The sequence below is a fragment of the Peromyscus leucopus genome, chromosome 12 (assembly GCF_004664715.2).
Source record: "Peromyscus leucopus breed LL Stock chromosome 12, UCI_PerLeu_2.1, whole genome shotgun sequence".
Taxonomy (NCBI): Eukaryota; Metazoa; Chordata; class Mammalia; order Rodentia; family Cricetidae; genus Peromyscus; species Peromyscus leucopus.
The window spans coordinates 65,215,420-65,266,152 of record NC_051073.1 but is presented as its reverse complement, the minus strand read 5'-3'; the positions used below and the strand labels follow the sequence as shown (position 1 = coordinate 65,266,152).

At 48.1% G+C, this 50,733-nt stretch overlaps 1 protein-coding gene across 1 annotated transcript; it reads left to right on the top strand.

The window, feature by feature from the left end:
- The first annotated feature begins 13,663 nt into the window (after positions 1–13,663).
- Positions 13,664–16,804, top strand: Fam43a (family with sequence similarity 43 member A). Its single transcript, XM_028861217.2, has one exon. The coding sequence runs from the start codon at positions 14,615–14,617 to the stop codon at positions 15,905–15,907; it is 1,293 nt and encodes a 430-aa protein (XP_028717050.1). The 5' UTR covers positions 13,664–14,614; the 3' UTR covers positions 15,908–16,804.
- Positions 16,805–50,733: the final 33,929 nt, after the last annotated feature.

Sequence of the window (50,733 nt, the reverse complement as noted above, 5' to 3'; positions counted from 1 at the left end):
TGTTTTCCTAGTATTCTATAGCTGTGAGGCGGGGACAAAAGTTCCCACCTGGGTGAGATTTTGGAAATGAGCAGTTGAAAAAGCTCATTTCCAGAACTTGAAAGATGAAAACGAAAGCCGACCGCATTGCTCTTCTGCTTTATGAAGAGGAAAAATGTTTACCCATTCCAGTAAACATTGTCTCAATATTTTCCTGTAATTAAAATTAAAGCGAAAATAGTGAGCTGGATCCACTAATAGATATTTAGTGGCCTCTACCAATCGTCAGCTTTCCTTACAATGTGAATATAGCAGGGCGGTGGTGGCAAATGCCTTTAATCCCAGCACTGCGGAGGCAGAGGCAGGCGGATCTCTGTGAGTTCGAGACCAGCCTGGGCTACAGAGCAAGATCCAGGAAAGGCGCAAAGCTACACAGAGAAACCCTGTCTCGAAAAACCAAACCAAAACAAAAAAATATTGTGAATATAAAAAGTCAGTTTAAGCCAGGCATGGTGACGCACACCTTTAATCCCAGCACGTGGGAGGCTGAGGCTGGCAAATCTCTATATACACACAGCGAGCTCCAGGACGGTTGGGGCCACACAGTGAGACCCTGTCTAAAAAAAAGAAAAACAGCCGGTGGCTGTGTTGGCTCACAAATTTACTCAAGAAGTAGAGGCAGACAGATCTCTGTGAGTTCAAGGGCAGCCTGGTGTACAGAGCAAGTTCTCCGACAGCCAAAGCTATGCAGAGAAACCCTGTCTCGAACTACCCCACCCCCACCCCCAATCAGCTTGTAACCATGTGGGTGCTGAACAACATTCTCATTACTAGGGAGGCCACTACAATGTGCTGCTCAGACAAGAAAACAGTTAGCACTGGCTATTTAGTGGCCTCTACTAAATCAAAGACATGCAGTGTCAGGGGTCAAACTCAAGTCTTGTTACTTTTCCATACATTATTGAGAGGACTGAAGGTTAACATGTATTGTAGAAGTCATAGGAACAAGATAACTCATTGAGTTAACTTGCTTGACTAAGATATGTGTAACATTAAAATATGACTACATTTGTCAGTTAAATAATTAAGAGAAATCATAAAAGTCAAGAGGCCACCTGCTCTAGTACTTTTCCAACTTTGATGTACACAGAAATCTCCTTAACAGGTTGACTGATTCATAAGATCTGGTCAGGAGAAATTTCCTTAACAGGTTGACTGACTCGTAAGATCTGGGTCAGGGTCTCTGTTTCCAACAAGTTTCCAGGTAACAAGGATGGGGAAGGCCTACAGACTATTCTTTAAGTAGCAAGAGTAGTCCATTCTTTTCGGGTGCAAGTGAAGACATTGTAGTGAACTAACCAGAGGTCATTCATCGCAAGTTAGCAGCAGGTGGAATTGGGACCACACCACTCACCCACTTCTGACTCTTCGTCACGTCCTTTTTGTGTGCTGCACCTCCAGTAGACTCTTGCTTGATTGGAGTGAACTTTGGGGAGTTGACAAACCCAGTAGTAGTTCGAAACACTTTGGGAAAGGCAGTGCTAACAGACCAGAGAAGGAATGCTTTCTCTGAGAAGAACATGATTTCTCCATTTCCCAACTTAGAAGCATGACTGTAAAATCTCTGAACACAATCTCCATGAAAAAGATAGGGAGAAGACACTCGGCTAGAATTAGAGAGAGCTTCTTGTTAAAGAGAACCATAACTCAGGGCTGGAGAGATGGCTCAGAGGTTAAGAGCACTGACTGCTCTTCCAGAGGTCCTGAGTTCAATTCCCAGCACCCACATGGTGGCTCACAACCATCTTTAATGAGATCTGGTGCCCTCTTCTGTGTACGTAATAAGAGAACCATAACTCAAGACAATGAAAAGGATTATGCATTTTAATAATGCATAGTGTAGAGAAAATGGTCATCTCATTCCTAGAGTTCAGCCAATAACTCAAGGCTTCACCATAGTTTCCTTTTCCAGGGCTTTCGAAAAAACGAACACTTTTGTTTTTGTTTGTTTGTTTATTTTAAGACAGATTCATACTTCATAATCCAGGTTAGTCTCAAACTCAAGATCTTCTTCTGGTTCCTGCTTCCCAAGTGATCGGAATTGTTAGCACTTACCGTTAGGTCCAGCCACTTTGGGTTTTTAACGTCACTTATAATTTCGGTTGTAAGCCTAGCCTTTTAACAGCTGAATACTCTCTCCAGCCCTAAATATTTCAAGGACCCTGAAATATCTAAATAAATCAATGTGAAAATTTAATCAAGATTGGTTGGGGAATGTCAAAAGAGCATCAACATTCTAAGATTAGTTAGCAGCAACTATTTGTTGCTGGAGAGCTTCTCTCCAGGTTCCACCAATCCCCGCAGTCCCACAATCCACATATAAAATAATCACTCAGACAGTTATATTACTTATAAACTGTATGGCCATGGCAGGCTTCTTGCTAACTGTTCTTATATCTTAAATTAACCCATTTCTATAAATCTATACCTTGCCACATGGCTGGTGGCTTACTGGCGTCTTTACATGCTGCTTGTCCTGGCGGTGGCTGCAGTGTCTCTCTCTCCTTCTTCCTGTTTCCCCAATTCTCCTCTCTCTTTGTCCCACCTATACTTCCTGCCTGGTCACTGGCCATCAGTGTTTTATTTATATAGAGTGATATTCACAGCAACTATTCCAAGCCAATAGGAAAGAAAGCACAACCCATTCTAAGATGTTCCCCCAACACAGTACTCAGAAAAATCAGTCTCAATTTTCTTATCTGATAAACAGGAATAAAAATGGTCGTCATGTCTTTAATGTGGTGCGTGCCTTTAATCCCAGCATTCAGGAGGGAGGGAGGGAGGGAAGGAGAGAGAGAGGGAGGGAGGGAGAGAGAGAGAGGACTACTACATTGTAAGACCCTGTCTCAAAACAAAACGAACAGAGTGGTGGTCATAATTTTTGTCCTTCAAATATAGCAAATAAAATAAGTTTGCAAGATCATTGTCCAGTAGTTTGTGGAGATACCAGTTTGGCACAGCTGAATTAACAGCCTTCCCCACCTTCCCCTGCCACACACACACACAGCCCAGCTGAGCAATATATGTGAGAACCCAGCTAGATAATTGTTCTAAGGACAAGGGCAAAGAGGTAAGTCATTGAGGGTGCTGATGAGGCAAGGGCATAGGACCCAGATTCAAGAGAACAAAGCGTGAGTGTGAGAGGAGAGACGATCATCGTGGTGATGAAGGATTGAACAAGGTGCTGGCTGCCGCCACAAGGAGGGGCTTGCACTGATGAGTCAGCCCAGGTCCCTGCCCTCTGACCGCAGGAGCTATTCCACCCACACACCACTGGGAACAGCCCAGCCCAGCCAAATTCCCCCCCATCGCTTTGTCATGCCACTGGAAATGCTCATCTACCAGACGTCCATCTGAAGACTTGTTAGAGCCTCCCAATTCCCAGAGCTTAGGCCCTTCCATGGAAACCAGGATTTTCTGAGAGGCTGATTCCTGGAGAAGGCTGCATCGATTTGGGGTTGGAAGCTTGTATCCACCTCCCAAATAGCAGCCCAGGGAGGGAGTGCCCCTCATTCACAGTGTTGCATAATAGATGATTTACCTCGCCTGAACAAATGCAGTTACGAGCCCCGATACTCACACCCAGGAACAAATCTTGGAATAGCTTTCAGCAATCCAGCTCCACACTGCTGAGCTCCTGGGTTTCACATCTGTCGGGGGAGGGAGAAGGGAAGCAGATTGGCTTCTATTTTAGTCTTATCACTCTTTTGCCCCAAAAATGTGTCAGTGGCTGACATTTTCCCAAGGTAAGCATAGAGCCCCATCCTTCCACCCCTCACTTTCTACACGTCTTATTCAGGAAGAGCAGAGCAGTTTGCGTAAGCCTGAGAGTTGTGAAAATTATAAAGTCTGGCCATCTTTTCGGAGTATCAGTGAATCAATAGGGGAACTCCCTCCTATTATCTGTCATTCCCAGTTCATCTTTGTTGGAAATGGGTGGGTTCTCGCACGCCAGGAGTTTAAATAATTTCGCAGACATTTATTGGTGGTTATTATTAATGATTGAGCCATTGCAATTAAACATTGATTACCTGCTTGTGTAAGTTGTACAAGCAAGGAAAAGTACCAAGAGGCTCTTTTTTTAATTATATCTGCTATATTCTACTATGTGTGTGTGTGTGTGTATGTATGTATATAGCATATATAGCATGTAGCAGCTATAGGATCCTATGTGAATTGTATATGCCTATGGATCTAAAAAATAACTTAAAACACTTATTGTTAGTGTGTGTGGGTGGTGCGCACATGCATGTGTGTGCTGTGGCACTCCTGCAGTGGGTAGAGGACAACTTCGTGGAGTAACTTTTTTCCTTTCCCCTTACAAAACTCCCGAGGATTGAACTCAGGCCACCAAATGTGCAGCAAATGCCTTTACCTCCTGAACCACTTTGCCAGCCCTTACAACGATGAGTTTTTAAAAATCAACTCTTACATGCTAAGTATCTATGATCTTACTCACAAATGACTTTAAAATCAACTTTTCCCTTCACAACAGTCAAGTAAGAAAGGACATCACTATTGTTCTGCACCTAAAAGCTGCAGAAATTGTAGAAAAGTTTAATCAAAGTCAAGTGATCTAGATACAGATTTAGTAATCACCAAATCAACAATTTACAGCTAGAAAGTGCTAGGTTGTTTCCACTCAGCCACTGATTTCCTCTGTCAGTTCATTGATCACTGGCCTCTGGAGAGTCAGCATTGGGCAAGCTCCTGACTGAATGAGTGTACATTTTAATGGCAGTCATCCAGCTTTAAATAGCTCAAATCAGCAATGGAGCCACGAACTGAACCATCAGGTAGATCCTATTCCACCAAGAGGGCCCCCTACAGACCAGCACTTTCTTTTTGTCTCTATGACGTCCCCTCTTAAATCCCCTAAATATCCTATCATGGATGACGATACAGATCTATGCTGTAGGTCAGCACATTGAGGGCACGCATGGGCCATTTCTATTTATGGCCATTTCTCTTCATAAAGAAAGGAAAGAAGATGTTTCTAAGTGGACGCAAGACCAACAGCACTAGCATACATGGTAGGAACCAGAGTCACAGTCTGAGATTTAAATGGGTCTGAACTTTCTTTCCATCAGTGACTCAAAGATGGCAAGTGCAGATTTGGAAGGTAGCGTGCTCCCTGCCACAGGGAGTATTTGAGCAAAGGCTAGCCAAGTATCAGGCTAGATAACCAAGTATCAGGGTGTTTTTGCTCAAGTCTGTGCACCAGAGTGGGTGATGTTAGTGGTCCCCGAGGTGCTCAGCAGCCTCCTAACCCTGGTAGGTACTCTTCTTCTTCATTCTACCTCGTGATTTACCCCAGTATCTAAAACAGCAAGTGCATATAGACAGTCTCAGAAAGAGTCCCTTGGCTGGCAACAGTAGAGCTGTGCTTTTACCATGGAAACTGAAAAGACCATATCTTGTCCTCATTATCACAAGAGGGTTGACATGAACCACCGTACTAGCAAATCCGGCCATCATTGGCTATGATTATTACAAGTAGAAGATACCTAAAATATGTGGGTTTTTTTTGTTTGTTTTTAAGATCCAAGGATTACGTTTCTGTTTGAAAGCTAAGGTAGTCTTTTATTGTCCCTGTCTCTAGCTTTCTCCTTACTGTGCCTGTCTCTAGCTTTCTCCTGGCTTCCTTCTGGTATCTCTGGTTTCTGCCTGGCCTTTACCATTCCAAGCAAACAGCCCCAGGGAAGAAGAGGCTCCCTGGAAAGGGATATGGAGAGAACATCCCTGGGGGTGGGAATCAAGAGGATCACCTCTGGAGTTTATAGACAGCTGCTTTTAGTCCTCTGTTATTCTGCCCTTACTTCTCACATTTCCAGCCATGGCCTCTTGTGCTGGGTGATTTGTTGTTGTTGTTGTTGTTGTTACCTTGACCCATGCTAGAATTATCTGAGAAGGAGGGCATTTCAGTTGAGAAAATGCCTCCAGGAGATCAGGCTGTAGGCAAGCCTGTAGGACATTTTCTTAAATAGTGATTGATATGGCCCAGGCCATTGTGGGTGGTGCATCCCTGAGCTGGTGGTCCTGGGTTCCATATGAATGAAAAACAAGCCAACAGACAGCACTCCTCCATGGCCTCTGCATAATCCTGTCCCCAGGTTCCTTCTCTGTTTGAGTTCCTGCCCTGGCTTCTTTCAATAGTGACCTGCAGGACAGAAGTGTAAACCAAATAAACCCTTTCCTCCCCATTTGCTTTTAGTCATGGTGTTTCATAACAACAACAGAAACTCTAAGATCCTCTGTTTTGAGTTCAGTGGTACTCCTCAAACAGAGATGCTAAGGATCACATCCACAGGCAGCGGGCTTAGGACTTCAGGCATTGCTGTGGGGCCCCTCTAATCATTGTAATTTCACTTTCCCGTGATTACATCTGCAAAGACACTTTTTTTAGATGAGATCACAAGCACAGATACTGGGGATTAGGACTTGTCCAAGATGGCCAAAGTCAATGTTTTTTTTTTTTTTTTTTTTTTGTGTGTGTGTGTGTGTGTTTAAGTTGAGCCAGAGTTTATCTCCTGAGATGGGTGTTGTGGGATATTTGTACACTGTGTGAAGATGTATTGCTGTGATTGGCTTAATAAAGAACTGGATGTCCAGTAGCTTGGCAGGAGGTACAGGCAGGACTTCTGGACAGAGAGGGAGGAAGTAGGAGATGAATCTAGGCATGAGAGAGACAACAGGAGACACGGAATAAGCAGGATGGGCGGTACATACCAATGTAGATTAATAGAAATGGGTTCATTTAAGTTATAAGAGCCAGTTAAAAAGAAGCCTAAGCTAAGACCAGGCTTTCAGAATTAATAAGTCTCTGTGTTGTTATTTGGGAGCTGGCTGGCGGGACAGAGAAAGACATTACAGATGGAGGCCTCTGCCACCAGGGAATCAACAGAGACACTGAGTCAACAGGGAAATGCTATGACCACAGCCATAGCCCAGGTGCCCAGAGAGCATTCCTGACATAACACAGAGCCCAGGGTAAGCTGTTCTCCACTTCTTCCAATCCAGTCCTTCCCCTGTATGAAGTCAAGGGACTGGGGCAGACCTCACAGCACTCACTCTGGTTTGGAGGGGTCTAAAGACGAGTCTGTGTCAGACACAGACAGGTGCTCAGGACACTCAGGGTCTCCGCTTTCCTGACTGTCCTTTAGTGCTCCGCACAAAACACACGACATGAGTCATTTTCCCCTTTGGACTTCTCTCTCCTGTCTCTGTAGCAACCTGCCCTTCCTCCGATGCTTTACATGAAGTGCCCTGCCCCTAATAAGATAAGGCTACAATGAAGGAGATCCTGATCTCCTCCATGCTCGCTAGAAGTTCTCCACGGAGTTCCCAGAATACGTAGTGTAATCACCTCAGATCAAACATCTCCTAGGCATACTAAAAGCCACCTCTTCAAGCTTTCTCCATATCAGGGAATATAGAACTATAAACTCCCAAGGGATATGATCATGTACCTCTCCCAGTATTAAGTGTATAGAAGCCCAGCTGAATTAATCTTTATATTGAAAAGCCATTATATTGTTAGTTCTTGGCACAGCCTAACTAGAGGTGTGCCAAGCCCTCATGTAAGAGAGAAGTTATAAAACAAAAGACAAGTGCTGGGCGGTGGTGGCGCACGCCCTTAATCCCAGCACTCGGGAGGCAGAGGCAGGCGGATCTCTGTGAGTTCGAGGCCAGCCTGGTCTCCAAAGCGAGTTCCAGGAAAGGCGCAAAGCTACACAGAGAAACCCTGTCTCGAAAAACCAAAAAAAAAAAAAAACCCAAAAAAAAACAAAAACAAAAGACAAGTAAAACACAGGCTTGCTTAGTAGCCTTTTCCATTCTCAGTTTGAAAATCTATATGTTTAGCCTCATTTTTACTTTATACTATTTCCTGAGACATGGAACTGTGCAGGTATTGTTTTTGAAGTTAAAAATACTGAAGCGGTCAAAGTTAGTAACTAGAACAAAGGGATTCCATGGCTACCATACTTTCATGTACCTAAGAATAATCTTTTCTTCCTTTGTTTTGTTTTTTGAGACAGGGTCTCACTATGTACCTCTGGCTGTCCTAAAAGGAACTCTGTATTTAGATCAGGCTGGCCTTGAACTCACAGAGATCCTGCAACCTCTGCCTCCTGTGAGCTAGGATTAGGTATGTGCCAACCCACTAGGCCTAAGTGTAATCTCTCTCTCTCTCTCTCTCTCTCTCTCTCTCTCTCTCTCTCTCTCTCTCTCTCTCCCTCCCTCCCTTCTTTCTTTCTTTCTTTCTTTCTTTTTGAGGCAAGGTTTCTCTGTGTAGCTCTGACTGTCTTGGAACTTGATTTGTAGACCAAGTTGGCCTCGAACTCACAGAGATCCACCTGCCTCAGCTTCCGGAGTGCTAGGATTAAAGGTGTGCGCCACGGGGCCAGTGAATGAAGAGACCTGTATTTGGCTCGTGCAGGCTGCCTGAGCCTAGCTGATAAAATGTACCAGAGAACCCCAAAACATAGACTTTCACAGAATGTAGTGCATGGATTCTATATACACATTTGTCTAAAAGCCTTGACTTTATAGGTAGCAGAAGGAAGGGGCCTGAAATTGAGATTCTAGTCATACAGGAACCTCCTGGCATGGCCACTAAACTGCTCTCTGGCCATGTGCACGCACTCTCTGGGCCTCAGTTACTTTGTAAAACCAGAAGGACTTGACTAGACTATGGCAAAGGGCTCCCTAGTTCTGGCAGTGTGTGCTTAAGGCACAACTGTTACTGGGAATATAGCCACGTGGTTAGTGTCCATTTCGCACCCCGCACATTGAGCGTGCAATCGTGGTGGGCCTGAGCTAGGAGCCAAAGAGATCGCAGTGGATAAAATACAGCGACCCACTAAAGGAGCTCACAGCCGAGTGGGAAAAGTGGAGAGTCAACACGACAATGTTGCTCTCCAGACAAAGCTATCACAAAGGGCACAAGTGAGGCAGAGGAGGTTGGTAGACACAGAATGCTTCCTGGAAAAGATACCATCTGAGCTGGCTCTTGAAAATGAGTACCAGGGCTGGAGCTGAAACACAGTGCTAGGGCTTCTGGCCAGCATGGCCCTTGGGTTAGCTCCCAACACAGAAGAGGAGGAGGAGGGAGAATGGGAGAGGAGGAAGGGGAGGAGGAGGGTGCTGGTGGAGGAGGACAGACAACCAGGGACCAGCCAGGGGAAGTGACAGAAGCCCTTTCAATTAGATGGCACCATCCAAGCAATGGAAGGAACAGAAGAAGCAGTCTTAGGAGCCCAGGGGGAAGGCCAGGCCATCCATCATTGCTCAGCATAGAGTATGATGCCAGGAAAGGTCGGGGAGGCTTGGCAGCTAGGTAGGGGCCTGCCGTCAGAGTGCTTGTTGAGTCGTAGTGTGGGGCTGTGCCTGGAGTTGGTGGGAAACCACTTCAGGGTTAAATCTAGGAAGGGGTGCAAGGCCAGAGCTGTGGTAACTATAGAGAGCGGCTCCGAGGGAGACAGGCTCCAGAGAGGAGAGACTGCTGAGCCGTGGGAAAGAGGTGGGCAAGTGCATGGATGTGCTGTTTGTAGTTAGTTGGGTTGGGACAGGAGTCAAGGTCTCCCTAACGGCCTCACTTCTCTTGGGGGAAATGTCGTATCACTCTGGTCAGCTACTCTAGATAGACAGCTGGATGTGGAGGACCTCTCCCAAGAAGACTGGCTGTACGAATCCGTTTCCCACTGCTAAAACCAAGAACAAAGCTAGCTACTTGTAAAGAAAAGGATTTCTGGAGCCCACAGTTTAGGAGGCCTAAAATCTAAACAACATGGCACCCGCTCTGCCGAGAAGTCCCTTGGCTGCATCACATCATGGCAGATGGCGAATGTGAGAGCCTACACATGACAGAAATCGTGTGGAGAGACACGAAGCTGGAAAAAGATCTGAGGGCCGGCCTTTCTCTTTCCCGTTCACTCTCAGGTGGAAACTAACTGGGGTCCCACACAAACTGCTGTAACCTCTTCTAAAGGCAGCGTCTCCGATGACTCAGTGGCCCCTCATTAACATTACTGTAGGTGGCGGCTGACCCTGAGAGGGCTGAAAACCGACTGATAGGAGTCAAGGACAAAGGGCTGGAGGAAGAGGTTAGGGTCACAGAGTGGGATGAAGGAGTTTGAACGTCCTTGAGCCAGTCTATGACAAAACCTACAGGCCTCCATGTTAGCTGGCTTTTTGCTCAGGACAACACTACCTGTGTGTGTAATCCTACAGCCACACTACGGAAGGCAGGGGAACAGGCAGAACTAATTTCAATGCAACGTAGTCGATCTAACTCACTGTAGCCTAAATAGTGTTATTCAGCATAAAATTACTACAACTTTTTGTCTTACTAAAGTCATCAAAAGCACACTCGTGGCTTACTTCAACTTGAGCCAACTACCTCTGGGTGCTCGAAGGCCACACACGCCAGCTTTACCTTCTGGTGCAGGCCAGGGTTCATCTTATCTCTTTTGAGCGCCCGGCTCCCTCAGGTTTTTTCAGTGTTCCTGCTTTGAAAGCAGCCACGCTCACCTCTAATCCTGCCACCTCTTCACCAGCGACGGATCGCTAGCTGGCATTTTATTCCTGGATGTTGATTCTCTGCCTCTCCACGGGGTGTCACTCCCAGGAGAACAAACACCCCCAGACATCTCTACTGCTTTATCCCCAGCAACGCCATCGCCACAGCAGACTCCCAACAGATACTTTTCAAAGGACTTGAAGATTCCAGATTCACCATTGTCTCCCTTGAAGTCAATGTCCATTTAGTGAGACATCCATCAGGGGAGGAGGGTAGAGATGGAGGAGAGTTACGCAAAGCTACAAGGTGACAGCCAGTCCAAAAGCTCTCCAGGCGATAAAAGGCTGGTTCTCGGATGCCAAGCGAGAGCCTGGCACTCCTGCGGGCCGCGCTTCCTTTCAGCTGTGCCTTGGCTCTATTGAGTCTATCACCGGCTTGTCCAGTTTTATGTGCAACAACCTTACCAAGGAGGCACTTCCATCTTCCCCCAGTAGGTGGAGTAGTGTCATTAAAAGTGCAGCCGTAGTGTCTAAGCAGCGTCTCAATGGTCTCTGTGAGAGGTTCTATCCTAGAGAAGCTCCCTGAATCTCAGATGTTACAATGTTATCTTACAGCTTGCCAGGCTTCTATTCCTCCTCGCCCACCTCCCACCGAGGAGGTGTAGCCCGGGTGCGATGGGTGCTGGTAGCAAGGGTGACCAGGGTCTCCAGAAGGCAAGGTAGGCAGACCCCCAGAGGCTGGCCCAGGTCCAGACCTGGAGGAGATAGCCAGGTTTCCCTCCTGGGTCTTAGAGCACAAGCCCGGGACATGACTCACCCATAGGGTGTTCTCATTCACCTACAACCTTTCTGTTCTTCCGAGATGAAAGAAGCTTATTAAATAGGTAGTTAGGCATGACGCAGCCTGTACATCTGACACTGGCACCCTGGCTGCCACCGAGAGCTGTGGCAGCCTGTGGATGTCTCCTTATTACTGTCTCTCTCTGGTTCCTCCATCAGTCCACCATGTGTAGCTCACGGCTGTGCCTCCAGGACTGAGACCAGTCTTGGTCCCCTTCCTCCTCCCCCGAGCCCTTCTGGCCCTTAGGTGTCCCAGTCACATGGACATGTTAACTGCTTGAATATGGGGTCGACTTTAGAATTCAGACTTGGGGATTACAGATCAGTGAAAGGCCACTCAGCCGAGGCTAAGTTGGTATGCTTCCTCTAGAATTTGTTTGTCCTTTGGACTTTTAAGTTATCATGATTGGCACTGCACAATATTCCAGCCATTTCAGCAGGAAAGAAAAATCAGTGATGGCTTGATGGTTTATTATAATTGTAGTTCATTCCATAGAGGTGTCCGGAATCCCCCCAATAACCCATCCACACAGCCAGCACGTAAGGCATTAGGACCTTAGTTAAGAGGCTTCACAGGCCCAGCCAGCCATAAAATAAGGCCATGCCTTTTCTCCAGAGCAACAGTTCTCAACCTGTGGGTCACGACCCCTTGGGGTTGTTGAAGCGACCTTTTCACGGGGTTACCATCCTGCATACCAGATATTTACATTACAATATGATTAATAACAGAATCATAATTACAGCTATGAAAGTAGCAACAAAAATAATTTTATGGCTGGGGGTTACCACAACATGAGGAACTGTATTAACGGGTCGCAGTGTTAGAAAGGTTGAGAACCACTGTCTCAGAGAGTAGAAGGGTTTTTAATCCATCATCAGGAAAATTCTTTGATAGGGAAACATTCATTGACTCTGTCATATGTCATACAAGTGCCTGCATTTTTATTCTGTAATTTTGTCGTCCTCTTTTCTCAGAAAGCCCTCCAATTCTCCTCCTGTTTGGTGAAATCATCTTTCAAACATCACCTCCTCCATGAATCTTTCTGGCTTTCTTAGTCACAGTGAATTCTTTTTTTTTTCTCCCAGATTCTCAGGGGACTTTGGGTTTTTCTGGCTGAATTTAGCTCAGCAAAAATTATTTCTGTTTACTCGAATGTCTCATTCATCAAACAGAAGTCATTTTGCTTGGGCTGAATGGCCCCTAGTGCCAAGTAGGTTGTTTCAAGGGCCCAGAAATAACTTACTAGGAGAGGAGCAAGCTGGTGAGTGACTAAAAGTATCTTGTCCAGAGCCAGGCATGATGATGCATGCTTGTGATTCTGGAGTTGGAGGCAAGAGGATCTGAGTTGGAGGCAAACCTGATCTAGATAACAAGATCCTGTCTCAAAGGACCAAAAAAAAAAAAAAAAGAAGGGAAAACAAAACCCACATTGTTCAGTTAGCATGTGAAAAAAAAAAGCATGAAAAATGTCATTTGAATTTTTACTAAGAAGTCTCATCCAAAGTGCATCAGTGATTTAATGAAACTGATAGGTTTACAAACAGCAACACAGCCTTACCTAGAAATTTCATATATTTCAAAAGAGTGCCTCATCTGAGGGTGTGGCAAAGAGGGTATTATTGGGTCAGGGTGGGAACTGGGAGCCCGTATCTTATTGACCATTCACTATTGTGTTCAATATTGTTCACTCGTCATCTTCCCACTCCCTCTTCCCTACCTGCAGTTCACCTGTGGACAAATGTCACCAAGACAATAACAACTGAAGGCTTTGACTCTCTTGTGTTTTCTCTGATAGATGATTGTTAAAGAATAATAGTGAACAGAGCTTGCAAATCCTCTTGAAGTTGTCACACAAGAAAAATAAAATTCCCCAACCTCTTTTTTGGTACAGGAAATTAGAGTCTACAATCTCATCTTCCACCACCTCCTCCAGAAGTTTCGATCTAGACATACATTTATTCAGTGAGTTGCAATTTAGCCGAGGGTGGAGTGTCAAAGTTGAAGTTCCTTTTGCTACCGGGTAACTCCAGGTCTTTGTGGTTTCTACAGATAAAGGAGATGCTGGTAAAATTGGGACGAGATTGCCTAATGGGACCAGTCGTCCCTTTCCGTCGACCAGTGCTTGCAACCGGGTCCCTTTAAGAGGCCAGAAATGCGCAGCCCTATGGATCCTCGTCTGTGCTCCTCCCCTGTCCGCGCAGCGAATGGTTCGTGCCGGCCTATATTAACCCGAGATCTGCCTCTCGGACGGCAATGATGTGAGGCGGGCGAGCCGGCCACCGCGCCTACGACCACAGAGGGCGCGCTTGCAGACCGCCGAGAACCCCGAAGCGGAGTCGGACACCCCCGGAGGGAAGCGATGAGGTAGCGGCAGTCCCCGGAGCTGACGATGCGCGCGTCCTGCCCTCGGAGCCCCGCGCTACCCTGGCCAAGCCGGCCGAGCGCGAGTCCCCGGCGTCCCCTCGGAGCGAGGATGCAGTGAGCCGCGGGACTGCTGTGCCTGGCCCGCCGCGGCCAGCCGGACCACTCGGACCGCACTTGGGGCAAGCTGCTCATTCCGGGACCAGCCCAGCCGAGGGGTCGCCCTCTCCGGCACCCACTTGAGGGTGGGGAGCCCCGGCTCCTGGGCGCACTGCTGTAGTTTCCGCGGCTCCTGGCCCTGGCCCAAGACTTGTGTGTGTCACGTTCGCTGAAGAAGAGTTCCTGCTTATTTTCTCACTACCCCGGGTGCTTTGGCCGACCCCCCCTCCCCGCTTCTATTTATTTGCACGCACTCATATGGCTTTTTTTTTTTTCTAAAATAATTTCCGCTCCGCTCTCTCTCATTTTGTTGCTTGTCTGAGACTTTTGTCCTGGTCCTTCTCATCTAGGCTTCTGTAATATATATTCTCTCTCTCTCTCTCTCTCTCTCTCTCTCTCTCTTCTCTCTCTCTCTCTCTCTCTCTCTCTCTCTCTCTCTCCTGTATGCCTCTCTTGCACACTCGAAGCTGAATATTTTTTTCTTTCTAAGATTCTACCCCACCCGCTGCGGGGTTCTCAAGCACTATCTGGCCTCTCCTCCTTCCTCCATCTCCCTGTTCCGGCTGTGCTCCCAGCTGGAGTTTTATTTTCCGGGCTTGCCCGGGCCAAGCGCAACCAGGGCTGGTGGCCCTGCGGGACTCGCAGCCCGCGCTCGGCCGCCGCCGCCCAGCCGCTCCCGGGCGTCCTCCGGAGATGCTGCCGTGGAAGAAGCACAAGTTCGAGCTGCTGGCCGAGGCGCCGCCGCGGCAGGCGTCCAAGCCTAAGGGCTACGCTGTGAGCCTGCACTACTCCGCGCTCAGCTCCTTGGCGAGGGCCTGCCCGGAAGGGGCGCTCAGCCGGGTGGGCAGCATGTTCCGCTCCAAGCGCAAGAAGCTGCACATTACTAGCGAGGACCCCACTTACACCGTGCTCTACCTGGGTAATGCTACCACCATCCAGGCGCGCGGCGACGGTTGCACGGACCTAGCGGTGGGCAAGATCTGGAGCAAGAGTGAGGCAGGCCGTCAAGGCACGAAGATGAAGCTGACGGTGAGCGCGCAAGGCATCCGCATGGTGCACGCGGAGGAGCGAGCGCTGCGGAGACCTGGCCACCTCTACCTGCTGCACCGCGTCACCTACTGTGTGGCAGACGCTCGGCTGCCCAAAGTCTTCGCCTGGGTGTACCGGCATGAGCTGAAGCACAAGGCGGTAATGCTACGTTGCCACGCGGTGCTGGTGTCCAAGCCGGAGAAGGCTCAGGCTATGGCCCTGCTGCTCTACCAGACGTCAGCCAACGCTCTGGCCGAGTTTAAACGTCTCAAGCGGCGGGACGATGCGCGTCACCAGCAGCAGGAGCTGGTGGGCGCACACACCATCCCGCTAGTGCCGCTGCGCAAGCTGCTCTTGCACGGACCTTGCTGTTACAAGCCGCCGGTGGAGCGCAGCCGCAGCGCTCCCAAGCTAGGCTCTATCACCGAGGACCTGCTTGGGGAACAGCAGGAGGAGGAGCTGCAGGAGGAAGAAGAAGAAGAAGAGGAGCACCTCGAGGGCTGCCTGGAGGAGGACGAGGAAGAAGAGGACCGTGTGGGGGATGGGGATCCAGCAGAGGAAGAGGCTGAGGCGCAGAGGGCGCTGGTGGTGGCTATGCACTTGGAATGTGGGGACTTGCTGGACCCGCTGGAGAATGGCCACGAGGAGGCGTTGGGGGACAGCGGGGTCTCGCTGGGCCCCAGCTCTGGGACCTCACCTCCTCTGCCAGGCTGTGACTCCGACATGAAGGCCCAGCTGTCGCAGCTTATTAGTGACCTGGGCGACCTTAGCTTTGGCAATGATGTGCGCACCCTGGAGTCCGATTTAAGGGTGACACGGCTGCTGTCGGGCGAGAGCACGGGCAGCGAGAGCTCCATCGAGGGCGGAGGCCTGGATGCCACCCCTGCCACCTACGGCAACCCCAACCCGTCGGGCCCTGCTGACAGCACCAGCCTAGACGACTCCTACTCCGGCTAAGCTCCCAGAAAAACTTCTCCGTGCACCTAGCACGCCACAGTGACTCCCCAGCCGTAGTTCTGTTTCCCCTAACCTCCAGGAAAGCGGGACAGGGAAAATGATGCACCTGAGGTCCAGACCTGAGTTTGGAGTTCCCAGGGGCTGCTTCTCTCCCGTTGTGTGCTCCCCCCAGCACTTTTGACTCGGAGGTGGTTCAGGTTGTGAGTAGGGAGATGTGGAAGGAGAGAGAGAAGCACTAAGAATGTAAGAGAGACGGGCCCTCTGGGGTGGGTGAGGGTGCGGAAGAGGGAAAGCTGGCGGAGAGGTTGGAAAAGGCCAAGGGCGGGCTAGAGGTGCCCAGCAGCCAGTTTCCTGTTTGTGAGGCAACTGGGGCTTGGGAAGGAGGGGTAACTTCCTCTCCAGACCCCCTGACTGGGAGGCCTCTCTCTGTCATCAATATCTCATTAACAAAGTCACTCTCATAATAACGGAGGCTTAGATGGCACTAGCCGACCTGCCCCTAGTTCTTTGGATTTGAGAGCGCGGGCTGTTTACCTCAGACTCAGAAACTCTTGAAAGTATGCCAAATTTCTCAAATAACTGTACTCGGGGTAGGGGTGGGGGCAGGGTATGAAAGTTGTGTTTTGTTTACAGTTAAAGACATCTAATATAAATATAAAAAAAAGGCATTTTCCTTTAGAAATACACACCTTCCTCCTGTCCCAAAGAGCGTACTCCATGATGCTGTGTAAAATATTTTTGCACCTTTGTGAAGTATTTTTGACTTTTTTTTTGTACATAACTGTGTTCTCAGAGCCGAATGTTTATATATCTTTTGCTGTGCAAAAGACAGCTGTAAAATGTTGTCCAGTTGTATATACGGAAATGTGTATAAAACATTTTGTTATTTTTTGAGCAGCATTGTTTTGGTTCCGTTTGCATGTCCGTGGGGTGAGAATAAGGAGGAAAAGTTGTCGGAACAGCCCCCCCCCCCCCGGAAATGCTGCCGAAGATGATTGGCGGTGAGGTGGTAGGGGGGTGCCTCCACCCTTAGTGGTTCTGATGGGACTTGGAGAGGGAGAAGGTGAAAACCATTTTTGGATCAGACAGTCGGGGTGTTATGTCTGGGGCCAGCCTTCTGCGTCTTTCATATTCTCATTGTTTGTGTGGGGTTTTGTTTGTTTGTTGTTTTAGAGACAGGGACTCACCCTGCAACCCTAACTGGCCCAGAACTCCATAACACAGACCAAGCTGACTTTGAACTCAGAGATCTACTTGCCTCTGCTTCCCAAGTGTTGGGATCAAAGATGTGAGCCACTATGCTGGCGTATGGATTTTTTTTTTTTCTTCAAGTTAAATTTTAGAGAGATCAGAGTAAACTCAATTGCCTACGCTCTTTAGATGGGTATGGTTGTTTTCTGAGTGACTCGCCATGTGCTTTTTTTTTTTTTTAAACCGCCTCCTGTGGGTCGGCCTAATGATGAAGTACAAGCATAATATATAATCTTTTTCCTCTGCAGATTGCCACGGTGCTTTGGAGACCGACTAGCACCCTAAAGGGGATTCTGTGGAGTGGGGCTTGCTTTGTTTTTATCGGGGGGGGGGGGCGCGGAGGGGGGCAGGGAAGCAAATAGAAAAGTTGTAGGTTCCAGATGCCCAGGAGTGAGTCACGGTGCAGGTGGAGTTGGAGGAGATAGCTCCAACAGCCTGGTTCCTTCCCTGACAGCCCAGCGTGGCCCAGTGGGAACCCGGCAGGGAACAGGGCAGAGAGAGGAGCGGTTGCCTTGGTGTGGGTGTGTGTACGGCAGGATGCTCAGGCTTGCTGTATTTGTTTCTGTTGTGAACTCCAACCACATGTCTCTAGCCGGGCTCCACCCCATCAGCTGGAAGTGGTAATACGATGCTGTCCAAGCTCCCTTCTGCCGATCCTTCTTCCCTTTGCCCTTGTGGGCCTCTTTTCCTGTGTTGCCGAAATGGATCTCACTCTGGCCTTTCCCGGTGTCCTGAGGCCACTTTGCTTTGTTTTTTTCATAAATATGCTCGGAACAGCTCGGCCCAAGGAGCCCAAGGAGACTGGAATGCCCTGGAATCAGAGAGGAAGGGAGGGGGAAATTTCTTTCTAATTAATGGGAGTGGTTCAGCAACAAGGCTAGCTTTGGAAAAGCAGAGCAGAGAGGTGGGGGTGGGGAATATTTCTTCAAATACTCAGTGTTTCTTAAGGCCACAGGCTACACCTTTTAGTCTTCTATTCTGCTTTGGTAGCGTCCGCATCCCTCTCTCAGTATACTACCTCAGATGTGTATCATCGGATGACATTTTTACATGTCCAGGTAGAGGTCAGGAGAGACACATCCCACCCCGCTGTGGCCTTCCGTGTCCACACCCCCAGCAGGTAGCTGCGTGGGCCATTGTTCTTCTGTCCAACAGAGTTCACATTTCTAATTATTTTCACATTGCCGACTTCCTCTGCCTAACAAAACCGCTGAAGGCGGAAGACAGTGGAGGTGATTCGGCCACTGCTTGGGAGCGGGGGCTGTTAGCCAGACAGCTTGCCAAGTTTGGCTCTCATTAGTGATGGATGTAGATACAACAAAGACATTTAAGCCAATGCCACCAATAAGCACAAGGCTTATTCTCTCTAAAGTTTGATTTTTTCCCCCCTTTCTTACTTGATTTGTGAGTAGCGGGAGGGGGTGGTCTGTGGAGTATGAAAAAAAAAATGCAGACGGAAGAAGAACCAGCTCCCTTCCTCCAAAGCCTTGCTCTTGCCTTACTCTTTCTCTTCTTGGCTTTTTGGCTTTGGCCACGGCTCCTCAGGGCTCTCGGCTGATGTAATTCTAGAAGGGATGCAAAGTGATACATGATTCACCTCCCGTCGCATCTCCGTCTTCCAGGGATGATATCATTAGAGACAGGAGAAATGTCTCGAATGAAAACACAATAAAACCTCGTTTGTTTCTGGTTCCTGGGGGGTGCTAGATCGGTGAGACACAAGCCAACTCAGACCACAGGGTGAAAAAGACATCCCAGAGAGGCCTGAAGTCTGGTTCAGTCATCCAGTTGACTTCTTCCTTCTTGCAAGGTGAGGCGCCTGTTTCTCCTGCACGTAGGCAGCCCAGTGGTGTTCAAAATGCGGCAAGACGCCGTGCATTCTTTTGCAGCCTGAGTCACTCGCTCCAAGCCCAACCATGCAGGCCTGACTGCGGGCAACTCAAGTGACTTCTGGAGGCAGGAGAGCTTGTCGGAGACGAGTGGCCACCGCTGAGTCCCTGGAGCAGAGTTTAGCATCTTCCTCCAGGGCAAACATCCCATGTTGGTGTCTGTCCTGTGCTGTGTGTGTTGAGGGAGCGTGAGAGAGGAGTGGGATGTTATAAAATAAACGATAGCATGACAGACACTCTCAGCTATGATGGTTTCAGAGAACACCCACCCCCCACCCACCCATCCCCACACACAGGTCTCCTTTAAGAAAAAAAAAAAAAATCTCTCGCTGCACTCCCACCCCAGAAGCCAGGTGGCTCTAAACAAATCGGAAAGCCTCTGTTAGGAGCACACTTCCTTCCCAGGGGACACAGCTGTCTTGGAGGGTTCTGCTGCTGAAGGGGAACAAACGGTTGGGAAGAATCTATCTTCCCTTGGCGCCACACTGGAGATCTGAAACTATCACAGGAGTCATCAAAGATCACGGGAAACATAAAAATTCGATTAGGAGTGTGAGTTGCCCTGTTTCCTAACAGGATTTGGCAATTTAATCGGCAGGCCTTTCCCCTCGGTGTGGCTTGCATAGCAGGACCCAGCGGCTGCTGACCGGGGTTGCGTGACAGAGCTGGATGGTGAGCGTGGACTGCAGGAGCCAGGGGCCGAATGGGATGCCTGGGAAACTCCTCCCCGCTGAAGTCAGGTGGGGGCCAGGGCACGCTGTGCTCGCTGCTCCGCTGCTCCGGGCTCTTGCGTACACAGCCACATCTGGATCTGGTTTTACCGTGAGGCGGGGCCTTTCCTGTTCCTGTCGTCTCTCCTCTGTTCATAGCCCAAAGGTCCCTGCTACCTTATCCCTCTGCAAGTTCTGCGGTGACCCAACTTGAGCAGCCGTGGCTAGTCTCCATTTTGGTGGTTTGGATAGCTAGGTGGCAGCTGTTCCGTCCTCTGCCTTGGGGTATTCAGTGTCGCCAATGAAAGTATTTCTAATCCCTGTGGACAGCGGTCCTACCAACAGGCTTGCTCGCTTTCTTTCTCTCCTCTCCTCTCCTCTCCTCTCCTCTCCTCTCCTCTCCTCTCCTCTCCTCTCCTCTCCTCTCCTCTCCTCTCCTCTCCTCTCCTCTCCCCTCCCCTCCCCTCCCCTCCCCTCCCCTCCCCTCCCTCCCCTCCCCTCCCCTCCCCTCCCCTCCCCTCCCCTCCCTTCCCCTCCCCTCCTCTCCTCCTCCTCCTCTCTCTCTTGATTTTTTGAGACAGGGTTTCTCTGTGTAGTTTTGGTGCCTGTCCTGGATCTCGCTCTGTAGACCAGGCTGGCCTCGAACTCACAGAGATCCACCTGGCTCTGCCTCCCAAGTGCTGGGATTAAAGGTGTGTGCCACCGCCCCCTGCTTCAGGCTCCATTTCTAACTCCCTCTTCATCTCCCATCCATCCCACTTCTTCTGGAAATACATCATTGCCCCTGCACACCCAGTTTCTACCGATACAATCTGAGCCCGGTCATGGCCTCCTTCTTCATCTTTCCACAACACGATCAGAAATTCAGTTACCCAAAAGCGGAATAAAACTCCCATGGGAATGTTATGGCAAGGCAAGCGCGTTGCTATCAATCATCACCACTCGTGAAGTTGTAAAGTCCTTTCTGTGACCCTGCCCCCACATTTAAGAGATGGAGAAAGTGGAATGTGAAGGGTTTGTTTGTCCTGGCCAAAGCCACACAGGAAGATCCCCAGGGTCCAAGCACTAAGTCAAAGTTGCTTTCCTCAGCTTCTGGCTACCCGGAACTGGAAGATTCCCTACCCTTCAAGCATGATAGACACTCGATGATGAAGGTTTATGATGTTGGTGAGCATCCCACCAGATACTCGAACGAATATGAACAAGATGCACAGAGCGGAGGGGAGAGAGGTCAAGTACTTGTCTTCCTGAGAAGAATACTGCTGGTGGGTGGGTGGGAGGCAGGCAGTCCCCAGAGCAGCTTGATCTGTTCTTCTACCCTTGAGATCTGGTCTAGCCAGACCCCGCCCTAGAAGAGCAGGTCTAAGGCAAGAGTGAGGAGTTCTTCCCATTGCATCACTGTTATTAATCATCTGTATCCTTCCTGCTGGGCAGAATTCAAGGTCAACCCCGTGTCTTAGGCATCTCAGATCGACTCTGCAGAGCACAGAGATTTGCATCTAGTAGGTACTCAGAAAATCTTCCAAGGGAGGGAAAAAGTCCGCTCACTCCAGGCTAGAAGTAGAGTTAGAAAAATCTCAAGGTCACCACCAAGGTGGAGGAATCTAGTTTTGAGGTCCTGTGTTGGGTGAGGTGGGAAGTTGGTTCAGTTTCTCACTTCTACTTGATCTTCAGTTCCCAGGATTTTTCTTGTACCTTCCTCAGCCTTCTAGGGAGAGGTGATTCTGGCTTAGAGGAACATGGTTCATTTGGAATTGGCTTTGAAAAAAAAAAAAAAAAAGGTATCTTGCTTCTACTCATTCTAGAGCTCAAATCCTCATCTAAGATCACTTAGTAAATAAGACCAGAATTTGAGTCTCCCGAGTCCAGGTCTTAGACTCTGCAAACATAGGATATGGTTACATTAATTTGGAAGCAGCTGACTTTCTGCCTGAGGAAATTCACCAAAGCCCACGCATGCCATCCAGGGCCACCATCTGACAGCAGAGTACTCTGGTCACAGCAGAATCTAAGACCCACCTCAGGCAAGTCTACAAGGAACTGGCAATCGTGGTGACGCTTCACTCTAACATCAGGCCCAGGCTGACGTTAGATGACCAGGAGAGCCTCTTCAGGATCCATATCCATTTCCAACTCTCCACCCCCAACAATATAGTCTGTCCTGGCTGGGACTCCATGGTGAGCCAATCATGGCTGACAAGGTCTTCGGCCCACTTCCAGGGTCCTCTCTCCTTTCTAATTCTGAGAGCCGTACAGACCCTTGGAATCTAAGTGTTCTGCCCAGATTAGGACCCCCCCAAAGAGACCACTGGAGACCAAAGATATCCAGAATGCAATAGCAAGGTTTACTTCTTATACGAGCTAGCAGGGAGCCCTCGTCTACAGCAGCCGGGTAATCGAGGCACGGAGGAGAGTTCCTCTTTCTTGGGAAGGTTAGCTTTTGAAGGCAAAACTCACAAAATTCTTCAGAGAGAAGGGGGTTAGTATGGGCCCATTCCTGATTGGTCCAGTTTTCCTGAGCGTGGACTTTATCTTATTTTAGTTTATCTGTTTGCTCTGTCAGGAGTTTTACAGCCCATCTCCAAAATCTGGTCATGTTATCTCAGGGGACGGGGCATCTTGTGGTTAGTCACCATCAGACAGTCTGACTTTGTACTTTTAAAACTTCTAACTCACCCTTTCTGGGAATGGGGAACTGACTCTGTTCTGGCTATTTTAAGATGTCCCTTTCCTCAGCTCTCCGGGCCTTAGGGGGAACTGGGTCGGGGGTCTCTCATAAGCTTTTTATTTTATAAATGGAGAAACTGAGACCAAGAGGATTTTTAAACACATCACAAGGAGCTCAGAACAGAGCCCTCATTAGGACTCGGGGCAATTTCACCCCCAAGATTTCACCTTTTTCCAAGATGTCTTACAATTCTCTTCTAGAACCCTGTAGCAGTAATGAGGGAGTTCCATAGCCTAGGGAACAAGTGCCAGCTGTGTGTATCAGAGATAAGGGATATCCTGGATATCCCCCTGCCCCCCATAAACACAACTGCTTAAGTACCCAATGTGGTCTCCTTAGGCTTAGTGGATATCCTGGATACTTTCTTAATAATAAGGGGATTTCGAGCCGGGCGGTGGTGGCACACGCCTTTAATCCCAGCACTTGGGAGGCAGAGGCAGGCAGATCTTTGTGAGTTCGAGGCCAGCCTGGGCTACCAAGTGAGTTCCAGGAAAGGTGCAAAGCTACACAGAGAAACCCTGTCTCAAAAAACCAAAAAAAAAAAAAAAAAAAAAAAAAAAAGGGGATTTCAGGAACCAGGATGGGGGAACATTAGTGGGTAGTAAGGAACTGTTTGGGGGCAGGAAGCACTTCTCATAACATTACAGATGTTCTCCTAACACCAGATGCCACATTCCTAAAGGTCTCAATCTTGCATTAAATTCCTGCCTGGAGAAAGAGAAAGTGATGTTTCCAAGGTCATGTGAGTTCAAAGAGAGAGGGTGTGTAGGGTCACCAGGTCCTGAATCAGCACACTTTCGGTTCTGTGTTCCAGGTCAGACCTTGCAAATGATTCCCAGACACCACCTACAGATCAAGAAAACCGTGTGAACAGTTAGCCACAGCTACTGCTGATGTCTTCTCCTGAGGCTTCCCCCGAAGGGAAACTCATCCTTTGTAGACCAACTCTTCTCTGGGGTCCTGAATCCCAGGGACAACCAGACACCTGATTCCCACTAGAGGAACACAGCTCTTTGGAAGAGCCTCTGCTTCCTAGCCAAAAGCACACCTGCTTGTCTGGAAGAGATTTACAGACACACCACATCATGTGTGGCCCAACCTTTCTCACATCTGAGGTAGTTGGTCAGTGAAGGACCTGGCAGAGCCCTTGACCAGTCAGCCCCTTTAGACATGTTCACACCGATGAGATTACATGACTTTAACCATGTGCCCTAAATCTTCCATTCCATCCCTTTGATCCAGATCCTAGCAAATGTCCAAGGCTGGGACATCAGGCATGGGATTGGGAGACCGGGGTGTCTGAGACGGGTGTTCCTGTGGGCAAGGCTGTAAGGTAAACCTGAAGGGGAGATGAGCTCCTCATCTAGTTCTAGCCCTGGCTTTGCTCAGAGCCGCTCTTTTGCCCTGGGCAACTTTCCTTTGGGGGCAGCTCTTTCTGTGGGATGGAAATACTAAAACCTGACAGAATACTCTCTCGATTGCTTTTGGGCTGGGAACCTAACCAGCAGATGAGGAAATGCTGGATGAAGTGCGTGTAGGGAAGGGGCGGTTGCTGCTGCCATGGTCAGGTAAAATGGCAGGTGGCTGGAGAGCCTCTGTGGGGCTCCTGCAGACCACACATGTCCACAGACAGGGACAGTTTCCACGAACTGTGTTCCAGTGTCCAAGGAGAGCAAGCACGAAGATGAGGACCCAATGAATTAAGAGCAGGAAACTGTAGGTGAGTATTAACATGGCACAGGAAAATTTGTGGCTAGCATCCCTACCAAAATGTTAGATGTCCACATGGCTCTGTGCCATCTCTATACCGGTCTCTTCCATCAGCTTTGGCAGAGGAGTGTACCACCGCCCTGCGTTCTCTGGATGAATTTGTATTTGGTCCATGTAATGGGGGGGCATTATGTCAGCATTTGATTATTGCTCCAGATCAATATTGCTGGTGTGATTAATACTCTACACACACACACACACACACACACACACACACACACACACACACACTCCTCCCATAAGTATTTGCCTCTTACACAGACGTCTTTGAAATGCACACAGATTCTCCTAAAGCAATTCTGCAGAGAGAGACAGTCTTTTAGAAGGGTGGAGGGTCTGAGGTTTTTCTCAGAGGCGTTATATATTGGAAAAGAGTACACAAAGGCCTTCTTGGGATTCTTCTGTGAAGATAGAACAGTGGTGTGTGTCTGTGTGTGTGCATGCATGCACATGCACGAGCATACAGGCATGCCTGTCCACATACATGTGCGGTGCCCTTTGGGTGGGCATGGCTGGAATGATGCTCAGAACACAAGCCATGCTGCACACTCCAGCTGTTGTGGTTGGCTTCAGTGTGAAATGGACAGTGAGAACTCAGGGCAATGAGAGCACCATGCTGATCCTCTCAGATTCCTGCCAAGAAAAACTTCAGATCACATCACCCTTTCCTGTCCATTATGCTCTCAATTTCTGGGTTTTTGTTTTGTTTTTTTGTTTTAAATATTTGAGCTAATCAAAAATCACAAGTTCCCTTTGGGAATGCTTTATATTGCCAAAGACCATGACCCAAAGAAACATTGGCTCGTCAGACTTGCCACAGATTGCAGCTTGTTCAAGGCAGCCCTGGCATGTACCCGATGCCCTCCCATAATTATAGTGAAAGCTCCTTCCAGTCTCAAAATGATAATAGTGCCCACCTGGTACCTCGGCAGTTCTCATTGTTTTTGGTTCTCACTCTCTCACTCTCTGAAAGCACACTTGTGATGTGCCAAGCATATGATACCACTCCAACATGAAAGGTATAACCAAGGAGAGGAGTGAGAGAGAGAGGGTGGGGTATGGCACAGGGGATAAAGACACTTACTGCCAAGCCTGGCTGCCAGAGAGGTTTTTTGTTTGTTTTTATTTTGTTTTGTTTCCAGACAGTCTTATGTATCCCAGGCTAGCTTTAAACTTCCATGTAGTTGAAGATGACCTTGAACTTCTTCTGTTCTTCCTAGCTATACCTCTGAAGTGTTGGGATTATGGGCATGTAGACATGGTTTATGTTGTGCTGTGGATTGAATCCAGGGCTTTGTGCTTAGTAGGTAAGCTCAGTACCACTGAGGTATTTCTCTAGCTACATTACTAAAAAAAAAAAAGAGACAGAATTTCGTGTAGCTCAGGTTAGCCTTGAACTCAGTGTGTAGTTGAGGATGGCCACTTCTGAGTGCTGTAATTACAGGTATGGGCCACCATGCTAAGTTGATGCAGTACTGGAGATCAAACAGGATGCACACCAGGTAAATTCTCTTCTGGCCAAGTTCCTGACCCTCTGGTGCTAGCTAAGGTCTTCTCTAGAAGAACGCTATTTTCTCTCTCTCCACTTTGGTCCACTTTTCCACCTACAAACTTAGCATCTATAAGGAAAGAATATGACAGACCCAATGAAATAGGGTAAATAATACTAGTCACAGTAACAAATTGCATACTTTTACTGGCTTGATATCATGAATATTTATGTTTCATCAAATGACATTAAATATGAAGAGTTCTGGTTGCCAGGGAGTCAGTCATTCAGGAATCCAGGCTCCTTCTACATCGTGGCTCTGCCATTTCCTAGAGCAAGACTCTAGTTTTTGTTTATGAAGTTTTGTTAAAACACAGTCATAAGCCGGGCGGCAGTGGTGCACGCCTTTAATCCCAGAGCTTGGGAGGCAGAGGCAGGTGGATCTCTGTGAGTTCGAGGCCAGCCTGATCTACAGAGTTCCAGGGCAGGCACCAAAACTACACAGAGAAACCCTGTCTCAAAAAACTAAAACAACAACAATACCCCTCCCCCCAAAACGTTCTTTTTATGAGTTATCTTAGATGTTCTCTTTGTTGTTTTAGCGATAGAAAGTGGACTCCCACAACTGTGCATCCCACAAACCTGAAGTGTTTGCTGCCCTATGCTTTACATAAAAAGATTCTGACAGCTACTCTAAGTCACAAGAGCTCTTCCCTCCACATCCAGGCAGAGAGGGTCCTATAGTGGTCACAGCCATTTACAAGGCCCAAATAGGTCAAGTCTGGAAGTGATGCACATCGCTTCAGCCCACATTTCCATGGCCAGAGCCCAGAATGGAGTTGTACCTGTCAATGCAAAGGAAGTAGTCTGTGTTCTTTAGATGAGGGAAAGGGTCTTGGTTTGCTTGTCTACTTCTGTGATCAAGACCATGACCAAAAGCAACTTGGGGGTGAAAAAGTTCATTTCACCGTAAGCTCAGTCCATTGTGAAGGGAAGGCTGGACAGGAACTCAGAGCAGGGACCTGGGGGCAGGAACTGAAAACAAAAACAGACAAAACCCAAGCAGGACAGAAAGGGATGTGGAGAAGAGAAAGAGACAGAGTCTACAACGTGCTGAAAGGGGGCCACGGACGGTCATTCTAAGTCTGTCCATATGCTGTGCATTGGAATCTTCAAAGATGAGACTTTCACCAGCCCAAATATTAAAAATTCTCTTCCTGGGACTGGGAAGATGGCTCATTTGGTAAAGCGTTTGCTAAGCAAGCATGGGGACCTGAGTTTGGATCCTCCCCAACACCCATGTAAAAAGCTGGGCACGGTCTCATGTTTATAAAGCCCTAGCACAGTATTGGGGTATGAGGAAGTGGTGGGCGGAGCTAGGCAGATAATATGCTTTAGGAATACTTTGATTTAGCATGGCATTTTTCAATATGTTATGATATCCTAAAAGGATATCTGGGAAATTGACTAATGAGGGGATTTTCATTATTCTCTTTTGGTAACTTTCATGATGACTCTGTTAATAGTTGAAATTAAGGTGTCATTGTCAAGGAAAAAGAAGACAGGAAGAAAGGGAGAAAAGAATAAAGAAAGCCAAGGAAACAAGCTGGGTGAACGCACCACCCCGAGGGGAAGCAGGCCAGCAATTGAGAGGCTGTTTGCAGCCGCCTCTGCATGTCCCAGGTGATACAATTCTGAGGTGTCCAACTCATGATCATTTGTAAACAGGGAGAATTGTGGCATTTTTTTCAATTCAAAGGAAGCCATGAATAGAAGCCATATCGCATGGAATCACCAGGCTAAGGCTGCGACTCAGCATGGTGGAGGGGAGCAGAGGATGCCAGCGAGGGATTCCGACAGCTGCTGCCTTTCCTGACTGTTTCATCCAATTCCTGCTCCAACTACAATGTCCCAAGACAAAGTGTTTCCTCGGGACTTGTGATATTAAAGGCTGGACCCTGCAGTCGGCGATCCTCACATCCATACCCCAGTCCTGAGGAAGTCACTTTTCTGTGTGCGGGGCATATTTGACCCAACACAGCAATGCTCTCAGCTAATTTCTATCTGGTGTTCATAGCCATCCAGTGAGTCACACAGACAGGGGAGTATTCATAACTCAGCTTTTAGGTAAAAGATTTAAGGAGCAAAGAACGGAGAAGAGTGGAAAGGACAAGATGACCCATACTGCACACAGCAAAGCGCTGCTGACCAGATGTGAGCATCTCACTCTAAGAGAATAAACCATGGCAGAGCCAGGCTTGGAGTCCAAGACTCCTGATTCTAAATGTTCAATTAGGGCAAAATGGCTCAGGCCCAAGGGGATGGCCGAGGAGCACCGGGAAGAAGGGTAGACAGGAAGGAGAATATGGGGAGGACGACAGCTGGGAAGGGAGTGGGTGGGGTTGGGGCCATCGCTTCTTGTGTGCGACCGCCATCAAAGTGCCCGAATAAACAAAGACTTGCAATTACAGGAGAGGTGGGTTTGGGACTCTCCCAGCTGCACAGCCCAGATGTTAATTAAACCTAGGAGAGGTCATTATCGCTCTCCGTTGGCCTGAGCTGAGGGACGTGGACAGCAGGTTAAGGACTTGCCCACATAGCTGTTAGGTGTTATTATTTCTGGAATTTAAGAGGCACCTCACGTGGGGCTTGGGGACACAGCTGAGGGGAAAGAGGCCACACTAAGTGCTAGTCATCGCGGCCATTTCTTCCTCCTCCCTCAGGGTTAGTGCAGGGCCTGCCTAGGCTCTGGGCATTTACCCTGTGGCTGCGCTGAGGCTCATGACTTAGGCTGGGGTCCCCTCCAGCCAGACCCAGTGGTCCAAGTGTGGACAGCAAAGACCACAGGCACCCTGAACGGCTGCATGCAAGTGTCTCAGGATAGAAAATCACAATGATAGCAAAGTATTAGGCACACAGTAGGGTGTGGGCACCCCCAATCTGAACAGTCACTGGCCCAAATAGGGGCCTGGCTTGGGTCCTCTGCTTAGCTAAGTGTTATTTCTTTAGTAGCTGGATCATGGGCACGTGTGAATGTAGGAGGGGAAAGGCTCACGGAGGAAACATGGTAGCCTGGTGACACCGTGGAGAAGCCTGGGCTACTGGCTATTTTCTGACAGATATGGAATCAGTCACTATTATGCTAACTAGGAAGGCTCTCCTGGGAGATGGCAGGCAAGAGAAATGCACATCTTTATCTGTAAATTAATTTAGAAACGTCAAGGACTTTGTGCTAGATATTGTTAATGGGGTTTAGTTCACAAAACGTCTGTGAGCTTTGCTTTCATACCATGTTCCAGAAGGCCATGTTTCAGATACAAAGAGGTTCCTGAGCTGCCGGTGGTCGGTGGTGGCCCTGGCTAACTCTGTCTGTGGTGGGGACAAAAGTAAGTCATGCTTTTTCATTCAGGGTCTCCCATCAGTAGAAGATTCCACGTCACTACAAGACAGACATGTCCCCCGTGGGTTGGTTACCTGGCCATCTGCTTCGGTCCACCTGTGTAGATCAAATACCTGTATGTTAATGAAAAGTGAGTTGCTCAGGGGTCGATCTTGCCTTCCAGGCATCCAATGGCACTCCTGAAATTGGAACCGCCCCTCCATTATCACCCGATAAAATCTGCCCCTGGGTCTCTGCCCCTCTATGAAGCAAGACAAAGATGGGCTCATTCCATAGCTTCAGCATAGAGGCGTGGCGGGCCATCATTTTAGGTAAAAGCCACGCAGTGATTTGATTATATCGTCTCTGCTTCAGTCACTCTGGGTCTAGTGACGCTCAAGGACACCGCAAAGATTTCCTAATCATATTTTTATTGTGCTTGGAGACACAAGGATATAGGCTTCTGGGCAGAGTGTGGCCATGATCTCCAAGATCAAAGTGAGACTCTCACTTCTGAATCTTGACCTTGCTTTTGAACAGCTGAATAATAACAACGATAAAGAGGCTTTGAAACATGACGGTGGCCTAGTTACGTTCTACCTGGGAAAGGCAAACAGGCATGAGTTGCTTTAATTCCCTTCAGCACATTTGTTAACAGGCTGACTGAACATTCAGGACAAGCCTTAGAATAAACATGCATGCCTGGATTTAAATGGCCAGTCCTTAGTATAGAACTCGGGGAATGAAAGGGGAAATCATAAAACTACAGACACAGGCCCGGCTCGTGGTCTGGTCTGTCCGCAGCTTACTCAGTCAAGGTTTAGCTCCTATTGCTGCTTCTTTGATTCTGGCTCTGAGACAAGACCTTACTGGACAACCCAGGCTGGCTTAGAACTCACTATGCAGCTTGGGCTATAGGACTTCATGACTCAGCCTCCCTGCCACTAAGATAGCTGGCCTTTGATTCCTGAGTGGGTTCAGCCATGGAAAGAACACCCACTTCAGAGGACATGACTTTGGTATATTCTTGCTTCTCTCTTAAATCGACATTCACCGCGATGTCTATAATCATGGTAAAATTGACTCAGATAACCCAGGAATATCCATAAAACAGTATTAGTATAATATAATAACTAATAAAGCATAGTTACATTTTACCACGGTATTTTTATTTCCATTATCTCATTTGATTGTAAACAGACTTTTGAAATGGGTAGAAGTTAATTTTTAAATTTAGCACTATTATTATTATTATTATTATTATTATTATTATTATTATTATTTTGAGACAAGGACTTGATATGAAGACCAAGGTGGACTTGAATTTTTAGCAATTGTCCTACCTCTGTCTCTGCCTAGTGTTAGGAATATAGCCATGAGCCACCACACCTGGCTTTGGACAGAGATAATTATTCTTATTTACAGGTTAGGAAATTAAGGCTCAGAGAGGGACTATTGGCTTAGGGTCACAGTGTCGGAGGTAGTGATGACCTTCTTTCTGGCCACAGAGTTTCTTTTTTTCTGAAAAAAGAAGAAGCTAGCTGGAAGGAGGAGGCTCGCTCAGCCTTTAGTAAGTGGACCAGAACAAACAGGCCAAAGGCATTTTCTTGCAGCTGAGATCCAAACCGTGGTCTATTTAATCAGTTCCGATGTTACTGGGGAGAGAGAACTGACTACCCTCCACGCTCTGGGGGAAGGTCTGGACCACAGCCTTTAACAAGAGCTGGTTTTGAGCCCATAATTATCCAATTTAAAGCAATATAAGAGGCATAGAGCCTCCAGGATGAAACTTTAACTACCGAGAGCAGGCCATTCACTCTGGGGAGAAATGCAGAGAAACTGGATAGAGGGGAGGTGATGGTTCTAGGAGCCTGAGCCATGCAGAGGGTTCTAGATGGGGTCCTGTTCCTTAGTGGCCCCTTTCACATCCTCATCTCAGCCGCCCACATCTCTCTCTGTCTCCCTAGGCAGGAGAGGACATTGACTACTTACTTCATTTCCATGACCTCGCTCCACGCTCCTCCACTTACCCAACTCTGCCCTTTCTAGATCCAAATAGGTTCTCCTATTGGCAGGGCATGGTGCCAGGCATGGGAAAATAGGAGACTCATCAAAGCATCTTGCCTGCCTGGAAGAGTCTGTGGCTTTGGGAAGGGAAAACCAGATGTATCGACAACCAGCCAGGATTCCATCAATGAAACTGAGCCCCTTGTACCACATCATTAAACAAGGAAACAGAGGGATTGCGGAAGTGATACTTAGCAGGGAAGAGGACGATGGTGACAGATCCAGAGTGGAGATTTGTGACTGGGAATAAGGTATGTCCAGCCATGGGGATACAAACTGAAGCATGGCTGATCAGAGAGATGTGCTGGGATTAAGTGGTGTGTGTGTGTGTGTGTGTGTGTGTGTGTGTGTGTGTGTGTGTGTGTGTGTAAGAGAGAAGTATACAGGGGACAGGTCATCAAGAGCTCATATATTCAATAACTTTGATAGTTTCATTGACTGCCTCAGGTTTAGATGAGTCTCAGCATGGATGGTGGGATGGTGCTATGCCATGAGGTGATGGCGGGGTCTGTGCCCGTGGGACTGTGGAAGACAGACGGGAGTGAAGAGGGTCTGGAGAGAAGGAGGAGAGTCTCTTGCAATAGTTAGGCAATGATGAGGAAGGCTGAGGCTGCAGGAGAGATACTGTGGGTGAGAGGACACACATCCCAAGGATACTGCATACCAGTCACACAGGCAAGAGGAAGTGAGAGGTGTTGGAAACAGAGGTGTAAGGAAGGACAGACATGCGTCTTTCCCCATTCAGGGATGCGAGGTTGGCAGCTGATCAAATCATTAATGGCGGGAGGAGTAACGACACAGAAATAAAGAATCATTCCTCCCTCACGCTGGCAGGGTTGTGTCAACTCGATACAGGCTCCAACCGCTTTGGAAGAGGCAGCCTCCACTGCGAAAGTGTTCCTACCTGATGGTCAAGCCTGTGGTACATTTTCCTGATTGATGATTGATGTGGGTGCTTCGATCCCTGGGTAGGTGGTCCTGGGTGCTATAAGAAGGCAGACTGATGAAGCCATGAGGAGCAAGCCAGTAAGCAGCACCCCTCCATGGCTTCTGCATCAGCTCCTGCCTCCAGGTTCCTGAGGTCCTGCCTTGATTTCCTTCAGTGATGGACTGCAGTGTAGAACTACAAGCTGAAATAAACCCTTTCCTTCCCAAGTTCCTTATCATGGTCTATAATGTAACAATGAAAACCTTGACCAAGATGCCCCCTCACAGAGAGCTGGTCAATACACCTCTAACAGCACACCTCCGCCAGCTACTTGAAGCTGCTCCTACCATGGCTTGTTCAGAGAGAGAGCAATGTCTTGATGCTTAAGAGGCATGAGGTGGACCTGGGACAGGAATAGATGAGTGAAGAAGATGGATGGGGCGGGGTAGGGAAAGGTATTGCCAGTAAACGAACCAGTGTGTGCAAAGGCGCACCTTTTGAGATATCTTGGCATGGAACAGGGAACATAAGTGATACTCAACAACATTCGAGGGCTGTTACCAGGGACCTAAATCAGGTCCTTATGGCTTGATAGGCTACAAGCACAAATGAAGTACTCTTTGGACACTTGCATGGCCCGGGGGCATCATGAAAGAGCTTTCATGAACCAGGAGTTGAGTTTTAGGCAGGGCATCCTCTGAACCTTGAGAATGACTCTCAAGTAGACCTAGATTGTTATTTAGCAGGGGGAGAAACTGGGTTCCAGAGAATGTGCTGAAGATTTTCTGAAGATGGCATTTCCAGTTAGAGACCTAGTTGAAGTTGGAACTGTGATGAATTTTCTCCCATTACAATGAACAGACAAATAAATAAACAGCCGCAACAACCACAACCAGCTAAAAATCTTTCAAGTAGCTAAGCCGACTGTCTAGATATTTACTGTCTCAAGACTTCTGTTAGTCAGAAATTCAGAAATGACTTACGTGGACACGGTTTGGGATCTCAAAATGCCAGCCGGGTCCACGATCATCTGAGTGAGGGCGGCAGGCTTGTTTCCAATGGAGCTTTTGCACATGGTTGGCAGATTAGTGCTGGCTGAGGGATGCTGCCACTGCCTATTGTTGGGGCTGCTGGAGTGTCCTCATGACCGGACAACTGGCTCCCCACGAGTGACAGTCCAAGAGAGATTAAGACAGACAGAATCTCCAGTGCCTCTCATGGCCTAGCTTCAGAAGACATTTATCAGCATTTCCATGGTGCCAAAATGGCTACACAGGTTGGTAGTTAGTTGGTACAGGAGATCATCAGGCACCATCTTCAGGGTTAGCTCTCACATAACCCAACGCAGGCGATGAGTTAAAATCAAGTGACTCCAGGAGTCAGAGGACATGGCTCTGCTGTTTGGTAGGAAGGGATCCTGTCAAAGGCTCAGCTTTTTCATCTATAAAAATGAGCGGTCGCCCTTGCCTGGTTGGCTGTAGTGTGTGGTGATGGAAGAATCAGCTGCAAAGTAAAGTGTAGTCAGAACTCCATATCTGCGATTCCATCCAATCATAGATTGAAAAAAAAAATCAGAAAATAGTGCCTGTATTAAACATGTCTGCATTTTCCTGTATTATTCTATAAACAACACAATAGCTGTTTATATAGAATTGACATTTGTAGTAGGTATTATAGGTTTCCTAGAGACGACTTAAAGCATCTGAGATGTAGGTCTGCTTACATGCCAATGTGATGTCGTTTCCTATAAGAGCACCTGGGGATTTGGGTACCCAGAAAGAAGCAGGCTAGAACTATCCCCTCAGATCTGGAGGGATGACTAGTGTCCAGATCCTAATTATATTGTCTGTGGTTTAAAAAAAAAGAGTAAGATAGAGTACCCCAAATTTGTACTTCAGCGAAGCATTGAGACCTCTGGTCCTCCTGGAAGGCATCTGGAGCATGCCAGACTCTAGACTGAGTCTCTCCAGACTGGAAGCTTGGCTCTCCTACTTACCAACAGAGGAACTTGGACTAAATACTAAGTCCCTTTTCTGCCTCAGTTTCCTGGCCCGTTCCCATGGAAACGATGGCAGTCTCCAGTTCCTAGGGCTGTAAGGATTCAATTAGGTAGGGCAGGTGAAGCGCTGATAAAGGCACCCAGGGACGCTCGACTGCTTGATGTAAATAACAGCTTTGACTACAGTGTGGCCACGAAGTCTGGACACATAGATATTATACTGCCGCGCATCGTAATGTGATATCAATAAACCATCTATTATACCTCAGCCTGTATTTCTAGACTTGGTAGCCTGCATCAGTGCCCTGTTCTTGGATGCCCAAGCGCTTCCCCGTGCCCTTTAGCTGTGCCTGTAATCCGGTTGGCTGATCTGGGATGAAATCCAAGCCCTCATTAGAGAGGTGAAGACCTTCATTATACTAATTAATGTTGGCCCAGCCCTGAAGCTTCCCCAGATATGAGGCGCTGTTAATGCTGTTCTCAAGCGCATTGCTCATCCTACTGGGGCCTTTTATGACACAGACCCACAGGACAGGACAGATGCCCCCATGCTACTACGTTGGTTTTGTGAACCCTAGTAGCCAACCACACAATGGCACAGATATACCTTACCCCAAAGGAACCAGGGTACCAGACATCACATGAAGTGTTAGGACAAACTGGGAAAAGAATGCTCCAGAGAGGGGAAGGTTTGGGGTTGTACAGATATACCCTACATTAAGAAACATAACTATGAGCCTGGCCGTGGTGGCACACGCCGTTAATCCCAGCACTCAGGGGCAGAGGCAGGTGGATCTCTGAGTTCAAGGCCAGCCTGGTCTACGGAGCGAGTTCCAGGACAATCAGTGTTACTCAGAGAAACCCTCCCCTGCCAAAACAAAGTGAAAAGAAACATAACTCTGAGCACCCAAAACTCTGGGCCTAGAAAATGATAGCTTGGGTGATGTTAAAATTACACTTTGAAACAGCCCTTTCCACATAGCTTACCAGAAGTTTCTATAAATACACAGCTCTCAGGGTTGTTTTTGTTTGTTTGTTTCCCCTTCTTCAACGAATCTGACTCAGATCTTTCTGGGGAGTATCCATTACTCAGGATGTTTTTTTTTCCAAAATGTGCTATGACACAAAGTCCACGGAGGGTTACAAGCATCACATTAAAACAGGTTTAGTGACCAAGTGAGCTTGGGAAACTCTGGGTTGAGCACAGTTAAATAAGTTTCTTTTTTGCAAGCCTCTCGGGAGCTTGCAATGCTGATACACCTTCTGGTCCCTTATGAGTGTGATGAAATCTGTTCCCCAGATTTAGTTGACCCACAAACCTTGTGGGGGGCATATTTCAGATGATTAGTTACTGGAAAACAGATATAAGAAAACACAGATTTAATAATTGGAAACCTACTTTCTCATCAGCCTATGACATCCACTTATTTCTGGGAGCACCACATCCCTGAGAAGTGTGCATCCAGCCCCATTCATGTGGTCCCCGGAGCTGGTGTTTTTTCTTCTATTTTTTTGTGTGGGTTTGTGGGTGTGTTCATATGTGTGTGGGTGTGTTCTAACTATTCTTTATCAATAAAAAATCAGGAGTCAAATATCAGGGTAAGAACCTGAATGATCAGAGAATCAGCGGAGAAGCGACCAGTGACCTCCTATCTCTTCTGTTCCTCCAAAAGGACTGAGATCCTCTCTCCTGCCTTACTACTTCCTGTCTCTGTCCTCAGTCCTCCAAAACCTCTATGGTTAATTTTGGTCAGCTAGTGGCTAGCTCTGCCCTCTGATTCAAAGCAAGCTTTATTGACAGAATGTGACCAAAATATCACACACCACATGGATGCACACGTGTGCCTGTGGAAGAATCTTCCTCAACTGTCTTCTATGATAACCTTTGGGGCAGGATCTCTTAAACCCAGAGGTAGCCAATGGGGCAGGCTAAGCTTTCTCTGAAGGTTCCATCTCTGCCTTCTATGGCTGAAAGTCCAAGGTGGGACCACTTGGCAGTTACGTGAGTTTGGGGGATCTGAACTCTGGTCCTCTTGATTGAGCAGCAAGCCCTTAAATAGCCAAGTCATCTCACCAACCCAGAGCTAATGTTTCTGATGCCCTCCCCTTGACTCAGACTACCCTCTTGTTACTCTTCAGTGGTGAGTTCAGACCTGGGTTGGGCTGCTAAGTCCTTTGTCTGGATTTTAAAATTTGCAACCAGTAATTCTCTCATGGCCTAGGCTGTAAAATACAGCACATTGTTATACTTTTGACCATCCCCATTCTGAATTGAGACTGGGAGTCCCAACAGGCGGAGAAGAGAAGAGACCAAATGTGGTGGACTGTCTGGTTCTAGCTGTTCTGCATGCCTACCTTCATCCTCACCCCTCTGCAGTTTGGACAAGATCTCCCATGTGGCTGGGAGTTTTGTCTGTGGATCAAGGCTGTTTCCCCAAACTGAGACCCACACCGTTGAGATGTCAAAGGCATTTTATTTTTCTAGCAATGTGTTCCTTTTTTTTTTTTTTTTAAATCCAAGTCCTGGATCACAATGGATCTGAGTACTAACAGTACTTAAAAACTTGTCTTTCAGCACAAATAGTGGAGAGAGAGTTTTATGAGATGCTCAAGCAGGCCTGATGTGTGGTTGTACAGGCGATATTCTGCTCTGCTGTGCCAGCAGGTGCTATTCATACAGAATGGATGGTTTTCACATGCTTCAATTGTGCAGTATACAATCTTCCCAGGGTATATAGCCTCATCCCTAGAAGCTTCCAGAAAAAAAAGGTTTGTTTTTGTTTTCCCTGCTTAAATTTGCTACTATCGTTTTTTGATTGTCATTATTGGTCAACCTGAAGAATGTGAGACAATATACCATCTACTGTCCCAGTGGCCTGTTTCAACTCTCCTTACTGGAAGAGTCCCATTGTGCAGGCTGCCTTTCCCACAGTGTGAGCCGTCTATTTTGCTGTCCTGTTTGTTCTCGTGGAAGGAAGCAGCTTCATGCAAACAGCTTGGGAGGAAGCCAAACATTTTTCTCCAGGGGTGAGCCAACATCTAAAGGTTTCCTCTCCACATCTGAGCCACAGTGTAAGGAGGTCTCACAATTTGCTGGTGGGTGGAAGTGGGTCGGCCATCTATCCTTGTCCCGTTTTACTGCTGTGATAACATAGTGAACAAAAAGAACTTGGGAAGGAAAGGGTGTATTCCACCTTACAAGTTACAGTTCATCATGGAAGCTTGTCAGTGCAGGGTCTCATGGCAGGAACCTGGAGGCAGGAACTGAAGCTGATCCACGGAGGAACGCTGCTCACTGGCTTGCTTCCCACGGCATGTTCCACAACAAAGACAGGCAGAGCAGTGGCCTGTTTCAGATGGGGTCTGGTAGGGCTGAGTTCTGTGGTTTGACTTATCTACTTTCATAATATAATAACATAGATGGTTTTAATTTATGGCTCTATCTTCAGGAGACCTGGCTCAGATCTGGCTGATCCACACAGATAAGCACACAAAGCCTCCTTATCCCTGAGGGCCTGAGCCGATCAGGCTCATGCCAGTGGGCAGCGGTTTCTGACCACACCCTGGGCTCCAGAAGTGACCACACCTGAAGAGTACCTGTGATGGCAGGGACCAGGAAAGACACTAACAATGGGCATGAGTCTGGGCCACTGCTACAGACAGTGCCCAGAACACAGCAATTCCACTGCTAGGCAGAGAACCAGAATACATAGTACACATATGAATATTCATTCTGACATCACTTATTACAGTAAGAAACTGGCAAGACATTGGAAAAATTTTGTGTTTGTCAAAAGGAGAATGCATACATAAATTTTGGTATTTTTATAAAGTAGAATGCATAAATGAACTGGCATTGGCAGGGATAGGTCCCAGATCAAGACTTGGGCAAAAAAACTAAGTTAAGCAGTAAGTAAGTAGCAGTTTGATTTCATTAATATTACTTATTACATAATATTTTATATTAATATACTTTTCTTACACAAATACATTATTTTCATTTATTATACATGAATTTCTACCAGGCTTACACTTCTCACTTATTAATATATGAATTCCTACCAGGCTTACAGGATGACTCCATTAAGTTAAAAACACTATTACTATGGATTATTTATGGGTCTCTACAGTGGCAGTACCTGGAAACTGTCACACATGAAACAGCTGAATTTCTGAGAGCTGTTTCCTTTCAGGATAGAGGAATGGAAAGACAAGGAACTGGTCCCCTTCAGTGAGCTTGAACCCGGACTGAAGAAGAGGGGAAGCCAGCCCAGGACCTGTCAGCATCCACTTCTCTTTGCTTCCAACATGACCAGCTGGTTCAGGCTCCTGCCGCCATGCCTCCCTCATCAAGATGGACGGGCTGCGCCCTGGAACTGAAGGCTTCAGCCCAGGGCTGCCTGGGAACAGGTGTCCTCAGCCCTTTCCTGTGATCTTTTTGGGGGGGTTTAGTCCTTCTTCAGGACTTGCGTCACGCAGCACAGGTTCATGCTTACCACCTGCGGAAGATGGGGGGATCTCCTGGCCTAGGAATCCCAACTTTTGTTTGAACTTTCTCAAGCTCACCCAGATGCTCAGTTCCCAGAAGCCTCTGCATTCTGGGTTTTATTTTGTATTTACCGATCTTTTCCAGTCTTTTGGCTAGCACCAAAATTCTGAGAAACTCTAAACTGAGTTGTCTCCCTGGTGCCCTTGCCTGGCATTGGCATCAGAAGAGTCACCTCGGAACCCCAGCCATCAAGCAGAAATGACTCACATCACACCCCTCTCAGACCTGCCTTTCCTCCCCTGGTAAAGAGGAACCACAGCTCTACCTCTTCAGGCTGGTTTGACATCATGGCTGCAGAATTCATACCTCATTTAGCAAATGTACAAGTGCAGGAACTAGCCGGCTGGGTTTGCCTGGCACAAGGTAATGCATTTATTCACTTTGCCTAGGGCCCAGTTTAGTGATTCATGTTTCAGGCTTGGGATAGTTTCTTCCTCCCCAACCTGAAATCCTCCCCTTCTTCCACTGCTTCTCTCTTGCAGGGACTCCTCTTCCAGACTCCCCCGGGTTCCCAGATTCCTGCAGCAGAACCTGGGTCCCAGCCTCCAGCTCAGATGAGGCTTTGCAACGGTGTTCAACCTTGTAGAACTGCACAACCCCTGGGAGAAAAAAAAAAAACAAAAAAACAACCAACAACAAAAAAGACATCAGCTCACAAACACAGGCAACAAAGCCCCCCAACCCCCACCCCCTTCTAGGCTCCGGCCCATCTCCAGAGAATACAACTGCACTCTAGAGATGGCCTAGAGTTGGCATAGCACGCTACCACTTTCTCTGGGACTGTGCCCATCATCCTAACAAAGAGGAGAGACAGCCAGGTGTGGTGGCCCATGCCTTTATTCCCAGCACTCAGGAGGCAGACGAAGGTGGATCTCTGTGAGTTCGAGGCCAACTTGGTCTACAAAGCAAGTTCAGGACAGCCAGGGCTACACAGAGAGACTGTGTCTTGAAAAACAAAAACAAAAAAAGGAAGCAATTGCTGTATCTATCTATCTATCTATCTATCTATCTATCTATCTATCTATCTATCTATCTATCATCTATCTAGAGTTTCTGAGCAGCCGGGAATAACCATGGCCCTGACCTCTATGGCACTGTCTGTAGCTCTTAGCACCACACATGACACTTCAGGTTTTTACATTCCCTATTGCATACCAGCCCAGGCAGTTTCAAAGCAAGTTTTTACCCACTGGTTAGATTACTCAATCCTGGCAACACTTACGTCTATGAAAGGGTGATGTCAAGTTCATGTCGATGACAGAGATTTTTTTGTATCTGGCTCAGAACCTACTTTTGGTCCTATTCATTCTCCTGTTGCCTAACATCAACTAGCAAGAATTCTAGCTGGTTATTGAATCACATATTTGATGAGGGCCTTCTACATGGAGAGTCCTGGATTGAGATCTTGGGAAGAAAGAAAGGAATCCAACATTGTGCTTTCAGGAATGGCCATCACTGTATAAGCTCCAGGAGACTCTGTCTTCAAGTTCACATCCAAGGCAGGTGTCTTAGTGTTCTATTGCTGTGAAGAGACACCATTGACCACAGCAACTCTTATACATGAAAACATTTAACTGGAGTGGCTTGCTTAACAGTTTCAGAGGTTCAGTCCATTACCATCATGGTGGGAAGCATGGCGGCTTGCAGGCAGACATGGTGCTGGAGAAGTAGCCGAGAGTCCTACATCTTGCAGGCAACAGCAAGTCAGGAGAGGAACTCAAATAGGGCAGGATCCTGGAGGCAGGAGCTGATGCATGGAGGACAGCTGCTTACTGGCTTGCTTCCCCTGGCCTGCTCAGCCCACTTTCTTATAGGACTAACAGCCCAGGGATGGTACCACCCACCATGGGCTGGGCCCTCCCCCATTGATCACTAATTGAGAAAATGCCTTGCAGCTGCATCTCATGGAGGCATTTCCTCACCGGAGGCTCCTTCCTCTGATGACTCTAGCTTGTGTCAAGTAGACACACACACAACCAGCCAATACAGCAGGCATCACTAACCTATCTGTCTATTAACTCCCAGTGGGCCCGAGTGGGACCTCTGAAGACTCAGACAACTACGGACACTGGAGAGAACTGTCACTCAAGGTGGTAAGGGCTGACATCTTACTGTGTGACACTTACTGTGTACTCTGTGCCTACCCTATTCGCTACTGTGTCATCGACACACGATTGTTGAGGCAGGTGCCGTTCAATCCTTATTTTCTAGATGAGCAAACATCCTTCAAGAAGTTCAGACTCTTGCTCTCCAAAGAGGAATCTCTGCTTTGAACCCGGGTGGTCCCAGGCCGAGTGCCTGTGCTTGCGACCTTTTCTGTGTTCTGTTTTCCACCTCCGGCGCCCTGCCCCGCCTCCTGCTTTTCTTAGCACAGATCTGGCATGGCTTGAGGACGAGGGTAATTTTACATCCCTTGGCTGCTCTGGCTGCTCCCCTGGTGCGCCAGAGCCAATGAGCATGGGCCTCATTTCACAGAAGGAAGCACATATGGGCTATGACATCTCCAAGGTGACAGCTGAAATGATAGAAAGAAATGGAAGTGGGACTGGTGAATTCCCAGGCCCAGACCTCTAGATCAGCCCAGGAACCCTGGGGACTTGGGAGGATTTTTATAACTGCCTCTTCTTATTCCTCAAAGCCTGACATGGTTTAACTCTGTAAATACACCAGGGTCTGGAGAGCAATACAAACAATAGATGTGGGTAAAACCTGCCTGATACTTTGTACAAAGGAGTTGTAGGTGAAGTGGAAGTGACTGGTGTGAAATGAGCCTTTCACAGGAATTTCTGACTACTGGCCCGGGCTTCCCACAGTGCCTTCTCGGCCACCTGCATTAATAGGTCCAAGGCTAGATGGGAAAAACCCAAAGACTTTTCAGTCAATGTTGTGCACCAGCTAGCCTGCCAAACCTCATTAGAAGTAAAAAGAGTAAGTTGATTATACGTTAAATAAATCTTTGCCATTTTTGCACAGACACGGAACTACCTTGATGGCCAGAAACATGAAGTAAGCCCCGCCCCCTCCCACCCAAAAAAACTCACAGTGTCTGGCTTCCAACCAAACAGAGAAAAACCCCAAACAACTCTGCCTTAAACAATTCTGAAAGGCCGATTTAATTAGCCACATTATTTTCTTTTAGCCACAGCTAGATGGCTTTCTTTCTACCATCCCACAGAAGGACTGTATATCTAAGTACATTTGCAGGTCACCTTGGATAACTGTCGTCCACTGTCTGCATTCTAGCAGCAGAAAGAATTGCTCACAGATGGTTTACCAGTTGACTTGTTGCATATATGTCCCCTCGAATGCATGGCCTCTGGGGACCTGTGAATGGCGTCTTATCTGGGAGAAGAGTATCTGTTAGTCACTTTTCTGTTGCTGTGATTAGCTATCATGACCAAGGCAACATATAGAAGGATGTATGAGGGCTTATGGTTTCAGAGGGAGCGTCCATAATGCTGGAGGAGACACGGCACCCGTCAGTTGGAGAAGGAAGCCGGGCGATCACAGCTCCACCTGCACACAAAAGGTAGACAGTGAACCAGAAGTGGAGACAGGTTATAACCCCTCAAAGCCTGCCCCCCAGTGATGTATTTCCTCCAGCAACGCTGCACCACCTAAAGTTCTATGTTCCCAAACAGTGCTACCAATCGGGTACCAGGTGTTCAAAAGCCCGAGTCTGTGGGGGACAGTTCTCATACAAACCGCCATAGTCTTGTCGCAAATGGAATCAAATTAAGATGAGATTGGTTGGATTTGGGGGAACCCTGAATCCGGTGATTAGATATCCTCATATACAGTGAGGACATCAGAGACACAGGGAGAAGTCACAGGCCGGCAGGCTGCAAATCGAGGGTGACAGAGGTCGCTGGCCACCGCTGGGAGCCGGAAGAGCCAAGTGCTCATTTTCCCTGAGTACTTCCAGAAGGAATGGGGGGTCCTGTTGACACCTTCATTTTGAACTTGCAGCTTCCAGGTGGATGAGCAGATTTATTTCTGTTGTTTAAAGGCACCAAGTGTGCGGCACTTAGTAGGGCATGCCGGGAAGTATCTATGGAAAGGAATTTGGGGACAGAATTGGGCTTTTCTTCTCCACACTTTCTTCCTCAGGGACCCTTTGAGTGAGGCCTTCCGTCAGCCTCGCATCTCACCAACGGCTCAAGCGTTGTGGTCCCGTCTGGAAGTCAAGAACAGGCAAGTACAGAGCACAGGGGAGTTTTCTTCAGGTGGGGACAGTCAGGAGGGACACCTGCCTGCTTCCACTTAATAAAGAGAGCGTGACAGTGGCATCTAGTTGGGGCACAGTGGAAGCACTTAGGGACATTTACAAGCCACCGATGCCTTGGTTTAGTAGCAGAGATTCCGATTTAACTGGTGGTATGTCACTGGGCATCAGGACGTTTAAAAGCTGTCCCAGTGATGCTAATGAACAGGCAGCATGGTAGAGGGGGACGGACAGGTGTGGATGTCAGGCCATCAGCATGAGACCTTCAAATGACTACTGTGAATGAAAAACCCGAATTAATAAAAACATTAACATATACATGAAAGACAAAGGAGAATAAAATGGCGGCAACCGGGATGTAACTAAACTCTGTACTGAAATGTTCACATACATAAAAAAGGCATGGGCGACTTTGTAAGGCATGGTCCCAATCTGTGCAGTCTGAGATAGGTGGAGGGAATTTGACGGGCTTTGTCCGTTGGCACTCCCAGAACAGGGACGAACACACAGCAGGAACACCAGCCAGTACCACCCTTTTCAGAATCAGGTTGGCAACGTCTCCCCTTCTCTAAATAAATCTGGATCATCACATTATCCCCCAACCCTTCTTAATTCCTATGGCAAGCCCAATTCTTTTTAATTAGTTAATTACCATTTACAGAAACCCTTGTTTTAGATGGCTTAAACCAGTGAATCAGTGGAGCTGGCTGCTCTTATGTGGGGTGTAAGCATCATATTAACACTGATTAATCCATGTGTGTAATGTGGTTAAATCCATTCTGGGGGCCTTTAAAGTTCTATGCTCTGGTTAATCTTAGAAGTTCTGGTTGGTAATCTTGCTTGCATGGCGTACTGTTGTCTATCTTTGTGATTTATTTGTTGCCAAGTTCTTTCTCAGTAGCAAAACCTCTAATTGTCCCATCATTACTTTAAGAAAACACTCCACTTAAGATATGCTTTTCAGCAATGCACTTTTGTAAAAAGGTAGGAATCGCCCATCCTCACAGGAACTGTTAAAATCTATAGGGACACAGATTCAGGGAGGGGTGGATGTTGGGTAAGACACTCCCTGTCTTGAAGGAGGTGGGTGGAGTTTGAAGCTCATTTCCATGATGTAGCATTTCTGATATTGTATGTTTTCCCTGTTTCTGCCTATGCATATTTAATTATATATCTAAGCAAAAGATAAGAGGCTAGTTAGAAGGGTGGTCAGTTAGATTTAACTATGTATGCCACACCTGATGGCCCAATGGGTTGTGGCTGCCTGGATCACTGGGTTGAAAATGGCTCCGAGGTCAAGTCCACATTGAGGGGAAGAGTACCAAGACTGAGTCACAATGAACTGTGTCACACTGAAGTTGGAAATGGAAGCAAGAATGCCAAGTATGCTTTGAGATATTAGGCCCTTGTTTTGGAAAGGGGAGTCCTTGGTTAGTGTATTAGTCAGGGTTCTCTAGAGGAACAGAACTGATTGTGTGTGTGTGTGTGTGTGTACATACACATGGGATTCTTAGAAGGGCTCACAGGCTGTGGTCCAGCTAGTCCAACAATGGCTGTCTACCCATGGAAGGTCCAAGAGTGCAGTAGTTATTCAGTCCATGAGGCTGGATGTCTCAGCTGGTCTTCCGTACATACCGGAATTCTGAAGAAGTAGGCTTTAATGCCAGTGAAGGAATTAGTTTGCCAATGAGAGCAAGCTTCCCTCTTCCATGTCCTTTATGTAGGCTGCCAGGAGAAGGTGTAGCCCAAATTAGGGGTGGATCTTCCCACCTCAAAAGATCTGAGTTAAAAGTTGGTCTTCCCATTTCAAACGATTTAATCAAGAAAACAATCCCTCACGGGTGTAGACAGCCACTTGGGTTTTAGCTAACTCCAGATGTAGTCAGGCTGACAACCAAGAACAGCCACCCCAGTGTGCCTCTTGCCTCTGTGCTAGCCAGGAAGTGCTACTTAATTTCTAAGCACCCATATGCCCATGTTGGAAACTCGCTGTTTGTACAAAGCTGGCTGGCCCTTGGTTAAAAGCCCAGCTGAGAGATCCTCTAATGGAGACATACTTAGTTTGGGATTAACTAAAGCCTGCACAATCCTCTCTAGCTATGGCTGTTCACTCCCTGCCACCTACTCTATGTGCGTGCACTTGTAAGAAAAATACTGTGATGTACGTGAAGTGTGTATGAGCTTAGGGCAAGAAATCAGTGTTTCAAAGAACAAGGCCAACACACACCCTTCAAATTGTGTCCAATGGTTCTTTGGAAAGCTCCAGGTGACAGGTTTCATGCCCTCATACAGCCCACCATTTGCCAGCATGTTGTGTGCAGCCAGCACCAGCCCACACCACACAGCTCTGGGCATCTGACCTTCAAGGAAGGCACCTTCTTTGGGAAGTTACAGCCCCACAGGCACACTGCTGTGGGAGCAGAGCCTGGTGGGTTTTTCATTTCCCACTTACTCCTCACTCGGCACAACCCTGTTGCTAGGCTTTGGATCTCGGATGTCTCCCACAGGTCCATGTGCTGAATGCCTGGCTGCTAACACACAGTGCTTCTGGGAGATGGAAGAATCTCCAGAAGGTGGGAGGAGGTCCGGTCATGGGGCCATGATTCTGAAGAAGCTTCTGGGACCCCAGGTCCTTCTTTCCTTTTCTGTTTGATACCCAGTGAGCAGGAGGCAGACAGATTTCCTCTGTAGTGTGATCCCACCATGGTGGCTTGTCCTGCTAAATCCCAAACAACCGAGGATTGAAACCAGGTGCCGTAGTAAACTGTTCCTCCTGAAAAGCTGATTGCCTCGGGCATTTTGTCCTAGTGACGCAAAGCCAATACAAGCATTTAACCAGAATGACTATCAGAGCCACCTGGATTCACGTAAAAAAACTGAATCCAATCCATGACCAGTGGGTACCACCCCTAGATAATTTACAACAGTGTGTGTGTGTGTGTGTGTGTGTGTGTGTGTGTGTGTGTGTGTGTGTGTTCATGCATTTGCATGTTCCTGTGCAGGTACAAGTGTGTGCAGGTCTACACGCACATTCGTAAGCATGCAAGTGAAGGCCAGTAGTAATGCTGTGTTTTTCTCAGTTGCCCTCTGCCTTACATTTTGAACAAGGATCTCTCACTGAATCTGGAGATTGCTGATCCAGCTGGACTGGCTGATGATGGAGCCTCCGGGATCTGCCTGTCTCGGCTTCCACCCCTCCTCCTCCCCAGCTGCAGTTCCAGGTGCACACTGCTGCACCTGGCAACCCCACCCCCCCCCAGGTTCTGGGGGCTGCCTCAGGCTTGCATAGCAAGTCCTTCACTGACGGAGCTCTCTTCTCAGCACCACACAATAACTTTCTAGACATCAACACAATTACATAACTTCATCATCACAATGCACAAAACCCACAGACCCCCAAGATCACAAACCCCTGCCTTAAGTATTTAGGAATCCCAAGGCATCGTGAGACTGAGCGAGAGAAACTTCTATTGTATGATACAGAAGCAAACCCAGAGCGGCCTGGTGTCCCAAAGTCCACATGGCAACAGAAGCAAATGTTTGCTTGAGCTGAGGACAGCAGTGAGTAATTCAGAGGGTGAGAGGAAGTAGCGGAAGCTCATGTTGTGTTTATGCAGAATGCAAAGATCTGGCAGGCTGCGGGACCCTGGGTGGACCAGGCTTGGCTCCGCTGATACGATTTAAGAGGACTAGAGAATCTGGCCGTCTGGAGACTGCGGCAGTGGCTGTATGACTAAGCTCGGGTTCGCACAGGCAGGTTTCGCATGAGGGAGTTTTGGAGTCAGGTGTCTGTGGCATGGCTCAGGCACCGTAGAGCTGTAGGCTGGGTGAGGCTCATGTTCTGGGACTCATCACCTTTTGACTGGCGTGTGTGTGTGTGTGTGTGTGTGTGTGTTGGGGGGCAGGGCTTGGATGACAGAGAAATTTGGTCCCATTTTTTTTTTCTGTCTTTCAAAATCTAATCCTCCTTCCCGTTTCCTTTCCAGATCGAAGGTGATGGTCCAGTCACCACCCGAGAGTCCTCCAAGCCAGAGACTCCAAAGTCATGCTAGCTGCTTCCTCCCCATCAACACTGCTCTTCCCTGCAGCCGTCAAATCTGATTACTAAATAAATGTATGTCGATTAACTTCCCCTAGTCCTCCATTCCCTAGTTCAAAGCTCACTGCGTCCCACCTGGACCACTGAAACACTTCTGGGCAGTGCCAATCTCCCCCCCGCCCCCCCAATGAACTCATCTGCTGCCTGGCACAGAACGGCAGCTCCAAAGGACAGTGCCGGTCACACCACTCCCATTCACTCTGCGGGCCAGGCACGGTTGAAACCCCAAGCGACAGCAATGATCCAAACAGCCACCCTCTCTGCCCTCGGGGAGCCGTGACAAAGGGAGAGCAGATAAGGACCTGGAATCTGGTGACGTTTGAGTGTGTCATGGCAGAGAAAACAAAGCGAGGGAGGGAGGGAGGGAGGGACCCCTGCTGGGGGTCAGTTGCTGTGAGGAGACACCATGACCAAGGCAACTCCTACCAAAGAAAGCATTTAATTGGGGGCTGGCTCACAGTTTCGTAGGGTTAGTCCATGATCATCATGGTGGGGAGCAAGGCCGAATGGCGCACAGGCAGGCATGGTGCTGGAGAAGTAGCTAAGGGCTATATTCTGATCCACAGTCAGAGACAGAGGGAGAGGAGAGAGGGAGGGAGGGAGGGAGGGGGGAGAGAGAGAGAGAGAGAGAGAGAGAGAGAGAGAGAGAGAGAGCACTCAAAGCCCATCTCTGGCAATACACCTCCTCCAACAAGGACACTCCTCCTAATCTTTCCAAACTGAGGTCTGAACGTACAAATCTTTGAGTCTATAGGGGCCATTCTCATCCAAACCACCACAGAGAGCCTCTCTGGGAAGGGATTACAGGTCTTATTTAGCAAGTAAGCCTTGCTGGTTTCTGAGGGAACAGCTCTTCCCCAAGTGCAAAGACCTGGAGCCTTGTAGAGCACCTGGCCTGCTTAAGAGCCAGGAGACGAGTGTGTCTAGAGAAGGGGACAACCAGAAGCCATGGGGAAGGAGGTAATGCGGGCCAGGTCATAGAGGGTCTTGGATGCCTGTGGAGGACCTGGATTGGAGGTGAAGCCTATTGGAAGCCTGGTCTAGTCGATTGCTTAATGAGGTCACCCTAGCTACTTGTGTGACAAAACTTTCCTGGGTAGACACAACACACGTGTCTACTCACCCCAGATAGGGATCACACAACAGGCCAAAGTACGGATAGTCCCACTTGGTGAACTAATGAGTTTTATTGGGGTTCCTTACAGGAATACGGGTGAGGGGTGACTCACAGGAGCAGAAATGACTCAAAGGCAGCTGCAATATCCCAGCATGAGTGACGGCTCACAAGGCCAGGAACCTGGAGTACCCTGCACAGCCTGCAAGCAGCTCCGCAGGTGGGACAGTGTCCTTTCCAAGTGACTCTGGTCGACACCTCTTCCAGGCAGCTGGTCTGGTTTCTGCTTCTTCTGGGCAGCTGGTCTGGTCTAGAGTTTTCTTTGTAGCTTTTCTCCTCTGAGAGTCTTTCTTGAAGCTCAGCATCCTTCCTCCATCTGAAAAGGACTCGCAGCTTTTTATTGTTTTACTCTCGCAGGGAGGGGCCTAGTGAATCTGGTCGGTTTCAGGGACTTCCTGAGGCTGTTCTGAGTGGTTCACCTTCCTGTTTAAGGAGCTTTCCCGGCAGGATGGAATGCTTCAGGTTCCAAGGGAAGCCTTATACAACACTACTGGGTGGGGAGCAGGAGGAGGGTTGGGCAGGCACCTCTCAGAGGCCACTGTAGGAGTACAGGTAGGGACAACAGTGGTTTGTATGAGGGTGGGGACAGTGGAAGTGATAAGGGTGGTCAGATTCCTGAAGACTGGAAGGGGAAGCTCTCAACCTCTGTCGACGGACTGGGTGAAAGCGAGGAGCTAAGAGTCAAAGATGAGCATTTTAGCTGGAGGTACTAGAAAGATGGGGTGGCTGTTCCTGAGATAGGCAGCCCGGGAGGAGCAAGTTTTAGGGACAGCTCAGGAGTTCAGTTTTGGGCATGGTGGTTTGGGGATGTCTCTTAGACCACCAGGTCCACCAGTGTCTGATGGGTCGCTGGTTGTGTGTGTCTGGAATTGGGGATAAAAATGAGGCAGAGACAAGGATCTAGAAGTCGATAGTGGTAAGTTTTAGGCCTCCTGAAGGCCTCTCTGCTGATGACGCAGCAAACCGAATCGGACCAAATTGGAAAAGCCCCAGTTTAATGGGTAAAATGTTCCTAGAAAATTCCCAGCCCCTCAGACAGGAGACAGGCACGGGAGACCAGAAGAACCACATGTCTGGTTTCTAGGATGCCGTTTATATACTCTATGGTAATGGTCTTGAGCCTCTCTGGGGAGGGGCTGTGTTTGGCGGGCTTTGAAGGGGCAGGTTTAGGGGAAGAGATGGGGAGGGGAGTTGAGGTGGATCTTCCACCAGACTCCTTCCAAACATCCCAGATTCTTTGGGTCTAGGGATGCCAGGGTGCCAGGGGCTGAGGTGGAGCTCCCACCCAGTAGGTGAAATCTGGAAGTGTGACATTGAATGAGGGCTCCAAGGTAAGAGCAGCTAGAGAACAGATCCACAGAGATGAGGAGGGACCGGCAAATACAAGAAGGAGAAGGGAAAGCCGCTCTAGAACCCTCTTACCAAAAGTCGTTGTCCAGACCACGCTCCGCTGTTTAGTGAAGTTAAGTGGAGATGTGGCCGCCGGGGTTGGCAAGGCAGAGGACGTTGCTTGGGTGCCAACACAGCCCCAGTACATTTGATAAAAATCAGGAGGACAAAGCTGCCAGCATTACCAGTGTTTTGAGGAGCCTTGACGTAAAAGAGAGGCATGAAGTGGTTGCCAGACAGGGGAAAGAGATGAAGAGAGCATCTCTCTAAAGATCGAAGAAATAATCGCGTGTTCTTGCACTTGCAGAGAAGGTTCCATTGAGAGCGGAAAAGCTGATGCAGGCATTAGAGGGAGCCTGACCAGAGTGATGACCTCGAGTAGGTGAAAGTGATGGGACAGAGCAGAGGGACAGAAGTGGTGGCCTTTGTTAGGCGAGTTCAGTTCTTCCTTAAGACTGGGAGATAAAAGCATAGGCTGATGCCAGGAACCCAGTTTGGAAGGTCTCCAATGCTAAGTTCCCCCATCAGTAGCTCCCGGTGGTGTGTGCAATGTGAAACTTAAAGGCAGAACACCTGTGCCCCCAGCTACAGCTTCTTGTCACCAGCTCAGGGCCCTTCTTACTCCCTGCAGAGTGGTGTCTGAGGGCTACTGTTGCTGTGATCAAACACCATGACCAAAAGCAGGTTGGGGAGGAAAGGGTTTACTTGGCTTACACTTCCAGATCATAGTCTAACACTGGAGGAAGCCAGGACAGGAACGCAAACAGGGCAGGAACCTGGAGGCAGGAGCGGATGCAGAGGCCATGGAGGGGTGCTACTTACTGGCTTGCTCTGCATGGTTTCCTCAGCCTGCTTTCTTATAGAACCTAGGACCACCAGACCAGGGGTGGCACCATCAGCAATGGGCTGGTCCCTCCATATCAATCATTAATTAAGAAAATGCCCTACAGGCTTGCCTGTAGTCCCTTATGGATGTATTTTCTCAACTGAGGCTCCCTTCTCTCAGGTGACTCCAGCTTGTGTCAAGTTGACATAAAACTAGCCAGCATGGTGACTCTCCCTAGTCTGATATTCTCTGCCCCCACTTTCCTCCCTCCCCCCCCTCTCCTTCTCTCTCATCTTCACTTTCTTAGATCTTGCTCAAATGTCAGCTCCTCTTTTCTTCCCGGTGCCCACAATA

Coding starts and splice junctions, on each gene's coding strand:
- Fam43a (XM_028861217.2), top strand. CDS start 14,615: ATGCTGCCGTGGAAGAAGCACAAGTTCGAGCTGCTGGCCGAGGCGCCG.